This window comes from Gymnodraco acuticeps, unplaced genomic scaffold, assembly GCF_902827175.1.
Source record: "Gymnodraco acuticeps unplaced genomic scaffold, fGymAcu1.1, whole genome shotgun sequence".
Lineage (NCBI taxonomy): Eukaryota > Metazoa > Chordata > Actinopteri > Perciformes > Bathydraconidae > Gymnodraco > Gymnodraco acuticeps.
Window position 1 is genome coordinate 1,563,762 of NW_022990889.1, and position 72,089 is coordinate 1,635,850.

At 41.2% G+C, this 72,089-nt stretch overlaps 2 protein-coding genes and 1 long non-coding RNA gene across 4 annotated transcripts in view; 1 reads left to right on the forward strand and 2 right to left on the reverse strand.

Annotated features, from left to right (window-relative positions):
* LOC117557724 overlaps positions 1-496 on the reverse strand; it is a 1,852-nt gene extending 1,356 nt beyond the window's left edge. Inside the window, exons 1-2 of one of the 2 annotated variants that reach the window (XM_034233690.1) lie at positions 359-496; positions 75-253 (exon numbers count right to left, since the gene is read on the reverse strand). In XM_034233690.1, coding sequence (XP_034089581.1) covers positions 75-228 — 154 coding nt within the window. In that variant the 5' untranslated portion in view covers positions 229-253; positions 359-496. Of the gene's footprint in view, positions 1-74 lie in introns of both variants that reach the window. The other variant, XM_034233691.1, reaches the window with a different exon arrangement.
* A 1,656-nt stretch (positions 497-2,152) lies between these two features.
* Positions 2,153-3,132, reverse strand: LOC117557645. The gene is made up of 3 exons (XR_004570746.1): positions 3,004-3,132; positions 2,577-2,853; positions 2,153-2,226 (listed from the first exon to the last, which is right to left on the reverse strand). It is a non-coding gene; the product is annotated as an uncharacterized LOC117557645 (long non-coding RNA).
* Positions 3,133-14,872: 11,740 nt separating this feature from the next.
* On the forward strand, positions 14,873-49,394 carry gnrhr4 (gonadotropin releasing hormone receptor 4). Its single transcript, XM_034233677.1, has 4 exons — positions 14,873-15,001; positions 15,681-16,298; positions 47,016-47,220; positions 47,316-49,394. The coding sequence occupies exons 2-4, from the start codon at positions 15,783-15,785 to the stop codon at positions 47,759-47,761; spliced, it is 1,167 nt and encodes a 388-aa protein (XP_034089568.1). The 5' UTR covers positions 14,873-15,001; positions 15,681-15,782; the 3' UTR covers positions 47,762-49,394.
* Positions 49,395-72,089: the final 22,695 nt, after the last annotated feature.

A 72,089-nucleotide genomic window follows, 5' to 3' on the forward strand; every position in this document is an offset into this window, starting at 1 on the left:
TTTGTGTCTAAATAAAATAATGATTGTATTTACAATCGATTTATTTACATAGAAATTAATATAAAGAAAAATACCTTTTTCTATGTGCCACACATCAAAGAATTGGGTGATGCTGCTTTCCCTTAGGAATTTCTGAATTTGCAGATGTCTGTCCGTGACAATACAGTCCAGAGTCACACCACGTTCCTTTAACAACTCCAGACTCCTTTTCAGGCCCTCTAACTCCATGTGGTAGCTTCCACCGACCTCATTGCTCCGTTATGACACATACAAATAACCATTGATACACACATTTTAAATATAACGTGCAAACAGTGTTAAAGAAAAAAACATTGATATTTCATTTCACCCCACTTACCTGAACCAACTGGAGGTCAACGACTTTGTTGTTCTTCAGGTCCATCATTCTTTCACACACAGTGACGTCACGAGCTACCCACAATGCAACACGCGCCATATAAATATATATAAATGCGCCATTTTCCTGGAGGTGCTAATATCCTGGAAGTGCAAATATAAACAGCTAGCTAACTAGCCAGGCAGAGCGCAGTAGGTTTTTTTTCTGAATTAACGACCGAAGAAATCGCTACATGTCTTCGGATTACATCTCTGGACTTGAGGGGTGTGCTCTAAGTCGTTACCAGCGTAAACTAGAGCTGTGTGGGTTGTTACAGACTGCCTGCAGATGTATGGAAAAACGACAGTGGCCTTCGTCGATTTTGGCTGCATCTACGTCTAATTTCTGGAAACACCAGGTGAATACCCCACTTGTCACAATAATATTATCATGCCATTGCATATATGTGGTATTTTAGAGTTGACTAGATATTGATTAAGGCAATAGACTATGATATTCAGTACAGGAAGCTTAGCAACACCAAGACGGTGTACGGCTGCTTGCACCTCGCGTAAAACGGCGCATACCGGAAGTACGGTGTCGCGCTCGGCCCAATACCCGTATGTGTGTGTGAAAGAATAGTGTAGCTTCCGAAGTTTGCAGAGTGGCCTGTGAAAATATGTTTTACAGTAATTACTAGGGATGCACGATATTGGTTTTTTGAAACCGATACCGATAACTTCCTGCTTCTCAAGACCGATACCGATAATAATATAATATATATTAAATGTACGTACCTGTAGTTTTTGCACACCTGGTGGTAAAAAAAGACTAGTAGTGAGCAAATGACATGAGCATTACTACTATGAACTAAACAAAGCCAAGAACAGTTTTGACTCTCGTCAAGCGCCATCATTTCTATGATGAAGTTAGAGATCGTTTTAGCCCTGGGGTCGTCTCTGGCAAACTTCTTGCCTTTTTTAAAAGCCTCGTCGATAGGTAAAAGCCCCGGTGCCTTTGCAGCTGGCTTTGGATTCACCGCTAGTTTAGCAGCGCAGGCGTCTTCTTACGCTTTTAACACACCGTCGTAGCGATGGCGATGTTTCAGGTGACAAATCAGGTTGGAAGTATTATAGCTCGTTGCCTTTTTCCCTCCTCGTGGAACTTCTGCATTGCATTTGTTAATGCATTTGTATTTGCAAGCGAACTATCTAACTCTGAAACTTTGAAATAGTCCCATACTACCGACGACATGTTTGTTTACTGTCCTGGCTTCACTGCCGCACACCATTTACGTCACAGCCAGGCATGAGTTAGGGAGCGCTGGATTTGTGAAAAACTCCCCTCTTCCTAAACCACTAATACCACAGTACTGGCAAAACGGGAGGAGCCGAGTGAAAAACAAGCGCCCCTCATCCCAATCAACCCATACCGCAGTATTTTTTTCTTTTTTTTTACCCAAAAAATATATTGTATATTATCGGGGCTATTAATACTGTTATCGGGTTTATCGGGATGACGTCATAATTCCTAATATTGGACCGATAATTATCGTGTACCACTAGTAATTACTTTTCTCTGCGGATGGTGAATTTGTATTTTTGCTTGCAGTGTTTAGCATATGTTTTTCAGGAACCATTAATTGAACAAATCACACATAGTGAAACCCCTTTCTGAAATGTAAAATGTGAATTATATAAAAAATACATACCTGGAGAGTCAGCCCTCATATCACCACCAAATATCCCTTTCTCCTCTGCATGGAGCTTCTGTAGCATGCCTTCCTGTGATTTTTACCAGTAAGAAACAATCATTGGCTCAATGAACATCCTGGCATGCCTTCGGAAGGTGTTGTATTTGCATAGCTGCATATTCATTGCTTTGAAGACCTAATGGTTGAAAGAAAACCGCAAGAATACATTTTCATCTCAAAGATCACCTGTAGATTTGTTGACGAGTCGATGAGGAGAACCTGGAAAGTGCAAATGAGCTGCCCTTTTTTTAAACAAGGAAAGAGCTGAACATGTCATTAGGGGTGCTTACTCTACAGTGCCCCTTTCACATCTCTTCTCTTTCTCCACACCACCCTCCCAAAAGAGCTTTACATATTAGCATGGGTCGTTACCTAACAGTGCCCTATTCCCACATTTTCTCACTCTTGTTACCTTGTCCTATCTTATTCAACAACAACATTTGCATTTTCAAACATTGGCAAAACAATCTTCTGCAGTTAATTTACCTTTGAAAGTTTGTAGAAAGATGCTCCGTTGACATATGTTGCAACTGATAGCTGCAGGTTTCCAACTGGAGTACTCCCAAGAACAGGCTGGCTATTCCAGTTTCTTGTAAACTGACAATGGGGGCACAGCTGCTGCACTGATATGAATGTACCGATCCTTCTGGTTTGTACATCACACACACGCTTGCACACAGGACATGATTCAAAAAGCTCCATGAGGCAGGTCTCATACACGATGTATGTGTTGATCGTCTGGGGGGGGTTTTGTTCTTGACCACTAAAACAAAAAAATAGAAGTTACGATCCATCACACAGATTGTTGCTTTTGAGATCTTTGGTGTTTCCCTATTATCAATGTTTGAATTATATACAGCAAAAAATACAATACATAGACAAACTCACACATAGTGATATTTCAGTAACTTACGACATGGCTGTTGTTTCTGTAGCATTTGTTATGGATTCTGCTGGATCATAAGTTGCATCCTGGCCTTCGGAAATCACCAAAGAAGAGCTTCCCTCAAATGGATCTTCGTATTCCTCTTCAAGATCCACACAGGCCTCTTTGGTGGTCTCTTTAAGGGGGTGGATGTTAAAAAGGGCACTGGCACTTCCAACGGAAGTGTTTCGACACCAACGCTTCTGCAGGGAATTTTAGCCTGGACAGCTGTAACATAATTGTATTTGACATTCAAAACAAAACAAAAGATAAAACAAAAATATTTTTACAACAATTAGAAGCACACAAATTAAAGGCTACAACATCAGAATGTCAAGATGTATCCAAAGAACATTTGAAAAACGTGCTTCTAACCTGTACTTCGATGTGAACCAAGAGTCCTCGAGGATAGCTGTGTACGAACAGTACGGTACTTGGGTGGGTCAGTCTGACATGCAAAATCTATCATCACAGGTAATCTGCTGGTAGCATGTGAGGTGCTGGCCTGTAAAGAAGAAAACATAGTTAGAACAAAATCATCTCAACTTAGTATTCAGGATGAGAAAATACTATTTGGATAAATATAGTCTGAAATCCCAAAAGATGGGGGCTAAAACTCTCTATTTAGCAAAGCTCTTTGCTTAGCCTTTTTCAATCTGAGTTAGTTTTGAACCGTAACGTGCATGCTGTGTTTCTGACTCAATACAGATGATGTGTTGGAGAGGGGCTGAGCTCAGTAGACTGACTGTAATGAGTGCTAGCCACTAATTAGCCTGTTGCTAGAGGTAAGGCCTCGTCAACAACAACAGACCAACGGGGCTTTAGCTCCGTTTTACTCGTGGTGTGTGTCCCCCCTCGCATACATACACAGTGTTGTATCCTAACACACCCCCATTTACATTAATGTGCGCAAACAAGTAAACATACAAAATCTTTTACATATAACGCTGCAAAAAACGGCATGTCTCATTAGCGTAGCTTAGCTTACAGATCGATGAAATCTGATCGTTCTTACAGACTACAATCACAAAAGCTTTTACATATAACGCTGGAAAAAACGGCACTTGCCTACAGAAGATTACGTTTGTTATTATAACTTACTCAATATGATTTTAGAAGATACAAAATACTAATAAATAGGAGAATAAATACTTGTGTTATCGGCTAGGGCGTGGCTTTACAGCCTTCACACAGATCGCCATTACGGCAGTATGTCTGAACATGTTAGCAAATGCCTGATAATTAAAATAAAAGACAAAGCAAAGACTGCGGAGCGTACAAAATAAAATGTTAACAAAACATATAAACACCTAACCGATTACTATTCGGGTTTGAGGCGACATTGATACGGCGAAGCGACATGCTACATGCTACATACTACATGCTACATACTACAAGCTAGAGATCGCTTTATCAGGAAAAACACCGCTAAATAAAAACTTACAGCTTCAAAATTGGATGTGTCCTCACTGGCCTGGTCCCGGATGGTTGGTATTGATCCCGGGTTTAGCATTAGTTTGGAGGCATATCCGTGTTGGACTTGAGAGAAGTTCATAAACATGTCCGTCGTAAAATGTTTGGAACACACCAACAGAAATCTGCCATGGTCTTCTGGCACATGTCCCTTGAAAATGAAGTCTAGCCACAGATTATTTTCTTTTTCCACTGATGGCATTGCATGCTGTCCCCTTTCTCGAGTCTTGCAGCCAACAACAGCACAGCGTTTAACTGGCTTAAACATCCTAGCAAGAGCAGACAAAAACACAGATGTGACTGGGGTTGATTTAGCCTGCCGATAGCCTATATCTCTGGCCTATATGCGAATGAGAGGTTTGGCAATGCACGTAGCCGTGGCTCATTCCCCTGATAGGTGGAGAGTTGACCAATAAGCGGAGCACGTCTTTGTGACGTAGAAAAGTATTGAAATCTGGATCCGTTTTTTTCAGATCCGTTGCAGCCCCTTTTTTAGAGATTTGGCTAAGGAGGAAAATAGAGAGGGTTGTGTTTTCTGACACTTGGTGAGTTCCCTGGAACACCGGGGACACATATTCATGTATAAAAGACGTACAAAGGTGCATTTTGCATGATAGGTCATGCACGTGAGTTGTCTGACTGAAATGTGGTCTACTTCGCTTGGTGCAGAATAATAGCTATAGATGCCCTCAAGCAAATCCCCAACTGTGAGTTTACTTGCAACAGTAGGTGCAATGTTGAAATAGGGCTGCTTACGCCATATGGCCTATATATGAGAATTGGCACATTGAGAGTGAAAAATGTGAAAAGCATGACATTCTGGATAATTTCTCTTGTCCTCTCTCACTGCCCTTCCTCCCTCAGCCATCCCTTTCTGTCACTGGGTGTGAACGCCAGAGGCTACAGTATATAAGATGAATGTATTGCTTTAAGCTGTCAATTCACCAACACGAAAGTAGAAAAATGACAGAATCCAATTGGTTTCTTTAGCTCTCTACTGTGATTACCTGCATCAATGCTGATTTATTTTCTCCAGAAGAAGAATCAATTCATGGAGGACAGCTTGACATTCCTCTGTTATTGAGGCTTCAAGATCAATATAAGACAAACATGTGACATTTGAATAGCTACTCCACCCTGAGACATAAAACATGATACAAGAATTATAATGAAATGTACCAATTATATTTCACATTTGAAAAATATATACTACAATGTACAAACATTGAAACAAATAATAACATAAAATGTATCTATACTTTGATATAATAACGCGAGTCTGTTACCATGTTATCTCACAGTTGGGTTGCTATGGGGGTGTATGCAGTATACACACACACACACACACACACACACACACACACACACACACACACACACACACACACACACACACACACACACACACACACACACACACACACACACAGACACACACACACACACATTGACTCTTGGCTCTGGGTGCTCTGGTTTCATGACCTACTAAAAGGTGGAGCATTATTGAATCTTTATTCTGGAGAGACTGTGCATTTGTAAGATCATTTGATAATTGAATATCAACAACTTTGAACAGAATCAGGTTGAGACAATGAGCTGTCACTGTTATCATTCTACAATTTAGGTATGCTTATTCTAATGAATTCATTTGAGAAATTAAAAAAACTAAATTGAAGTCCTTGTACGCCCATCTACTTCCGGTCCATGGGACCTTATTTCGGAAAAATTATGCATTGAAGTCAATGAGGAGAGAAAACTTATCTTTCGATCCCGTTTGAATTGTGCCATGAATTACACATATGACGTTTGTCAATCTTAAACAATAATTTCCACGTCAAAAAAGTCAGTTTGTCGTAAAACTGTTGAAATATAAGACTATGAAAAATACGTAACTAGAAAGACTACAAATCCCAGAGTGGCGTAAGTGATGTCATAACTGTTTTCCTCCACTAAGAGATAGCTAAGATCAGCGCCATATAGATAGAATCTATCTATATGGCGCTGGCTAAGATAAGATAACTTTAACAAGATGCCTGTGTGCTTAGTACCAGGTTGTTATCATACCAGCAATGGGTAGTGATGGCAGTTTGACACTGAAGCTTCGAACGGAGCTTCAACCCTGGACTTCCTATTCCATAGAAGCAGTGCTTCGAAGCTTGCTTCAAATCACGTGACATATGACGTCCGAAGCAGCAACTGCTTCAAATCACGTGACATGTGACGTCCGAAGCAGCAACTGCTTCATTTCCTGAATGAATCACTTGACTGGTTCGCGGTCCATTCACGCGATTCAATGCACTGCCTCGTCTCGATTCTGACAGGTGACAGGTTGAAAAAGTTTCAAATTTGAGTGCTTCAACACTTTATGACCGCTCTAAACAATGCACAATGTGTGGGTTGTTGTCGTAGTTTGCGTTGTTGCTGTTGAGTTGTTGTTGGTATTGCATTTGATATCATTATAGAGCAAGCCAGGAAGAAAGATAGGTCGTTCTGCACTCTCTAGTCTCTTCTCAATAACCCAATACACACAATTATCAATCTTTAATTGCAAATAGAACATGATATTCAGTCTTAGTGTGTGTGACACTGTGTGTGTGTGTGTGTGCATCGAATATTTTTCAAGGCAAAGATACGTTAAACCCACTGCAGCCTTGCACTTCGCCAGGAGAGGTCGCTGTAACTGAAGCTTCGAGAAATGAACCTATTTCCGACACAATTGTCCAAGTGGTTCGATGCTTCATTCAAAGCTTCATTTTGCCATTGTCACTGTCACTACCCGATCTGCAGCTCTGCCCGATCTGCAGTGCGCATGTGCGAGATGGTCCGCCATATTGGACAACTCCGGACGGCATCCCAAGTAGGACAACATTGACAAAGTGGCTTTTGGCAAAGCTCAAAAGGAAAACTCGAGAGAGATGAGTTATTGTTATTACAACGTGACTTCACTATTATTTAACAACTCTTTTTATTGGGTTCTTTTATTTGGGGTTAAGTACATTGTCAGAATAAGTGAGAAATGAATGTAACTTCTGTTAGACAGCCATATGCCATACATTTTTGCACACATTCACAGTAAATATGTATTCAGTATGATAGCTGTCTAACAGAAGTTAAATCCATTTCTCACTTATTCTGACAATGTACTTAACCCCAAATAAAAGAACCCAATAAAAAGAGTTGTTAAATAATAGTGAAGTCATGTCGTAATAACAATAACTCATCTCTCTCGAGTTTTATTTTTAAGCTTTGCTAAAAGCCACTGTATCAAGTGTCCATCTTGGGTTGCCGTCCGGAGTTGTCCAATATGGCGGACCATCTCGCACATGCGCACTGCAGATCGGGCAGAGCTGCAGATCGGGTAGTGACAGTCACTACCCGATCCGTCTCCCTGCCCGATCGGTACTGCCCGATGGTTTAGCAAAACTTTTGTGAAAACACAAATGTACTCATGTGATCGAATTGTTTTGGTGTTTTAGATTTGGTTACCAAAGTCTTAGGATCACAAAAGCAGTGAAATATTTGAATTACACTGTATATACATTTGTTATTCATGTCTAAAATGAAAAAAATTAAATTCGAATTTTGAGTAGAATAGGTGTTTATCACTCTACTTTCACCACAGCAGGGACTGAGATACATTAGGACTGAATAATGACTTCATATTACATACCAAGGTTCAGCTGACACAGAAAGCGACGCAGGTTCTGGTCCAGGCTCTCGTCATCTCACGCCTAGACTACTGCAACTCCCTCCTGGCTGGTCTACCTGCATGTGCCATCCGACCTCTGCAGCTCATCCAGAATGCAGCGGCTCGTCTGGTCTTCAACCTTCCTAAATTTTCCCACACCACTCCGCTCCTCCGCTCCCTTCACTGGCTTCCGGTAACTGCTAGAATCCACTTCAAGACACTGGTACTTGCTTACCATGCTGCGAATGGATCTGGCCCTTCGTACATCCAGGACATGGTTAAACCGTACACCCCAGCGCGTGCACTACGCTCTGCATCAGCCAAACGACTCGCTGCGCCCTCGCTGCGAGGGGGACCCAAGTTCCCATCGGCAAAAACACGTGGGTTTGCTATCCTGGCTCCAAGATGGTGGAATGAGCTCCCCATTGACATCAGGACAGCAGATAGCTTGCACATCTTCCGGCGCAGACTGAAAACTCATCTCTTTCGACTCCACTTTGAGCGATAGAACTATTAACAAAGCACTTATATACTAATAAAGGACTGGCTTATCTAAAGCCAGTTGAGTAGCACTTGAAATGTTTTGGCTCTATGAAACCTGATGTACTTATATGATTCTGTTTTCTTCAAGGTTGTGTCTTCCTGGTCGAATGTACTTATTGTAAGTCGCTTTGGATAAAAGCGTCAGCTAAATGCAATGTAATGTAATGTGATGTGTACAAATAGAAATTGAGCATTCAACCTTTTTTTTTCAACCAACAATTTATTATAAATGTTTTTTTCAACCAACTATTTATATAAATATAAGAAACTGGAAAATCTAACTATTTACAATATTGAACATCAGAACTTTCAACCAACTATTCATTATAAATGTCAAGACAGTGTCAAGGTCTTTGTCTGTCTTCCAAGACAGTGGGTCTGGCTGCTGTGAAGATGGGGGTGATGGTGCATGGGCTGCTGTGTAGGTGGGGTGTACAAGTGCTATACGAGACCTCCACGAGACCTCCTTGCTGGCTGGGTTGAAGGTGATGGCTGTGGTGGAGCCTTTGTGCTGAGATGTATCTTGACCTGGTGGCAGCCACAGATGGAGGTGGAGGCAGCTGTAGTGATGCTGGTGGTGGTGATGGCTCTGGTAATAATAATAAAATAATAATAGCTTCGATTTCTATAGCGCCTTTCAGGGGACCCAAGGTCGCTTCACAAGTAATAGTGCAAAGACAAACATAACAAAACAAAAGACAGACAAACAGAACAACAGATCGATTTAGGGGCCAAAGGCCCTTGAGCCACGGTAGATCTTGACCTGGGGGCAGGCACAGATGGATGTTCTGGCTGCTGGATAAACGCCGCCTGTGGGCCGCTAGACCCAGGCAGCTGTGAAACATCTCTGTAAAACAAATTAAAACATAGGACAATAATTACAACTAATTTCATTGAAATAAAATTCAAGTAAAATGTTGCTCAAGCACAAATAACAATGCACACATAAAAAGAAAGTTTGGGAGGTTGGAGAAGGAGTGAGACACACACACACACACACACATACACACTCTCTTGTGGCTGGACGCTGGCTAGTGCCGCCCTACACACACATACACGCTATCATGGCTGGACGCTGGATAGTGCCGCCCTACACACACACACACACACATACACGCACACACACACACACTCTCTTGTGGCTGGATGCTGGCTAGTGCCGCCCTAAGCACACACACACACACACACACACACACACACACACACACACACACACACAAACTGTTGTGGCTGGATGCTGGCTAGTGCCGCCCTACACACACACACACACACACACACACACACACACACACACACACACAATATATGTATTGTGCCTTTTTATTTGCTCGTATTATGATGGGATTTGGTGTAATTTAGTAAATGGTTGTGTGTTGTGTGTGAAAAATGTATATCCCTAAAAAGTGTGTTGGTGTATGATCACATTTGTATTTGAAAATGTCTGAAGTTCATAAAAACATTCTCAGTGTTCAAGTCAATCACTGAAAAGGGTGACGATATCATAAGGTTCAAGGTTCTTTATTGTCAAACTAACATAGCAACAGAGTAATTATGTCGTTGAAAATCTTAGGTCCAGCATCCAACAGTGAATATAAATATAAAATCTAAGTGTTAATGATTGTCAGTAGAGATGGGATGGAAGAAGGTGCTATATATATATAATTCCAAAGCTGGTAAAGACCTTGAATCAACTTTTTCATGTAATTTTATTTCATTTTAAATAAAATGAAACATTCACAGTTAATGTAATTAGATTATACATTATTAATGCCATATATTTTTGCATACATTCACAGTAAATATTTATTCAGTATGATAGCTGTCTAACAGAAGTTAAATCCATTTCTCACTTATTCTGACAATCTACTTAACCCAAAATAAAAGAACCCAATAAAAAGAGTTGTTAAATAATAGAGAAGTCACGTTGTAATATGAAGTCACGTTGTAATAACAATAACTAATCTAACTAACTAACTAATCTCTCTCGTTCAGATTAATATTGTCGGGTGTTCTTTTTCTGCTTTGCCAAAGACCACTGTGTCAAGTGTCCCATTTGGGTTGCCGTATGGGTATGGTTCTAGGACGGGTACCAATAAATGGAGCAAGTTTCATGAATGTCACACTTTTATTTTTGTAAGATAGCAAGGGGGGGCATATTGTGATGGCCAGGCCTGTCAAAAAATGCCCCCCCCCCAAAAGAGGTTTCTATGAATCCCACCCTCAAGCATTTTTCAGGGTATGGTTCTAGGACTGGTACCAATAAATGGAGCAAGTTTCATGAATGTCACACTTTTATTTTGTAAGATAGCAAGGGGGGGCATATTGTGATGGCCAGGCCTGTCATAAACCCCCCCCCCCCCCAAAGAGGTTTCTATGAATCCCACCCTCAAGCATTTTTCAGGGTATGGTTCTAGGACTGGTACCAATAAATGGAGCAAGTTTCATGAATGTCACACTTTTATTTTGTAAGATAGCAAGGGGGGGAATATTGTGATGGCCAGGCCTGTCATAAAATGCCCCCCCCCCAAAAGAGGTTTCTATGAATCCCACCCTCAAGCATTTTTCAGGGTATGGTTCTAGGACTGGTACCAATAAATGGAGCAAGTTTCATGAATGTCACACTTTTATTTTGTACGCATAGCGATAGCGTATATAATAATATCCTGACAAAGACTATGTAACATTTGTAAACATATATTTTGATTATTAGATGACAACTATGTAACAATAATGATAAAAAAAAAGATTAAAAAAAAACAAAAACTGAAAAGGAAGTGACGAATGAATTTCGACACTTCAAATACGGAGCGAAAAGTTAAACCAGAAGAATCAAGACTATGAGCTACCACTAAACAACTCACAGTCTGAAAATTACCATTAATAAAAACCCTGAATGTTTACTTTTCGTTTTAAACATCGTTTTAAGGTGTAAACCTATGGTGTAAACGTGTCATTTAGAGGTGTAAACGTGTCATTGAGAAATGCGCGTTCCCGTGACAAGGGGGTCATTTAATGACGGGGAGGCATAATGTGACACAACACCGGAACTGGTGCACCCTCCCTCGCTCACTCGCATTTTGGCTGTGAGTTGCGGGTGCCAGATAAGCCAACATCCCCCATTTTCATCACTTACAGCACCCATCATACAGGGCAAATGAAAAGTGTAACCGGGGTGAAAAGGGTGTTACATTTACTTAATTATGAATATTGTTACATCAAGGCCGAAAATTAGGATGAGCACCAACGGTCAAAAATGTTTTTTTCCCTCCCAGAGCTGCCAGCGCAGCGCCTCCCCAGATCTGGCGCCCTAGGCGAACATCTATAACGCCAGTGCAACGTAGCAAATGCGCCTTTTTTCAAATGACCCGGTGCTCTTTTTTTGGCGGAGGTGCGCATGCGCACCTGCGCACCAGTTATGTGCAGCCCTGCCAATAATCCATTTACACAACAACCTTGAAATAAATGCTTAATATTTCCTCTTATCGTAAGCAATCTGAGCCTCCTGTTTTAAGAAATTAGCTGCTAACTCAATAAATGAAACCCCTATGGAGTGTGTGTGTTCTTACTTATTTTCATCAATATCAACCATAATTCACCTACATTTGATTGATTTTTCTAACTTCTAACCTCCAGTGAGCGGCCCAGCCCTTCCTATATTTTTCTGTATGTGGCCCTCGGTGAAAAAAGTGTTGACACCTCTGCCATAACCCAACCCCTGTTACCTCATTACCTGGGAGTAAGGCAGGCCCTGATGGAGGGAAGTTTTAAAGGTCCCATGTCATGCTTTTCCGGTTATTACCCGTCCTCTTGTGTGTTATGTAGCTTTTTCTGCATGTAAACGGTCTGCAAAGTCACAAACCCTCAAAGTACACCCTGTAGCGAGTAAAACTCTAACACAGAAAATACCTGTCTATGCTGCAGGAGCAGGACAGAGAGTGAATACACTATACAGAGATGCTGTATGAGAAAACCAATGTGATTTTGGAACATTGAACAATGTAAATATATTCTAGTAGACCTCAACAATGGAATTATGATCAGTAGAAATGGCCATGACATGGGACCTTTAAATTATCCACACGTTTCAATGTGAACAGCCTTGCGTAATTGTTGCTCTGTAATTACAACATTAATCCATTTAGTTATTGTAGATGCAACAGACTTTAGGTGGCTGTTAAGGGAGTCACCAGTTCAAAGCAAAGACCGTCTGTGTGGTAAAGGGGTTAAAGTGATTCCAGAAAAGTTGTATTGGTGTTTTTGCCTAATTCAGTAATCTAAACATTGTGGAAATGCACTGAACTGTAGACTGGCTCTGTACAGGTGGGTAGTAGGCTACACCAGACGAGACGCATTTAATCTTGGCATTCAGATGAGTGCACTTCTACATTGACATCGCGACGCAGGGCACGGCGAGTCCCGATACTCAAGCCCGCCTTAACCTGCCATCAGGCCCTGGGGCTGATGGTTTTGTAGGCCCCCTATTTAAACAACAAATCAAAGTCATTTATAGCCTCGGCAGGCTCTGTGATCGCACTTCTCCACTCTGCTCTACGCGCGCCTGATCCTCTCCTCCAGATGACTGACGTATCGGGCCTCCCTCATGTATTTGTCCGGTTGCCGTTGGCTCCCCTCCACGTAGCAAGTCCTCGTCCCCCTTCTCCATCTCCTCCAACAGATAATGTCCCTCCTGTCTGTTTTTCCTCTCCCGCTACTCCATCGCTATCAGAACCAGACGGCCTACTTGGCTCCGAGGCCCCGCGGCCGGCACCGCTGCCACTCGGTACAGAACTAATCTGTTCTTCCTCCTCATCCTGGCCTACAGGTTTAAAATAACCTGTAGGCTTCGGCATTTTTGTAATAGCTGCTTGTCTCGAAACTCCTTTTATCTCAACAATTTCCTTTTCCGAGCGCCACTCTCAAACTTTTTCTTCTCAAACTTTTTCTCCTAAACAACCTTCATCTGTCACTCAATCACTCGCAATTTGAATAAGTCACATGTGAAACATATTCTCATTCTGATTGGCTGTTAAGTGGTGCCCACTGACTGTTTCGGAGTCATCATTTTTGAGAAAAATGGAATCCATCGATCTGATTAATTAGCGGAGCAAATGATCAAAATACTACGGAGGGAAGATATTTTCGTTTGAATTACTGGTCTGGGGGAAGCTCACAAGTGTGTATACGTGTGTGTTTGTGTAATTTTGCGTTTGTGTGTATTGTGTTTGTTTCCCGGGGAAACCACTCACGAGAAACACCGGCTGTTGTTGTGCCTGCTGTGACGTCAAGTTACTCCGTTCTCCGCTTGTAATTATGCCAAAGCTTCAAAGTTGTATTTATCATCTGAATTTGCCGAAACAAGTTTAATATTCTGAAAGCCAAGACTTTGTTTATTTGAAATCAGATGAAAACAAACTGTAAGGGACCCTGCTGTGTTATCTATGATTACTATACGCTTACATTCATAATTTCAGCGGAGGGAGGGGAACAGCAGAGTGGCGAGGGAGAGCTGTCTTCTTCCCTTTACTAGCTTAAAAAATGTATTTATCGTGTGATTTTGGAAATAAAAGTTTCATATTCTGAAAGCCAAGACTTTGTTTATTTAAATTTTTTTTAAAAACATCGGAAATACAATTTTTTTAAAAAAAATGTTAAATATTTTTTTTATTTTGTATTGGCTCATGATAGGCCCCCGATCTCCGTAGGCCCCTGGGCTTCAGCCCAGGTCAGCCCGTGCATTAAGGCGGCCCTGCCGATACTGGCGAGGAAATAACCTCAGTGAGCCCCGAAAGACCACTGGACAAACACGATAAGATCCTCTAGGCAGCGTAAAAGCAGTGTAAATTCTGCCTAAATGCGCCTGGAGGTGTATAACACTGATACCACGGACAATGTGTGCCGTTTTTATGATATTTTCTGCAGTATTATTTTGCTTTGGCCAGTAATTTTGTTGGACACTTTTAGCTGATGGGAGAAACAGTCAAAATGGAGATGTTTATCCATTAATTGACAATACTTTTCAAACTTAAACCACAACAAAATAATACACCGACATAATCTTGATATTCTTTTTTTAAATGGAGATTTGGAGGGTGGGGGGGGGGGGCAGCGCTGTCCTCGCTAAGAGAAAGAAGAGCAGCTCTAGTGGTGCGTATACGGATCATACCTGGAATACTGCCGCATGTCATTTTGAAAGGAAGAGGACTAAAGCAACAGCTGCTGTGACTGCAGTAGAAATACACTCAGTTAAATCACTGTCAGCTCCACTTCCACTTCTAATTGCAGGTAAGCTATATTTTTTATCTGCCTCTAATACTGGTTAGCCTACATTTAGATGTGTTCCTTTTTTTCCTTCTCTTTATTGGAAATAATTAGGCGAGGCAAGGGGGCTTAAAGGAACCGTGAGAAAATGAAAGAGAAGGTTAGAAGTTCAGCAAATATGTGCACTTCAGCCTAAAAAGCGTATTTTTTCCTCACCTGTGCTGCATGTATTTCCTGAAACCTACGTTTATTATCCTTTAGAAGATACTTTGTTTTTCTACTTTTATGCATGAAAACAACAGGCATTTGTGTTGGGTTGGAAAAATCTGTTATCTCAAATATTAACAGATGGAAATTAAAACATAATAAAAGCTATAAAAGGGGGACAAGGTACTCGATGGTGAGGACTGAATCAAGGTTAAATGCTGATTCAAGGTTATGTATTTAGAGGAAGTGCCATTATTCTCATGTTTTTGTGATCACTTTTCATGCTTATAAATATAATGGAAGCTAAAAAAAGAAAATAATGTTTGGTCATTTTATCCCCGTTAAAGTGGCATGTGACAGAACTGTTTTAATAATGCATAACCATGGTAGCTTACATGTGCCATTAGGCTGCCAGCACCTACACCTTTATAGCGTGTTTGAAATACCAGCATAGAAAATGTGGACAAATAATTCCTTCTTCTTTTTTATTTTTAAGTTCCAGTTGGAGATGCAGATGGAGAAGAAAGACACCGTGTTGGAGTAGCTGGTTTATTGCCTTTAGTTTGTGCTTCGCGTCAGTCCGACTCCGGTGGTAATTATGTTCCACCAGCTGAAGGATCCAGCTGTGAATGGCAGCTGCCTCGAACCCTCGTCAGCCTGCAATACGAGCGCTGATGGTTACGCACTCCAGCTGCCCACTTTCACCACCGCGGCCAAAGTCAGAGTAATCATCACTTTCACTTTGTGCGCAGTGTCAGCTGTGTGCAACTTGGTCGTGCTGTGGGCTTCCTTTAACGGAGGCAAGCGCAAGTCGCACGTCAGGATCCTGATAATGCACCTGACGGTGGCGGACCTGCTGGTGACTTTCATCGTGATGCCTGTGGACGCGGTGTGGAACATCACTGTGCAGTGGCAGGCGGGAGATTTCCTCTGCAGGCTGCTGATGTTCATGAAACTGGTGGCGATGTACTCCTGCGCCTTTGTAACTGTTGTCATTAGCTTGGATAGACAGTCTGCCATTCTCAATCCTTTGGGCATCAGTGAGGCGAAAAGGAAAAGCAAAATCATGTTGACTGTGGCCTGGACGATGAGTGTAATCCTCTCACTCCCTCAGGTAAGAATAACACATAAAGCACACAGGAAACATGGAAAACACACACCCACAAAAAACCCTCGCAGACTGCACTCATATGAAGCTTCTAGTTGTGTAGGCCTATAAAAGCTTATATAAACACTGCCAATTGTATATCCTGCAGTGAATCCATCTTGTTAGTTTGCTGAAAATCAAGGTGAAGGTTAATTAAATAATTGGTTATGTCTACAGGAAACATGATGAAAGGAGGGGTTACGTATGGTAACCCTTTTTATATAGAGGTGGAGCCCTCTCCTGGACTCTATGGGTACTACCCAGTGGCGTCGCCTGGCCTGGGCCACTGTAGCGCCGCCACTGTGGGCTAAGCCCCGAATGTACAATTTCAGGTCCAGGCGACGCCCCTGGTACTACCCCTTGATCATATCATGCAAGCATTCATCCACTGAGACTTCCATAAACGTAGCTGGCCCCGGGGCGGGCCTACCTGAATACGCGCGCATTTCACCGTATAAAAGGAGGCCTCGCCTCCTGACTGTCATCCTACACCTCTCTTCAGCGAGTGGCATAGGCAGTGGCGTTTCTAGGTGTACAAAACTGGGGGGGCAGAAAGAGGTCGGGGGAGAGAGAGAGAGAGAGAGGGGGGACAGAGAGAGGGAGGAGAGAGAGAGGGGGGACAGAGAGAGGGGGGGGAGGAGAGAGAGAGGGGGAGTGTCAAATTACATACTGAAGACCACAGGAGCAACACTGTGAGCGCATACATTTACGTACACAGCGTGGGGATGTCATAGTAATGCACCTTCATACATGGAGTAAAGGTCACCATCACAAAGTAATTTTTAACAATAACAACAACCGTAATGCTTTAGCATTAAAACACCATAGACTGTAAATATAAGGAAAACACAGACACTTATCATCGAGGTCACAATATCAATCGATCCAGCAGAGGCAAAACACAGAAGATCAACAAAATATATGACATAAATGAACTTACCAAAGCTGAAGGCTCACTTGAAAAGAAAAGCGGCATGGCGGTCCTTCCTCTGACAGAATGTGTCTATCACTTTGGGGATGAAGTCCTGTAGTTGCTGGATCAACTGGCTTTCAATTGAAAGCATGGCCAATGCGTTAAGTCGCGGCTGTCCCATGGTGTTGCGAGTGAAAGTCTTTATCCTTTTGAGGGTGGAAAAGTTCCTCTCTGACTCGGATGTCGTCATCGGAGTTGTCACTATTATTTTGACCAAAATAACAGTCTCAGCAAACGTTTCCTCCAAGTTGTTCTCGTGAATGGATTTCAACAGAGACAGGGCAGTGTTTCCAGTGTGAAGCTCACTGTGGCGGTAGAGCGTGGTTAGCTCAGACTTCAACTTCTCCTTGTTTCCCAACGCAGGCCACAGTTTCACGGCGCAGTCAAGCTCAGGTGTAGGAAATGACAGGACATGCTGTGGGAAGAATGAGCTGTCAACAAGCTTTGCAGCGATCAAATGGTCACTCTGTGAGAACCTCTGTTCCACCTGTGAGATGACTGTGTCACAAGCCTCCTTCATCACCGGCGCTGTGCTGCTGACTCGTCGGCCTGGCTCGTCTGTTCCATCATGAGCAGTGGCGGCCAATGCATCAGTTTTCTGCCTCATTTTCTGAACATTTTCCTTGAAACGGCAGAGCGCGCTGTTGATCCCAGGTGCATCGATGCTTCGTTTTTGCAGAGTGTTGTATAGAACATCCACTTCTGGCATAAGCAACGAAAAAAACTCCAGGAGCTGCATAAATGCTCGGTCCCGCAGTTTCTTTGACAGGCCGTATGCCTCACTTATGGTGACCGCATCCCATCCTGGTTGTGCGCCTATATGCTTCATACACTGAAGTAGTGCATCTCGGGTCTCCCAAACCGCGTTCACAGTTCTGCTTTTAAAGTTCCATCTCACAGCCGGTGGCCGTGGGATGCGTCTCTGTGTTGCCTCTGCAAGAGTTGCAACACGTTTTGGAGCACCGGAGAAAAAAGTGGAAAAAGCAGTTATATCTGCAAAAAACACCTTCAGGATGCTCATCCTTGCTGAACACAGTTGCTGCAGGGTCAGGTTCAGTTGGTGGGCGTAGCAGTGAACAAACTGAGCGTTTGGGTACGTCTCCTTCATCACCGTCTGTACCCCGCGCACGTTACCGCTCATGACGGCCGCCCCGTCATAGGTCTGAGCGATTAGCTTTTCTTTCAGCTTCAGGGGTTCCAGAACAGCCTTGATGCTGTTAGAGAGACCTACACCAGTTTTGTCCTTTACTTCCACAAACTCCAAAAAACGCTCTGTAACTGTGAGGTCAGGCATAATGTATCGCAGCACAATCACCATTTGCGATTTACAGGAGACATCGGTTGTCTCGTCGGCCTGAACGGCAACAAATGATGTGTTGTCCACTTGCTTGGCTATTTCCTCCCTGTACACATCATACATGCAGTCCAAGAGTTCATTCTGTATGGTGCTTGATGTCCCTTTGAAAACAAGCTGAGCTTCGTAGTGCCGTTGAAGCCTGGAATCGCCCTCACACATTGTCTCGAAAATTGACCTGAATATCCCTGGATTCAGAGAGTCCGCCGACTCAACCCTGTCTCCTAAAAATTACGTTCCCACATAACTAAACTGCATTCTCAATTACGTTTAGCTAGAAACGTATTTTCTCCCACGTTACGTTCGTTATGAACGTATCTTAAATACGTTTATTTTCTACATATCTTCTAGAAACGTATTTTCTCCCACGTTACGTTCGTTATGAACGTATCTTAAATACGTTTATTTTCTACATATCTTCTAGAAACGTATTTTCTCCCACGTTACGTTCCTTATGAACGTATCTAAAATACGTTTATTTTCTACATATCTTTGCCATTTATTGTCTTGCTTATAATAATGATAATAGTCATTTATAAATATCATTTTAGAGCACACCTTTGAAATCGAGAATCGGGCTCGATATATGTTTACATTAAAATCAGTAGGCGAGGCTGTAATTTCGCCAGCTGTTACTCTCATGAGCGAGGCAGAAAATAATAGTTTTAACATGACAAAAAGCTGCTGTGTCGTGTACCTCAAACATTAAAACAAATCCAGAGTTACGTGTTTCTGTACTTCCTCTAAGAAGAAAATACAGTAAAAGAAGAGCTCTGTGGCTTCAGGCTTGATCGCCGTTCAAATGACAGCGTTGGTTTCCCCAAAAGTGGGCGGGGCTGTAAAGTGACGTAGATTTTACTATCATCTATTATTCAAAACCATTCTATTTATTCTAACGTAAATTACATGCCAGTGTTTTATCTTTTTATTTATTTGTTTTTATTTTAAATCGTATAATGTCGGACTTTTTTCCCGTCTGTGAGGAAAATAAATGGGGTTTAGAGCCTCAAAATACTGAAATCTGTATTTTTTCAAATCTTTTCCTTCTAATTTGTTATTCTTTTCTAAATAACACACTGTTATTTACTCAACCATAACACACAATTATCCTTGTTTTTATTTATTCGTTTAATTCTATAATCTTGGGCTTTTTAGCCGTAAATAAAGTCACCGGAAACAGACGGGACATTTCGAGCGATACACACCACAAACCCACCGAACTGATTACCCAAGATCCTCAGCTTGAAGCTCGTTGATTGGATGCTTTAGCCGCAATAAACGCTGGGATATGGTGTTAATAAGTTGTGATATCCGAAAACGAAAAATAAAATAATACCTAATTCAGAGTGTTCTTGCTTGTCTCTTTGGAAGTCATCACATAACGGCATTGTAATACACGGTTCGGCTGCATTAAATATTATACATCTGCCGTAGTTCTTTATTTATAGAGCCCTGATGAGAAGACTTCTAGACAAACATGAGGAACTGCCGCCAAAACTGAATACTTGATGTGGATCATAAATATATCAACAATTAAACAACATCTTCAATTTATTTTCACAAAATACGTCTCCTTGCAGTATCAATAGTAATTCGGCTGACTTTTATATTTGATCCAATTGGTAGATAATAGGTTATATTTGCACCATAACGGTGCACAGCTGATAGAAAAGGACTTGTAGTTTTTAAAGATATTACTGATTTTCTTTGAATATAAGAATGTAAATACTGAGTTGAGAGAATAGTCAGGGGATTTGGGTGATGGGAGACACATCTATGGATTCAGAATTTCAATAGCGTACCATTAAATGACGGATATACCTTTCTGTCTGTGATGTTTTACAAATCAGATATTAATGTGTAGAAGTAAAACATGTGAAATAATATAGCAATATCCTGTAAAATTATGTAAAAACATGAATAAAACTACACATCTTCAGATGTTATACATACATAAGTGTTCTACACTAATAATACAAAGTTATTATTAGTATGCTGTGTGTACCTTGTGTGCACTGCCTAGTGGTTAAAGCACGTTATTGAATTATTTTTGTTGAATAATGTTATTTGATGAAAACAATATTAAGAGTACATACTTTCATAGGGGGAAAGTAGAAGGTCAATGATAGAAATATAGAATATAAAAAGTCAAGAAGATACTATAAGTGATCTCTACAATAAAACAGTTTAGTGCCGGATGTACAAAGATATTAATAGGAGGATGTGCAAAACAGAAAAACGAATTAACCTTTATTAACACATTAAAGAATACTTTAGGTTAAGGTCTTATTTTAAACAAGAAAAAAGCTTTGGAGGTATCTATCTACCGATGAATATTAAGCCTGACAAAGTACTTAACGTCTAATATATTGCTTTCCTGCAATGTTAACTATGTTGAAGCACTTCTTTTAACTGATATTATACACATTAATTATACTCTTATGTATGTAGATAGTATAAGAAATGTGCAGAATATGACAGTTTAATGGTGGAGGTACACACATATTGATAGATGTCTTGTAATGCGCTGTTGAGGAACCTGCGACCCAAGTTGTGTATATGATCAATAAACCTTAGAAAATCTTGAAATCTTGAAAGGGATGTGCAAAATAGCCATTATACAGTTTTTAATTAACTATTAGTAGAGAATAACGTGTAATGAATATACTTTATCTGCAGATAAATGTTTCGTCTTCTCAAGCACCACCTATCAAATATCTCTCCTGATTGTTGGCACTTGACAATCACCTTCCCTGAATTTTACTCAGGTGTAACTAAAGTCTGCTTTAAGGGTTGTTTATATTTCACATCATTAATCAGAATCTGCAAAGTAACTAAACTAAATGTAGTGGAGTAAAAATACCAGGTTAACCTCTGAATTGTAGTGGAGTAGAATTACAAAGTAACAATGAGCTGTCGTGTGGGTATATATTAATGCTGCCCATTATGGATATAAGCGATTTTTACCCATTTAGTAATTACATGTTTTAAATGTGTACACACCAATGTGTTTCCTATCGCCTAAACCTCCAGGGCTGTACACAGTTTAATACTGGCAACTTCTAATTATGGGAAAAACGTCTTTTAAAACTACAATTCCCAGTAGATACGTGCCATAGAGAACATGTTGCGAAACACAATAGCCAGCATGTGTATTTCTCGGGGGGCGTTCGAGTCCAGTTTTGAATAGTCTGCCGTGGTTTCGTTCCATTTCAAACAGCTTGACGCTCGGCGTAACCTTGGCGCACTGCCACTCCAACATCACGGGGTTTGTCAACGGGACTGTAGTCCCAAACGATAGCTGGGGATTATGGGTAGTGTAGTGTATTTGGCCATCCTAAATCTCGAAATGTCCCGTCTGTTTCTGGTGACTTTATTTACGGCTAAAAAGCCCAAGATTATAGAATTAAACGAATAAATAAAAACAAGGATAATTGTGTGTTATTGTTGAGTAAATAACAGTGTGTTATTTAGAAAAGAATAACAAATTAGAAGGAAAAGATTTGAAAAAATACAGATTTCAGTATTTTGAGGCTCTAAACCCCATTTATTTTCCTCACAGACATTTATACGATTTAAAATAAAAACAAATAAATAAAAAGATAAAACACTGGCATGTAATTTACGTTAGAATAAATAGAATGGTTTTGAATAATAGATGATAGTAAAATCTACGTCACTTTACAGCCCCGCCCACTTTTGGGGAAACCAACGCTGTCATTTGAACGGCGATCAAGCCTGAAGCCACAGAGCTCTTCTTTTACTGTATTTTCTTCTTAGAGGAAGTACAGAAACACGTAACTCTGGATTTGTTTTAATGTTTGAGGTACACGACACAGCAGCTTTTTGTCATGTTAAAACTATTATTTTCTGCCTCGCTCATGAGAGTAACAGCTGGCGAAATTACAGCCTCGCCTACTGATTTTAATGTAACCATATATCGAGCCCGATTCTCGATTTCAAAGGTGTGCTCTAAAATGATATTTATAAATGACTATTATCATTATTATAAGCAAGACAATAAATGGCAAAGATATGTAGAAAATAAACGTATTTTAGATACGTTCATAAGGAACGTAACGTGGGAGTAAATACGTTTCAAGCTAAACGTAATTCAGAATGCAGTTTAGTTCTGTGGGAACGTAATTTTTAGGAGACAGGGTTGGCCGACTCGTTGTGGCCCCGCAGTGCTGTCTCACATTTCCCACACAGTTTAATACAGGTGATGATCCGACCAAGCACGTACCTGTTTTCTTCCACCTTCCTATTATGAGAATCAATGCCGCGTCTGTAGGCGCTGTCAATCTGAGCTGCAACATTCACCCTTCCAAGTAATCCCAATTTTACGGCATTTTCCAAATGACTGTTGCTGCTCTCATGCTTCATTGTCCTCTCCGAAAGATGCTTTAAGTCCTTGTAACCTGTCCTCGACCAAGTACCTTGATCTTCACCAAAAAGCAGGCAAGGAAAGCAAAAGAGGGAATTCTTCTGGATGCTCGCCGTTAGCCATTTATTTTTAGCAAACCACTCAGCGTTAAACCCACGTTTAACTTTGCCCGCAGTCTGGACCATTTGGAAATCCGGTGGATGGTGGGCACCGAGGCGCTTTACCTCCAGTTTCTCTCCGAGACTAAGTGTCTCAAATGTGTGCTCCAGTAAATGGTCAACTTCATTCATTTTCTTTCAGTTTTTTACTTCTTTTAATCGCTGGTGATGTTAGCTATATGCTGCTCTCTCGTCTCCTCTTCAAACTACACGTGACGTTTTGCAGCACTGCACACGTGAGTACTTACAGCCAATCAATTCTGAATTATGTGAGATGACGTATGGTGGGGATGGGAGCACTATGCCCCTACGGTCATTATTTTTTTGCCACACACATTAAATAGAAAAATACTCTGAGCATGCGCAGTGTAGTTTTTACAATCACCGTTCACTTAGACTGTGAGAGGGAGGGGCAGGATCGGGTTTTGTCCCACATGGCTCTAAACAGCTCAAAACGGCATTCTAGACACTAATTAGAAGAACACAGACTAAAACAGAAATGTACAGACGAATCAGATTATTAAACATGACCTTAAAATATATTTTATATGTTTTTTTATTTATTTTTTTGTATTTTTTTGTAATCATTATTTGTAATACTTTCTTCTGACACTAGGTGGGGCTGTGCCCCACCTGCCCCTAATGACCCGCCGCCACTGGGCATAGGACAGACAGTGCCCCGAGTAGAGGGCTCCGCCTGTGCTTATACAAGAAGGGTTACCATACGTAAACCCCTCGTTATATCTCTCACAGGCACTGTCGTCCAACAACACCGTTCCATCCCACTGCCCCTGACCGGCTTTCTGGTTAGCACCTTCCTTTATCTCGGTTGTGACCGTGGAGAAGTCTGGGCCGCGGCTGACAGAGCACACTACGACGCGCTTACCTCGCGAAAAGTGTGCTCGGAAAACAGTGCTGAGGACTCCCCCCCTCCGCCCATAGGCAGACGGAGAGAGTCCCACCCCAGCCCTGGATGGGCTCACTGTGCACCACCTTTCCCGAGTCCCTAAGGAGCACGGGGAGAGCGCCCCATGTCCCCCACACTCAGATACTGACCCCGTGCAGAGTGTGTGTGGACTATAGTGTGGAGGGCTCTCCCTTCCTGCCCTTAGGCAGGCGAGGAGAGCCCTCCAGCCCCGTATGGGCCCAGCGCACACTACGTCCCCCGGGACCCTCCAGGGGGCCCGGAAAAAACGTAAGCACATTACGCCCGTCCTCACCAGTCCTGCATTGCCCCAGCAAGCACAGACGATGAGAAAGAGCCAGACATGTCCAAGAGATAAAACTTGATGAAGTGGTCTGGCGTTTGACCAAGATGCCACCGTGCATATGTCCTCTCTACACTCACGCCGTTGAATAAGGCTGTTGACACAGCCACAGCCCGTGTAGAGTGTGCACGGACCCCCGCGGGGCAGGCTCTCCTCGCCTGTCCGTAGTCATGTGCAATTTAGCTTCCCTGGCCCCACTATGGGGTGGAAGACTCAAGCCACCTAGCTGAATAGCCCTCGACCTGAACGCACTCCTTAGGCTCTTGGGCACAAAGGAGGGGTTCGGCCTGAGTGTTGCCCCGCTCCGGTCACCCCGGATCACAAGCAACTCGGGTGCACCGACAGAGCGGTTAATTCGGACACTCTCTTGGCTGACGTTAAGGCAAGTAGCAATGCTGTCTTCCACGACGATGCTTTCAGGGAGGAGAGCTCCAGAGGCAGTGGCCCCTCCAGAAATCTTTCATAGGGGTGGCCAAATGGGGCCACTGAAAATCTTGGGGTGGCCCACCAAAACCAAGAATGTAATTGTTGTAAAGGTATAGACTAGATTAAAACAATGGCAAAGAGAATCACCTACTGATTAGGGGTGTAACGGTACACGTACCCGTACCGAAATTATTCGGTACGGGCCCTTCGGTTCGGTACAGGTGTGTACCGAAGTGTACCGAACGAATATAACGTTAAACGTAAAAAATTGAGAACGTGAACAACTTTTTGGAAGTAATCTCAGGTGCTGCGTCGCAGCATTCAGAGTAATTTGCTCACATTGGGTTCAACGCGTCATAGAGCGAGCAAGTCATTTCATTGGATGAGAGGCATACTATGAGAGCTGGTCAGAGGGATGCGTTCAAATGTAGTCAGTAATTTGAGGAACTGTCGAAAATTAATGGCGAACGCAGATAAAGTTGAGCTCGAAAATCCTCCAGCATCATTGAAGTCTCCGGTTTGGGAACATTTTGGTTTCGCAGTTACGTACAAGGATGACGGACAAAGACAGGTGGACCGAACCAAAGCTGTTTGTTGGCATTGTTCAACTAACATTGGTTACGCGGCTGGCAATACATCAAACTTGCACACTCTTGAAAAGGCATCACCCGAACGTGAATATTACCGGTACCAAAAGAAAAAAGACTGAAGTGCAAACCCAACTCCCACTAGCATGTAAGCCTCCACCACTCGCAGAGAGTTCAGACCGAGCCAAAGCTATTACAAACGCCAAATATCCTTATGTTGCCATGTTAGCAAAGCGCTACCTGGCTGTACCTGCTACCTCTGTCCCTAGAGCAGTGGTTCTCAAACTTTTTCTGTCAGGCCCCCCCTTTGGAGAAAAAAAAAAGTCGGGCCCCCCCAACACACATAGCCAGGCTCAGTGGCGGAGCCAGAGACTTTTTTTGGGGGTGCTGTGGGGTAGCTTGACGTTTCATAGAGGGTGCTCAAACATTTAGGGTTTCCCATTAATGTACCGGTCGCTACAGTGGAATTTTCTACTGCAACACTCTCCACACGCACATACACAGTGTTCCCGAAACTGTTACAACGAAGGCTCGATAATCAGCTCACGGCATATAGGTGTAAGCAGGGGTAACGTGCTATTTTTATAGGTGGTGTGTGGACACATTGAGAGCAAAATGAAGAGATCTATGGATACCTCTCTCAACACCCAGATGAAACGGAACTGTAAACAGATTTACTTTTTCTTTATGGATATTTTACAAATCACCCTTTTAAACTTTATTCTTTTTTTAATGTCATATAGTATTTCATACCTGTTTTTCATTTATTCTCTTATTTTTTTATAACTATAATGATCATATAAATGTGTGCCTCGGAAATAATTGTTTACATTAATGGTGACCAAAACGTTTGAGACCCACTGAGATAACAATGAGAGAGTCCTTTAGCTCACTGAGTCTCTCAGTCTGACAGGAGAGGACTCTCCTCCACGTTGTTGTTGAAAAAACTCCTTATATCCGTTAGCGTAGCTCGTTAGCTCCAGAAGCTAAGAACAACGATCTCCGGTACCGGTGCGCTCTCTCTCTCTCTCTCGCGCACACAAAATGGCTCGTTCCACACACACAGAGACCCAGACGTAATAGTACTGTACTGTATCATATTATCAGTGGCGAGCTGTGACTTTTATACCTAGGCCCTCTGACCCCCCCTTCCCTCGAAAAAAAAGAAGAGATATTACGTCTCAACGTACTTCAGCGGAATATCAAAACAGTGGTCCGGGGTGCAAAACGCATCAATGACAGCGACCCTCTACCACACAAAACAACATCATTTATATAAACACCTATCATGACAGGGCACCCACAGCCAAGTAACAATTACAATTGAATTAATTCGGCACGGCGGCCCGCATTGAAAATGACTTAGGCCTACCTTTGATGATCAAATCACTTAAACACAAAGTCCATCCTCCTGTCCTTTTGGATGAAGCACTTGCGGGTCATTCAGCTGATCCTTTGCCACTCCAGTTTATCATTGTAACTACTCGGTTAATAATTTCGCAACGATGTCATCACTATCACTGAAGTGAGCCATCATGAACGAACTTATGCTAATCATAAATCTATCGATCATAAATCTATCGTTTAGATTTATGATTCAAAAATAATAAAAGTAGGATAGACATGTGGATATTATCCGGCTGAACACAACGTGCATTTATCTAACAGGTTCGTTTTCCACAGACCTTATTTCGAGCTATTTTCCAAAATCCTATGGAGAAATCCCGTTGCTTTCTGTCGAGGGAATCCGAACGAAGCTTACTTCCGGGTTTTAGGACGCGTCACTGCACCACTTGCATAGACCATTATACATCCTACATATTTATTATACATCAATGCATAGACCTCACAGCGGGCGGATCCTGTCATAAAGTCCGCGAAAATGAAGCCCGCCCATTTAGAGGGAAGATATGATTGGTCAATTGTACTGTCATTTGACATTACTCTCTCGTTGAGTTACTATAGCTGGCCCTCTGTGAATGTAGAGAGGGACCAACCGGGACCAACAAGCTCTCCCGTCTTCACAGTAACTCGCAGAGACGGCATTTAACCCTTCACATTCCAACAGAAACTGAACAGGCAGATTCGAAGGATTTATTTCTTTGGAAATATTATTTTAAATACAATTAAATCAAGTTATTTTGGTAAAATTAATGAAAAATGTAACAACAAAAAAATATAAAAAATAATATTTTTTTAAAAATGTTGTTTTTTTTAATGTTTTCAAATATTATTTTTTAGAATATCTTAGGCCCTCACAGAGGGCCTAGAGGGCCCTGACGGCTCGCCACTGCATATTATTTTCGAATCAATAATTTTTCAAATTATGATTTTTTAATTTTTTTTTTATATAACCATTTTTCCTCCTGGTCTCTCGCGCCCCCCCTGGCATGCCTCTGCGCCCCCCAGGGGGGGCGCGCCCCACACTTTGAGAACCACTGCCCTAGAGAGAGGGTGTTCTCCACAGCAGGAGACATTGTTAGTGCCAGCAGATCTGCCCTTTCGGCAAGCAATGTGGACAAGTTCATTTTTCTTTAAAAAAACATGAAAATACAATGACAAGCAAGTCCTAATGTCAAACTGGCTGCTTAGGAACTAGTACAGTTCAGTTCAAATACAGATTATTTCAGTTCATCGAAAAGCTGCACCTTAATGTTTATTTTATTATATTTTGTATTTATTTGAGTGAATATTCACAGTTTAATAATAATTAAAAACCCAAAACTAATAGTTTATGTTTTGTGAGTACTAGTAGCCTACAGTAAAGTTCAAATACAGATTATTTCAGTTCATCGAAATGCTGCACCTTAATGTTTATTTTATTATATTTTGTATTTATTTGAGTGAATACATTATTCACAGTTTAATAATAATAAAAAATATATATATATGTTTTGTTTTGTGAAAAAAAATTCTGCTGTACCGAAAACGTACCGAACCGAACCGTGACCAAAAAACCGAGGTACGTACCGAACCGAAATGTTTGTGAACCGTTACACCCCTACTACTGATATACTTTGGTTTCTTATACTATTCATCTGAAGTGAATATAATACGGATAGTTAACATTTTACTTCAAACAACATTTAAAAGAACCTTGTTTTGTGTTATGTATAATATATATATATATGTGTTGCTGATTTATTGTTTTGTTTTTTATATATGCTAGTTGTTCTTCAATCAATCAATCAATGTTTATTTATATAGCCCAATATCACAAATGTTACATTTGTCTCAGTGGACTTTACAGTTTGTACAAAATATCAGTATGACAATACGACACCCTCTGTCCTTAGACCCTCACATCGTACAAGGAAAAACTTCCGAAGAAAACCCACAGTTTAAAGGGAAAAATGGGAGAAACCTCAGGGAGAGCAACAGAGGAGGGATCCCTCTCCCAGGACGGACAGACGTGCAATAGATGCCGTGTGTAAATTGAAAAGATAATACATTTGCAACATAGGTAGTCCAAATGTTCTTTCCTTTTAAAAAGACAAATACAGCTTAATTTAAATAAGTTCCTTTATTGTAAGGCACAAAATGTTCAGCATTCTCAACACATACAATACACAACAGCAACACAACATGTTCTTCAGTTATATTATGTCTCTAGGTTATAAATTGTTTTAGACTGAACAAAGCTGTTTGTGTCACACTGGGATCAAAGATGATTGACATGACTTTATTAAATCAAGTTTTAAAACATGACTATTTTATTTCAACAGGACCCAAAAACACAAGGGGGATACAATGGTAAATACATACTGAGATTGAACACAAAAACACCATCTATTATTGACCTTTATAGCAAATTCAAAACATTATAAATGATTCAAAACACCACCTTTAGTATTAGACAGAAAATAGGTGACGAGACATATTTCAATTTTTTTTAGATTAGGCCACTGTGGTGAGAGTAATACATATAGCTTGTATTCCATTTGTTTTGAAAATGTATATTTATACTTTATAAACAAACTGGTTACCCTTTTTTTAAATTAGCATACAGAACATTATGAAAACAAACTTGACTAATGGTCGGCTCATAACCTCAGAACACAGAAGAGGAAACACTGCATAGATTCTCGTTTCATTTTGAAGGAGCTGCAGACCTAAAGTGTGTCGAAGACTTAAATGATTACAAAGGTCACAATCACAATAATAAAACTGTATTTAGGTTTTAGTTTAACTTTTACAAAACAGAGTTCCACATGTACTTTCTAGCATGTATGGCCATCTCCTCACTAGCCCTATATGCTGCTCCCCTGCCAGCTCTGTCTCTCCTTTACTCATCTTCTTCTTAAAATAAGAAGATATGTCTGTTGACTTTCTCTTCATTTTCTGCAAATTGACATTACACACAGCAGTGATTAATAGTAGCCTACGCATTACACCAGCCCAGCATACCGACATCAGCTAACGTTAGCTTATCAAGCTAAACTAACGCTAACTAGGATAGCTGCCAAAGTGTGTTTACAGACGAATTATACCTGAAGTCAATCCAGCCTTTACTGAGCCCCGAGCCTGTTTTCCAGGTCTTCCAGCGTTTTTCTCGTTTTAATGCCATTGAACACACATTTTGATCAGAATAACAGCTAAAGGTAAGCATATCTCCGTTTTTTGCTACCTAAAGCTAACACACTAAAGCCTAAGTGTTGTGGGGCTTAACAGGCAACGGACGTATACGACTTACCTTCTAGAAGTCTGGTGGATTTTTGTCAAGTCAGTAGAAAAGTCAGTAGAAAGAAACGTTTTGCTGCAACCTGCTGCTGTCTGTGCGAATCTCAGAGTGGTGCGCGCGAGTATCAGAGTGGTGCGCCGAGTATCAGAGTGGTGCGCCGAGTATCAGAGTGGTGCGTCGAGTATCAGAGTGGTGCGCCGAGTATCAGAGTGGTGCGCGCGAGTATCAGAGTGGTGCGCCGAGTATCAGAGTGTTACCATGGTAGCAGAGGGAGAGGGAGGGGCTGCAGTATGAGTGTTGGAAGCTCAAGTCAAGCGACTCGCTGGCTGTGTATTTGTTGTTAAATATCAGATAAACTACTACGCATACGTGACTGGCGAGGCGGTGTGTGTGGTGGGGGGGCCAGTGGGGGGGCCAACAAATATATCAGGGTGGCCATGGCCCCCCCTGGCGGCGCCACTGTCCAGAGGCTCAAATGGTTCGGTGACCAAAGCCTCGAGCACCAACGGCAGGTCCCACTGCGGGCGGGGGCGTGCACTACTGGGCGCAGCCTCCTGACCCTCTGTAAAAACCGCAACATCAGTGGCTGTCTAAAGGCTGACCTGCCGTTAAATCCCTCATGGCAGGACGAGATGGCTGCTGCATACACTTTCACTGTGGACTGAGCAAGCCCTCTGTCCACCATTAACTGTAAGTAGGACAAAATAGAGCCCAACTCACAAGATAGGGGCTCTATTCTCCGCTCCTCACACCATCGCTGGAATCCCAGCCACTTCGGCCTGTAACAGGCTGTGGTGGATCCCGCTCTAGCTGCCCTGTATCAGCCTGTCCCTCTCAGGAGCCGAGCCTGGAGAGGTTGCACCTGCCTCTTGAGACATCGCCCCCCAGAACTGGGGAACCGCCCTTCATCTGTGTCATCTCTATAAGTAGGCCTACCACGGCGCCCCGACGCGATCCGGAGCTACTATAGGAAGACTGACAGACGTTCTCGCCTCACTCTCCCCAGGATAGGGAGAATGAGATGCTGCGGTGGAAAGGCGTAGAGCAGCTTTCTTGGCCAAGGCTCGTGTGCGAACGCGTCCACCCCCGAGGGCGGAACGTCGCTCAGAGCCATGGAGAACCACAGGGCACAGTGGCTGTTGCGCCGGCTGGCGAACAGGTCCACCTCTGCTCTCCAGAACTGGGCCCAGACCTGCTTCACCACCTCCGGGTGAAGCGCCCACTCGCCTGGCAGGGCAAACATTGCCCGTTCCCTGGACCTGGCCATGACTATGAGGTCGTCCAGATAAAAGAAAACTCTCATGCCATGGGAGCACAGCGGCTGGAGCGCTCTGGCCACACATTTGCTGAACGTGCATGGGGATAGGGAGTAGCCGACCGGTAATCTGTTGTACTCGTAGGCTATCTCCTGGAAGGCAAAAACGCATATACTTTCTGTGCTCTGGAGCAATTTCTACATGAAAGTACGCATCTTTCAGGTCGATGGTGGTGAACCAATCGCCCGGCTGCACTAGCCCCAGTAATTGTTTTATAGTTAACATGCGGAATTTTCTGCAGGCAGTAGAATTGTTTGAGACGCATTGCGGCTCGCCTCGAAAGTAGGCGAGAATAGCCGATCGCAGCCGGGGGAGGTCTCAAAAAGCTCGCCTGAAGTCGGACAGCTCGGAGTCGGCTTCGTCTTCTTTTTCTTCTTCTCTCGGTTTTTTGGTGGATTGCAAACAACTTTAAGGTGCATACCGCCACCTCCGGAGTCGGCTTGACTCGGTTTGCATAAAGAATGCACACATGTGTTTAATCGTTAATGTCAGATATGTACTAAGTAAATACATTTGTTCCTGCTCAAGATTAGATTCAACTTTATTGTTATTGCACATATTACAGGAGACAACGAAATGCAGTTTAGCTTCTAACCAGGAGTGCAACAAGCAGTAAAGTGAAAAGTAATGTACACAATAGACAGAATAAAATATAGAATGAATTGAATGATGAATAAACAGTGGGGTATGAATACATTATATACACAGCAGCCTGTGAGCAGTATGAACAGTGTGTATGAATATGCTAAGATATATAAAGTATGAAAACGCTAAGCAGTGCAAGTATAGTATAAAAATATATAGATATTAATTTCATGATGATAAACATTGTGGAACAATGATGAAAAATGTGAATGGAAGTGGCGACGTAAAACTGACACAAAACAACAACAAACTTTTGCCGAGCCAATTGGAGAGTTTCTATAGCAGCACGAGGTAAAAACCACCAATGAGCGCTCAGCTAGAGATACCAGCGAGTCGTTTCTCATTATACATCCATGGTCGTTTTCCATCAAGCATTTCGCTTCCGCAGCCCGTGGAGAGGAACTGCGCCACCTCGCCGCGCCTCGCTCTCAAGGCTGCGGGCGTCTTTGTCCCGCGAGATTTCAGCGTCTCATGTAGGCGAGCCTCCAGAGCAAGTCGGACAAAATGACTAACCATCATGCAACGCACTAGCAAGACGTTGATCGAAATTGCGCAGGTCTCGCTTGTCTCAAACAAGCCTAATGTGTTGATTCAGGCTGCGGAGATCTAGAATAGGTCTGAATTCCCCTGTCTTCTTGAGAACCAGGAAGTACATGGAATAAAGGCCCCTTTCTCTGTGCTAAGGGTGCATGACAGACACTGCCTGTTGCTGGGATGCTAGATTGACCTCTCGTATGCTGAAAAACTGGAGTGAATAACCCTGTTTCAGCGTCCTGTCCATCCACCTTGTTAACACACAACTGAGTTCCATTCCCCATAACACTGTGTTAGGGGACAAGCACTCAACTGCGGGGCGGAGTGGTACTCCCTGGGGACCCGTTCCGCCGCAAAACTCAATATGGTCTAGCTGCGGCCGCGGACAGTACACGACACGCCCACCTGACAGACGGTGGCTGAGAGGCATGAAAAGCGAATTACACGACACGCCCACCTGACACGACGGTGGCTGAGAGGCATGAAAAGCGAATTGACGACACGCCCCCTACTACGCCGCCTACGGTGGCTGATAGATCGTACATGGCATGTTATTGTAGCATTTTAAGCAACTATTAGGCAAATACATTAATAACCTATCCGTTTGAGAACCCCTTGGAACCCCTTATACCATTTTGATGGTTGACATCTCATTTGAACAGTGAAAGCCAGAATGACATTTTATAATTTTTTAAAAAATTTATAATAATATGTTTACTGTATATTATAACAATGCTTGTCATGTAGGAATACTGGAGGTACCGTTCCAATGATGTATTAATAATAAGATATATATAGCGCCTTTCATGAGACTCAAGGTCGCTTTAAAAAGGAGAACAAAACAACAAATAGATTTGGGGCAAAGGCCTTGGCAGACAGATGGGACTTGAGGGCCCTTTTGAAGGCGTCAAGCGTGGGGATGTTGCAGATCTCCGCAGGGAGAGCGTTCCAGAGAGTGGGGGCTGCCATACTGAAGGTTCTGTCCCCGAAGGATCGCAGGTTGGTGCGGGGGGCCAGAGTCTGAAGACCGCAGGTTCCGGGGTAGGGCATGTGGGAATTGTATTGATTTGATACAAGCAAGCCAGTGTTTCATTGTGTACTACAGTATATGGTCCGGCAAGTTCAGCATTCACTGTGATGTATATAAAATAAGACACTGATACCGTTTTCCTCAATGAACATTTATTGAACAGAACATCATAAACATCAAAAAAATATTGAAAAAAAACTCCTCGGAATCTTTCACAAGTCCTTCAGCCTTTGGTGCGCTTCCTCACTCATGTTCTTGGTGAGGTCATGAGAACAAAGTTCCATCTCACTGATAAGACAAGATGGTATAAAGAAGTCATATGTAATATTATAAAATCACATGCATCAGGGGTTGTACACTTTAATGTGTCCATTCACTAACCGACTCTTTAGGAAGGAAGCTGTAAGGCCTCTTGTTATAGGAGTGGTCCTCATCAGTGTCCAGGGGCATCAGACAGTCAACCATTATTTTGACAGTGCTTTACATGCACGGTTTAACTCCTCCAAAAATGATCCAGGCTCGATTCAGAATGACACAATACCACACAAAACAAATGTTGCATGTACCATAAGTTCTATGTAGTATGTGTTTTAGGAGTAGTAACCCATTCTGAAACAGGCACACAGGGTCATAGATACGTTGAGCGATACACTGACCATGGTGCTGCTTGCATGCGTCCTTTTACGACTGATCCTGAATGTAGGTGGGACATTGTCGCTAAGGGTCGCCCTGCCTTCCTCACTATAGTGAGCAAACTTCTTTCCATACCTGCAATTAAGACACATTTTCTTCACCAGAAGGTTGAATTTTAGAGCCAGGTGTTCCCCCCAAATCTTCTTGATAATACAATTACAAATTCAAATGTTTTTGTAGCACTGCAGCATACCCTTCCAGTCCAAAGTGTTCCACCAGGATAACACACCACCACCTTCTCAGGAGAGACATGTAATGCTAAAGAAAGAGCATCAATTTTCATTAAGTTTGTTATAGCATTTTAATGTGACTTATTTCCTTAATACTTACAATGCTGAAGTCAAAGCTGGCCTCCATGGCAAAATACCAGGCATACTGTAATGAGAATTTTATTAGCACATGCAAGACATAATGTACACGTGACGGCTTATAACTTAGTGAGAAAGTAGTCACACACCTCCAATAAAATGTGGAGGTGATAACGCCACAAGAAAGATGCACGAGAGGCCTACCTATACTTGAACATTCCTTAAATCCTTTTATTATTGCACACCTGTTTATTTATTTGCAAGTGCATAATGTGAGAGAACATTGGGATTCAAACAGAACGTTTGTCAGGTCTAAGTGGTGGTGAATCACTATTGCATGTATTTACAAATGAAAGGTGTTAAGGAGCAATCAATTGTGCCATATCACGGCCTTATCCTTACTCACTATTATCATGAAGACACAGTCATTCCCATTCATATATATATATATATATATATATATAGCAAAATAAACACAATTACACTGCGCTAAACAGCCACATCGACAAACAAACGAGAACCTAAATAGTATGTAATTATATCTAAAACCACAATACGTTAATTACCTGTACTCGGTGCGCCATATTGTTTGTTGTCTGTTGTCTGTAAACCTCCATGTATCCTTAAATATCCTTGCGTCAGCGTCTCACGTGTTGGACGTGCTCTCTTCTGACCATATTTGGAAGTAGAACTTTCGCGGCCGCAGCTAGACCCTTCTCAGCCACCGTAGTGTCGTGTCAGTCGGGCGTGTCGTGTACCATCGTGTACCGTCGTGTACTGTCCGCGGCCGCAGCTAGACCCTTCTCGCAAAACTCCCCGTGAAGTGAAGTTCTGCCCATGGAGGGTCGACACAGAAAGGGAAACATTTACTGAGGTCCCTGAACGCCCCGCCGCGCGCTCCGCCATAATGTCCCGGTTCCACGGGGTGGGCCGAAGAGGTGGAGGGCGCCGCGGGCACGGGAACTCCGCGCCGGCGCCTCTCCCTTCTATGGAACGCCATTTGCGCCATAATTTGCACGTTTATTCGCGCGAATAAACGGACCCCCCCCGTTCCATACCCTTCGTCTCACCGTCGCGCTGCGCTCCCTCGGCTGCAGGGAAGCCCGTGGAGGAGCGCACTGCGGCGCCTGAGGAAGAGCCAGCGGTAGCATGCGGCTAAGCGGCACCCTCTCCTCCTCCAGGCGGCTGAAGCGCTGGGTAACCGAGGATATTGACCCGAAGAGCCCCTCCGTGGACACGGGGGCTACAAGGAGATCCTCTCGGTCCTTCTTGGATAGGGCGGAGAGTCATAGCCACACGTGACGCGACGCCACTATGGCCAAGGACCTCACCCGCCCTTCTGCGGCGGCTACTCCATGGATCAGATTATTCATCTGACCGGTCCGGATAATCTCTCCTGTCCTGAAGCGGGAGGGCAGGGGCGTCCGTCTGAGGGCCCGAAAGTACCAGATAACGAGGCGTCCTCGTCGTCTTCCTCCTCCGTGACCGTGGCCACCCGGCCCCTCGGGATGGCGAATACGAATGGCACCTCGTCATCCTGTTCACCCATCTCCACCACCTTGAGGTCCTGATCCTCCGGCGGGCGAACTTCACCCAGAAATGATCCCCACGATGTCGGTAAGGTGGTCCCTCGGTTTAGCGTTGCAGGCCGGCGACTGGTTTAGGCCGTCCTCGGTGTGGTCCGGCCCCAGGCCAGTGCGAATCAGCTCACGCGATCAGGCCAGGGCATGTCGGACAGGCCGGGTGTTCGAGGAGTGGTGAGTCCATGCTTTTCTTCTTTTCCTTTCTCGTTTACTGCTCAGGTTGTTTAATCCTGCTCGCTGAAGAGAAAAGGATGACAGTCAGGAGGCGAGGCCTCGTTTTATACGGTGAGATGCACGCGCATTCAGGTAGGCCCGCCCCGGGGCCGGCTACGTTTATGGAAGTCTCAGTGGATGAATGCTTGCATGATATGATCAAGGGGTAGTACCCATAGAGTCCAGTAGAGGGCGGAGCCTGTGAGAGATATAACAATATTCAGGCAATCAAGGTAATTAAAAAACATATACATCTGGAGGTCAATCTGCACTGTAGCTTGTAATGCATTTTGCAGAAAACAAAATTAACACACATCTAAACATTTGCTACCTGAAAACACCTCTGCACATTTCACACCTGTTGTACTCATTACATTAAGTGTTGTAAAAGTTGTGCAATGTTTCGCAATACTTAAAGGTATAATATGCAACATTTTCTTCAGAAAAACAATGAACTTCATTACTAATGACCCAATAGAAGTGTGTGGTGGTGTCTGCAGAGAACCCGCACTTTTGTATTTTTCCTTTTACTTTGAATGTCACAGCCATGATCAGAAATAAATGTTTTATTCCCAGTGGAATAAAACATGCATTTTTTCATTGCTTTTTTCTTAATGTTATCCCCCTCTTCAACAACTCTTTAACCTACTCAACCACTGCTGCTTTATTTTTCTCTCTCACCATTGAGCCGAGGACAACTCTGTATGCTACATGATACCTTTAACATTAATATTGATATGATTTGCTCCAGCACATACAAGCACAAGGTCCTGGTCACTGGTTGTTTGAATAGTATGAGAAATTCATAAAAGTCCTTGAATTAGTTTTAACTACTGAAAATCAATGAGGTTGGGGCTTGCTTCTATCAAATTGGATTTCTATTCAAGTAGCATGATGTCAAGGATCGCTGACCCGAGAGGCTGCAGGAGATTTGCTAATAGGAATGCTTATCAAGTACCTTATCAGGAGTAAAATCACTTTCATATTTCATAACACCAGCGATGTGAGCACACTGGGATGAAAGAAGTCAAGATCTTTCTACTAAACGTATAGACTCTGTTATTAAAATGTGCATTTAATTAGGGACAGGCCAAAGCTTCACTGAGGACACATAGGTAAAATCCTCTGGTGAATTGGGTATTCAAGGATTTTTACCACTTAAAGATGACTATAGACTACTCTAGTACTACAGTCACTTTACACAGAGATTTATCCCAAGAAAAATGGCAGTGCATTTGTTAATGATGAAGTGACAAAGACCTCTGATACAGTTTAAGGTTCAAGGTTCAAGGTTAGTTTATTTGTATAGCACATTTTCAGACACAGAGGCAATTCAAAGTGCTTCACATTCAACACATAATAGTTAAAAACAATACAAACACACAATCAAAAACAAACCCAAAAAAAAGACAATTCATAAAAGCGATAAAATACTGGCTGCAACTAAAAGTGCAACGATAAGGCACGGTTTAAAGGATCTCAGGATAGGATGCATGAAAAAGAAAGGTTTTCAACCTTGATTTAAAAGAACCCAGTGTTGGGGCAGACCTCAGAATTTCAGGCAGTTTATTCCATGCTTGTGGTGCATGAAAACTAAAAGCTGCCTCGGTAAATTTAGTTCTGAAATGGGGACGACGAGTAAACCCGCTCCTGTTGATCTCAGAGCTCTGGCTGGCTTGTAACAGTGAAGCATCTCTGACATGTATTTTGGTCCCAGTCCATTAAGTGCAGCAGAGATGGTGGCTGCAAATAATAATGGGGTAAACAAACAAAGTGTCCTCTTTATCCACGTTTTACCTGTAGCCTATTTTTTCCAATTAGTGGCCAGTAATATTCACAAACTCTGCCTGAAAGATGCAGTTACACCACATGCTGATGAGGGTAGTTATAAGTGCCAATATTTAATGAAATAACACTCTTCTTGCATATGCACTGACCTTTTGGAAAACAATCTTTGCTGAGAAGCTTCTGCTTAAAAGGCAAGGAGTTATCTCAGAGACCTTTTTGCTGTTTATTTTTGAACCTTTGAAAATCAAAAGGGAACTAAGCCCTGCACAACCCCTTGCATACACAAGCATTGCTTCACTATTTGTATCCCAAGACTCTCGAACAACAATCACAATAAAATAAAACTCAGACCTTTTCATGGATGAATTAATACAATCTATTCACATACCATTAGTGTTAAATAATAATACAGTTTAATAACAGTTTATTGTTATATATTCATTGTCCTATTTGTTTGAGCTTTTTTAAGTTCTTTGTTTATATTCATTTACATTTGGTGTAATATTATTATTTTGTAATGCTAAATAGTTTCTTTAAAAATAAATATTTGTTTTATCTTCATATTTTTGACCTACTATTGCAACTTATCTTCTTATATTATTTTCGTTTGCACAACCATACCTGGCAATAAACTTGATTCTGATATAATTTCTGCATTTGCATGATGATTTAATTTAATCAAAAGTGTTGCACGATAAGAATGCTGGCTTCTGCACTGCTTATTCTTTGCTTTAAATGTGTTCAGGACATTTACAGAACTGCTTAATAAAACAACAACCCTATCGCCAAAAGGATCAAATCTGGACAACTCTGCAAAAACCCATTTTATGTTTAATGACAAAAACTGTTGTTTCTCACAGCGTCTGCAAACATCAGCTTTTTAATGTTTTTCTCACAGCATATTTCATTTTGTTTTAGGGCTCACAAATTTACTGATCTCTCTTTCTTTTAAGCGAAACACTTTGAAACTCTGTACCCTGCACACTATACCTCTCCAATACAAATGGCAGAAAGAGACAGCTTGCAAATAGCTGGTGAACAGTTAGAGCGTTTAGCAGCTGGAGAACAATATGTTTCCCTCAGTTGGTTGTTACCACAGCAATTGCATTCCTCAGGTGGACAACAGCACGACTCTTAACCAGTGCTCATGTTTCTCCGTTTTGCTGGATTTGTAAATTAAACCGTTTATTAAGTTCACCAGATCAACTTCACAAGGTAGAGCAACCTTAACATTTTTGATGGGTTAGGTAAGGGTTACTTTTCACAAAAGCAAATATTACTCTGAGGTTTGTGAAACGACATCTGACTTAAAAAAATGTAGAACCAGAAAAAACAAGCAAAAATATTTTTGGATCCAGACTCAGTTCAATCAGGAAAGACTTTGTTCGTCTTTTTTGTTTAAATAACATTTATTGACACATGCGCCATATGATAAATGTTAAAAGTCTTTGGCAATCAGAACCCGATCCTGACATGGTATATTGAAGATCTGGATTTGATGAGGAGATGGGATGATGAGGATGTTGAAGATCTGGATTTGATGAGGTGATGGGATGAAGAGGAGGTGTGATGAGGTCTTTGGATTAGCTCTCCTGGGCACTGGATGTGATGAAAGGAGGTGGATGTTGAAACAACAGCTGACTGAAGGAGAGAGGAGAACCATTTTAAAGTTTGACTGCAGCCCGATGATTGGTTGCTGGAGATTGAGGTGAAATGTAATTGGTTAAAGAGAACGCCCATGATGAGCTGATTATATGCAGCTGCGGAGTGAATGAATATAATAATAATAATAATGGATTACATTTATTTATTTATTTTTATTTAGAGCGCTTTACAATTACATATTACACATATTTGACATGCAAATGTCATTACTGTGGACATTACCTACAGGAGCAAATGCGGGTAGAGTGTCTTGCCCAAGGACACAACGGCGGCCGAGGCAGGCTTCGAACTGGAGTTCACCAACGCCCCTTGATCTGATGATCAACGCTCTAACCACTGCGCCAAAACTAAACATATATGCCCCAATATATGAGATTCCCTCTATTGAAATCAGTCGGAAGTCGCAACGGCTCATTTCAAAATAAACGTGGATTTGCGTAAACATTTTATTTTTCGGGGTTCGGGTGTTTTGTTTTTAAACAAAGTCTTGGCTTTCAGAATATGAAACTTTTATTTCCAAAATCATACGATAAATACATTTTTGAAGCTTGTAAAGGGAAGATGACAGGCACCTCTCACTCGCCACTCTGCTGTTCCGCAGCGCCGCCCCCCCTCCCTCCGGCTGAAATTATTAATGTAAGCGTATAGTAATCATAGATAACACGGCAGGGTCCGTTACAGTTTGTTTTCATCTGATTTCAAATAAACAAAGTCTTGGCTTTCAGAATATTAAACTTGTTTCGGCAAATTCAGATGATAAATACAACTTTGAAGCTTGTAACGGCATAATTACAAGCGGAGAACGGAGTAACTTAACGTCACAGCAGGCTTAACAACAGCCGGTGATTCTCGTGAGGGTTTTCCCCGGGAAACAAACACAATAGGCCTACACACAAACGCAAAATTACACACACACACACACACACACACACACACACACACACACACACACACACACACACACACACACACACACACACACACACACACACTCGCGTGCTTCCCCCAGACCAGTAATCCAAACGAAAATATCTTCCCTCCGTAGTATTTTGATCATTTGCTCCGCTAATAATCAATCAGATCAATGGATTCCAGAGAAGAGAAAACTTTGAAGGCCTTTTTCTCAAAATGATGACTCGGTGACAGTCATTATATGGGTCATTCTACAGAAAAGGTGGAATCTGGGTGATACAAATCTGCTGAAATATATTCCTTCTAAAAACATCTAAAACCTGTTAAATAGCAATAACCAGCGCCATATAGATAGAAGAGTTACGACATCTCTCCAATGGACCAGTTTTTTTACAGCAATGGCGGATCGTGGAGCTCTCAATAGTTCCCCGGAAGTTAGCTTGCCGCTGATTTGCGGGGCTATCTGCGGCTAGCAGCGCAGTAGAGTTGCCGCATATAATAGACCGTTCGTGTTGGACTTTTAAAAGGTAAGAAGACGTTTAAAGATTTATATTGCGGATATTATCAGCACATCTGAGTCAAATTAACATGTGTATTAAAGGATGTTAGTGGATTCCGTGAAGATTATCCCTAAATCTACTGATTTAGGGAACGTTTACAGATTAGGCTAGGATTCCGGACAAAGTTAGCAACACACGTTAACCACGAACAGCCTATTAATCCGTTCTCCTAATGTTATTTCAACCCAACGTTGTGGAATTAGAGAAAAGGGGCTTCTTAACGTGCTTTTATCCGGGGTGGAGGGAGTTCAATATTAGTTAAATATAACATTGGGGCGTGTGATTGTAGTGGGTGGAGGTGGTAAAATGAGGATATCCATTTTAGAGTTCAAGCTAGTATAATATAGTTCACGTTACACAATAATAAGGAAGAGAGCTATTTGTGTGATACATGAATCGCTATTGATATGGATTTAGAGTGCATATTTGAGACTTCCAAACAGTAAACAAAAACGTAATTTATTGGTGAGTGTTTTTAGCAGAGCCATATTGTCCTTGTGATTCTGTTGATTATTACCTGTCTGTATTATGTTGCAGCTCAGCTGATGTTGGATTGATGGCAAAGGGAGAGGGACTTAAGTGAGAGTGAAAACACAAGGTAAGTTTCAAATAGGTCAGCAATTTCCCATCCTATAGGTTGCTAGATGTATTTAACCCTTTCTCCTGTCTCCCTCTCTCAGCACAAGAACCCCAGGGGGATTCAACGGAGCCTGAAAACCTGCAATGAGACCCTCACCCTGAGCCTGAGTCTCAACTCCCAGAGCTTTGCAAGCCTCTCCCTGTTCCTTATTTTGATTAAACAGACGTTAAGCTTCCCAATGGTGTGTTCTTCGTTTTGTGAAAAATATGATTACCTCACATATGTTGTTGCTGTTGTTGTCTTTTGTGATGGTTAAATTGCTCCTGCTGACTTGAGCCAGCCATTCTTTCCTCCTCTCTGTGTCAGTGGGGAAACCTTACATTTGTACTTCTTTCTCTGAGCGATTGGAGCATCCCCAGGCAGCACAGCAAACCATGGGGGAGACGATATGCCAGGACAACACGGAGGAAAAGGCACAGACAAACTGCATGATATGCTATTCAATGTTTATTGAATTCCATTTATTTACAATGGATGTTCCAAAAACAACACATTTAACATCAACATCATGCTGCTGCTAGTGCTTTGACTCAGTTGACAATCATTGATAGGCACCTGTGGGTCTCCTGTCCTTTCTGAAAGTCATAAAGATTACATTAGTCATTTAGATTACTTATGTCCTCAATTACCAGGGGATTACTGAAACCACCATGAATTAAAGAAATGGTAGAAATGTATCTAATCAGAATTTTGAAACCTTCCTTCCCTCCCTCTAAATATATCAATAAACATTAGGATGTGATGCTCCTGACTACCATACAGGTTTAAGAAGATAATATTTGTTTTAAAGAATTCAAAGCAATAAACAACAGGCTCTTTAACCAAGGCAACGTTAGCCTAACATGTATATGTTAACAGGTAAGATAGCTGTTCACACTATGTATATTTTTCTACTTTTTGTAATGCTATTTTATTTTTATTTTATTTATTATAAGATGTTTACATTTTCGATTGTTTAATTATAGTCTTTTAACTGTCTAATGTACAATGCCTTGTCTTTTGCTGCTGCATCGTAAACATTTCCCCAATTGGTATCAATAAAGTACTTCTTATTTTATCTTAATCCTCAAATATTAGCAAATGTTACTTTAAAAAAAATAAAAACATTGATGTAACTACATACACATATCGATATGTTGTATAAATATTGCAAATCAAAACCTTTATTCACCACTAATTGCCAACAATTGCATTTCTATCCTGGTATTAATGCATTCAAATTGTGATTCAAATGGCCCGCCACGAACTTCCGGGGAACTATTGAGTCTCCCTGAACATCCATGCCTGAACCACGTGATGATCAAGCATTTTGGACCTCCGTTGTCGCAACTCTTCTCTATATGGCGCTGGCAATAACTAACTCTTAACTTGATGAATCCAGAACAAGTAGAGCTTAAAATATTTGTATTATTTTTATACTTTATACAAAGCTTATTTGTATAGGAATGTCACTGGTGTTACGTGTTACCAGGAAGAAGAGTAACACCAGTGACGGTAACACCAGTGACAATTTGGAGAAAACACTACCATTTTAACAAAATGGCTGCAATGTGTCAGACCAAATATGGCTTCAGTCAATATCAAAATCGTTTACAGTAACTCTTCAATACAATACATGTTCCCATTCAAATGTTCACCCCTAGGGCTATGCAATGAGTAACACTAATTACAGACTTGAAAGACGCATGTAAAATTTGAAGATAAAATGACACATTTAACAAACAAAGTAAGAAGTATCTGACTTTCCTTATGTCTTTGTGTCCACTGCACTGCCTCAAATGATCTCTTGTTACAGGAGGCACTTCAGAGACAGTACATTATTTCAAAAATAAAAGCGTTTTGTGTAGCAGTAACACCAATGACGTAATTTTGGGTGACTGACATTTATTTGATATTATTAATAATAATTTGCGTTTTTTTTATAACATTTCAGTGTTATATTTAATGCTTGTAATGTTATGTAAATATAAATTAGATTTATTGAAAAGAAAATCTTTTAAATTAAAACTATAGGCTCCACTTCCATGTATGATCAAAGTGACAAGGCAGTTCCTTGAACTTGACATTTTAAATACATTTACGTATAAAACCATTTTTTATTTATTTAGTACCATTGCAAAGACAATCTCTATTTATTCAACATATATAATGAATGTGAGTATTAGGTCAACGTCATGTATTTTGGTGTCTGCAAAAGTAAGTGACAGCACTTCCACCTTTTCTGTAGAATGACCCATATAATGTGACATATTTTGCTTAATATTTGGAGTACAAAAACAATCCGGATATCATTAGAAAGCTATGAATCTCCTCTTTCCAACAGTGTATACAACTCAAAATGTGTCTTCGGGTTAATGCGACTGATTTCGATGGAGCAGGTCACATATATACCGCCCCAATATGTGCCCAGTCTTCCTGAAAGAACTTAATAATAATAATAATAATAGCTTCGATTTCTATAGCGCCTTTCAGGGGACCCAAGGTCGCTTCACAAGTAATAGTGCAAAGACAAACATAACAAAACAAAAGACAGACAAACAGAACAACAGATCGATTTAGGGGCCGAAAGCCTTGGCAAACAGATGGGACTTGAGGGCCCTTTTGAAGGCTTCAAGTGTGGGGAACTTGCGCTAAGCTTCATTTTTGCAGCAGAGTGCAACACAAGCTAAACAATGTGTAACTATATAATCCTTTGAGACTGAGTAGAACATTGTTGCTGACACAAGTGTTATAACATCTAGCCAGATACTATATAGGTATAAGCCATGTGCAGTGTCTTCAAAACTACACCTTATTGGTCCATATCTCATCTTCTCACTGGTAACCACTAGCAACAGCCCTCAGCAACACCACCCCTTACAATTATCAATTATTTCAGGGCTTTGATGATGAACAAGGAGGGAGGAGAAGAGATGTAAAATAGCTGACATTTAATCATCTGTATTATCATCAGGTGTAACAGATAGGTTGCTGGAGCACTGGACTGATTATTGGATTACTGGATTTCTCAAAACGTGGAAGCACTTCGGATCGAATCACCATTTACCATTTTGACAATGATTAAATCCTAAAACTAGTGAAAAACATACACATTATGTTTTGTGTTAGATTCAAAAGCAGGGTTTGTTATCCAGGTATCCAAGTAATATAATTAACAGTAGGTTTCTAAGCCTAGTCCACTCCAAGCTTTGCACCTGTATCACATGCGTTACGAGGGATGATGATTCAGTGTTGCATTAGTAAACCCCACTGTGACAGGTCTGTGGTGCAGACACATGGAGGCTCTCAAGCATTGAACATTAGGTCATGTTGACCTAATGGTTGTGTCATGCAGAGGTAGCGTCAACTAAGTGAGCTGAACATCCTCCAGCTGTGTATTAGTTGCACAACCATGTTGAGCCAGCTGGTTTCTACCCATGCATTATCTTAGTATTCACACATGTGTATATGCCTATCATTTATGACTGTCTAATGTCTATGGATAAATTAATGTGCACTAAAGCTCTCCTATAATATATCTAGGCTGTAAGCAGAGGTATAATTAGAATGTTATTCACTCACAGCATCCAACCCTGCTGTAGCTTAGGAGATCTACTTTAGCTCTCAAGCACTGGAACTGCATAGACACAAATTAACATTATTTATGATAGTGCTCAACCCTAGCTCTTAAATGCGTCACACATGCATGACACAAAGCACAACAAGGTATTTAAAGTGAACATACTAAGAAGAAACAACAACACAAATAAATAAATGATTTGACCTCTTAAAATAACATCCATCCTTATTTTAAGGTTATCATCTTATTTCACAGTCCTGCCTGCCTGTATGATATAATATAATGTTCTGTATCAGTTTCTTCCAACATTACGAAGATACAGTCCATGATAATTGCCAGTGTATTGCAAGCCCAGAGCTAAATGTACTTCCTGTCAGCATACAAGATTGAAAAAAAAAAAATGCACATTTATGATGTCTTTTAAAATAAAGAGTGTTACTCAAGATTCTCACTTTTTAAAGGGATTTGTGTAGGTTTTGATTTGTGTGTGTGTGTGTGTGTGTGTGTGTGTGTGTGTGTGTGTGTGTGTGTGTGTGTGTGTGTGTGTGTGTGTGTGTGTGTGTGTGTGTGTGTGTGTGTGTGTGTGTGTGTGTGTGTGTGTGTGTGTGTGTGTGTGTGTGTGTGAGTATGATTGCAAGTATGCATTTAACAGTAACATTACAGCTGTGTACAGTTTATTGGTCGGTTAACAAATGCTACCATTCGGTTTTGATTCCCACCTGCAGATTTTAGTAAAAGGGGTAGTCCTGAAATGTCTCACTTTAGGTTACCTTTAATGTGGACCGGCTAGTACCATAGTAACAAGACACTTTTGAACTCACCACTCTGCAGTTAGCTTTAGCGCACTGTCTGAGTCCGTAACGTGCTAAAATCTGGCAAGAATATTAAGTAACACCCGTAATTGTACTGATTACAGATCTATTGTTGAATGTGACAAAGAAACAACTCTGCGTTCGTCCCAGACAGGACTGGAGTGAGGCAGCAATCACAATTAGCTATACATTATTTAAAAATAATTGCTAAATTATCGGCAAAAGTAAGTAACTGTTGTTATGGGCCAAATTACGATGATTGTGCAGCTCTTTTTTAAACATATTAGGTCACTTCACATTTACTGAATGTACTTTCCAAAGAAAAAATTACGAGAAGAAAAAAAAAAGTTTTGTGGTTGGTGATTTATTAGGACTCAGAAGCAGTTGATATGTATTTTATGAATTGATTGATTCATTTATTGATTGCGCTATATATACTTTTTTCAAGGGTAGTTTGCCAACCTTACAATTATGACATTTTATTAATTTTGGTCATTGCCGTAGCCTTCTCTCTCCTCATATCAATAATTCTGTCTTGTCTATCTGATTAAGATGTATCACTAAATAAAACTCTTTTTGTGATTTCACGCAGATGTTTATTTTTCACCAAGTGACCATCACAGTCCCGGAGAATTTCACCCAGTGCACCACCCACGGCAGCTTTGTCCAGCACTGGCAGGAGACCCTCTACAACATTTTCAACTTTGTGTGCCTCTTCCTCCTGCCTCTGGTCATCATGATCTTCTGTTACACACGAATCCTCATCGAGATATCCAGCCGCATGGCCCAAAATAACTGTAAGTGACTCGTTTCCTTCAAAATCTTTAAAAAGATAAAATATGTTTTCTGATACCCAAGGAGCCGACAAATATGGTGTTTTCTCTTCTTCCAGTGCTGTCTAGAGATATTCATCTCCGCCGCTCCCACAACAACATCCCCAAGGCTCGGATGAGGACTCTTAAGATGAGCATCGTCATCGTGACTTCATTCATCGTCTGCTGGACCCCGTATTACATGTTAGGCCTGTGGTATTGGTTATTTCCTGATAAAATGGAGGAAATGGTTTCTCATTCAATGACGCATATGCTGTTTATCTTTGGTCTCTTCAACGCCTGTCTGGACCCAATCACGTATGGTCTCTTCACCATTCATCTTCACAAGGGTCTTAAAAGATGTTGTCCAACTTTCATCAAACGGACTGAATTGGAAAACAACACTTGCCTTGTACAAATGAATCGCCTGTCGTCTCACAGGCAGATGGTCTCTAGTAGTCACAATACAGACACTGAAGGAAACCACAGCATGAAAAGGCCAATCATCCCAGTAAGCAAGATCTAATGGCTTGACGAATTGCAATGAAAGGAATGAAAGGAATGAAAGGAATATTCCAGCACTGAGTTTAGTCTTTCTCCAGATACAGCCAGTTTTATGATGTTGCTTAGAAAATATGAAGCTCCTTTCGCAGACAAATCTGTTTGTTTCCGTTGCAATGATGTAATCGATTGAGTATTATTGCTTTGCCTTGGTTTTCTCCTGCATCACTGATCAGATTTGACAAAAAGCTGCAGAGTGGTGCATGAAGTCTTTTCCCCCTGTAATTGGCTGAGGGTCACCCTGTACATCACACAGAATATCTCACACACTGCTGATCCAATATTCCTATGAAGCTTAAGGGCTTGTGGGAAAATAATCAGGCCCAAATGATGACAAATCTGCTTGAAGTTCCTATAAATGGATTTAAAATGTCTTTCACAGATATTTTCTAGCATCTTTCGGATAAAAGTCCGTAAAAGGACTTTGATACACAGTTTGAAAGGCAGTCACACTCGTGGACACACACACATTTGGGCTTTACTAAGTGGATCTCAAAATATCCTGTAAGAAACAGCAGAAACAAATATGTGTGCATTTGATTTAAGATGATCAAAAATATAATATGCTGTCTGTTGTGTGGCTTCTCTTTTATGTTTACATGTTATGTGTCAAAATGTGTACATTGTTGTTTTATTGGGAGTGTTTGCCCTACAGTAAACTGCTGCTGTTCATTGCTTATTGGAAACTGCTCTAATGTAATTTGTAATGTTGTGTTTGCGATATAAAAGACTGTGATTTTCTTTCATTACAAACCTTATGACATGAACATTATCGACCACAAAGGCCTTTTAAATAAATGTTTAGGCATACAATTCCATGTATTGAATGCACCTGAGCTGCATGTTGTTGATTGACTGTGTAAATTGTCTAAGATCATTTGCTGTGTTGCACAAATCACACTGGAGTCAAAACGTTATGAAATACTCGGAAATGACCCATAATGCCATTTGTTATACTTTATATTTCTATTTGTGTTGGTAGTGTATTATGTTGTGGATTGTATTGCTTTGTGAGACCAAAAAAACTGCTTAATTGAAAACATTGGTATTGTAAGGTTAGCAGTAAACAATAGTTTTTCTAATATGTAGGTGCAAAAAAGAGAGATCAATAGGCTAGCATTTGTTTGTTTGCATGATATCGTTTATTTCTTGCAATGTATGGAAGATGTTGTGATGTATACTTGCAATTTGTGGAATACAAAAAAACTGCCTCTATTCCATGCATTGGGTGAAGCACAAACAATGAGCTGCCTTTTACTGAGAACGGCTGCATTTATAATTACCTGGAATATCTATATCAGAGGAGACTATTTGCAATGGCTAGAAGCAATTGGCATTTCTTGGTATCTCAATACACAAACCTAAAGTCAAGACCACAGACATTACTGATATAGATCCACTGAATAACTTTCTTTTTCCTATACAATTATATTATGTTACTTACCCTTTGCCATTTAGGCATTATGGCCACATACCAACACGATTGTTGAGTGGCTCTAGTAGACAAATGGACATGATCTGTAACATTTGTTTTTCTTTATTTTTTGAATATTGTTGTGCGTAGACGGCTCTGCTAAGATTGTTCCCTAGTTTAGGTTTCATGTTATGTGTTCCTGTTTTATTTTGATAGTCTTGTCTACCCTCATGTGTCTAAAGTACGTTTCCTGCCTTGTCTGTTTTCCCGCTGTTGTGATTGTCTAATTGTCTTCACCTGGTGTTGTTTGTCTAGTATATATAGTTCTCGTCTTCCCCTGTCTCGTTGCCAGATTGTCTTGTGAGTTCCAAGCCTTCCAGCGTAAGATCATTTTGTCATTGTCCGTAGAGTTATTATCGTCCATAGAGTTAGATTAAGTAAGTAGTTTTTGTAGTTTTTTGATAGTATAGGTTAGACAGTTTATTGAGTGTTTGTTTTGTTGCTTTATGTATTCAGTGTTCTGACCTGTCTACATTAAAACACTTTATTTTGATACTTTGTTTGTCTCTGCATCGTGCATTTGATTCCACGCCCTTGTACAGCCTTAACAAATATTCAAACAGATACCGTCCCCCAAAACAAAAAAGGTAGTTCAGTAATTATTATTTTCTGAAGTGTGGTCCATTAAGTTGCCATTGTGGAGCCTTCAATCATATCGCTGATGGAGATCGCCACGTCATTGTCATGGAATAGTAGATGTTCAAATGTCCAGGACTTCTCCTCGATGTGAGCAATTCTGGCAGCTGCTGATAGAGATCATGCAATATGATGGAAAACACCAGAGCAGCTTTTATAAATGAACCTGCCGGTGACTTTTCAAATGCTATTTCCAAGGTTATGAATGAACACAGTTATCTTGTCTCTAACACTGCTAACATTTATTTTTGATTCAGCATTCAACATTGAGATCAGGCCACCCTCTGCAAGCCTAGAGAGGAATAACACTCATTGATAATAAGACAATTTTGTTCTCTGACTATCTAAGAATTTTTGAAAAGCTATTAAATTGAAATGAAATGTCCTACAGTGACAGGATACCATATCAAACCACTCTTTCACTTTGTTTAATTGGGGATTTAGTTGGATTCAGAATTCCTTTGTAACCATTAGGATTATCTCTTCTTCTGTGTTCACTGCCAAAAAAGTGATTCTTCCAAAAGTAATTATTAGGAATGTGTAAAATGAAAGTGCTACCGAGGATTATATCGAGATATTAAATATTGTTATCTTTCATCAGTTAATCTCAAGTGTAATTTCATTGTGAGAGATATTCATGCAAAGCTGCTTAAACTACAAATGTTGTCATTTTCTACAGATATACACCAGAGCTGCTATCTGGATAATGAAGTGTTATTTGGTGTTATAATGAGCATTTCCATTCACCAGATGTGAACCACTTGTGTTTTAGCATGATCTACATTTTACACTACCCACACTTGTTGAACACTCTTTGCTTGTAATCACTACAAAGCTAAGAGGATGATGACTCATGTGACTTGCTGAAATGTATGAAATATAATCAATCAATCAATCAATGTTTATTTATATAGCCCAATATCACAAATGTTACATTTGTCTCAGTGGACTTCACAGTTTGTACAGAATATCAGTATGATAATACGACACCCTCTGTCCTTAGACCCTCACATCGTACAAGGAAAAACTTCCGGAGAAAACCCACAGTTTAAAGGGAAAAATGGGAGAAACCTCAGGGAGAGCAACAGAGGAGGGATCCCTCTCCCAGGACGGACAGACGTGCAATATAATTGAAAAGTGTGTAAATTGAAAAGATAATACATTTGCCACATAGGTACTCCAAATGTTTGGAAATGCATGTGTGTATAATAGGAAGATGAATCCACGAGGATATCCATCCAGGAATTATGATCCAGGACCACAGCAATAGGCACAGCCACGACTCAAGATCCAGGGCTCGCGATCCAGGACACAGGACCGCAGCAACAGGATCATCCATGACTCCGGATCCCGGCGTATATATAGACACCAAAAAGAAAGACATTTGGGGAAGCTGGATTAATCGGAACATGAGAGTACACAGGTATAGACAGAGAGAAGGAAGAAGTAAGATGTCCCCCGACAAACTAAGCCTATATCAGCAAAACTAGGGGCTGAATCTAATCAGCCCTAACTATAAGCTTTATCAAAAAGGAAGGTCTTAAGCGCACTCTTAAAAACGGATAGGGTGTCTGCCGCCCGAACACAAACTGGAAGCTGATTCCACAAATGTGGAGCTTGATAAGAAAAGGCTCTGGCTCCCATTGTACTTTTAGAGACTCTAGGAACAACCAACAACCCTGCATTCTTGGAACGCAATGCCCTAGTAGGACAGTAGGGTATAATGAGTTCTTTAATGTAAGATGGCGCCTGCCCATTAAGGGCTTTGTAGGCGAGAAGAAGAATTTTAAATTCTATCCTGTGTTTTATAGGGAGCCAGTGTAAGGCAGCCAGAACAGGAGTAATGTGGTCCCTTTTCCTAACTCTGGTTAGTACACGAGCTGCAGCATTTTGAATCAGCTGAAGCAATTTACAGTAACTGACTTCTTGGTACACCCTGATAATAAAGAGTTACAATAATCCAGCCTAGAAGTAACAAATGCATGGGCTAGTTTCTCTGCATCGTTTTGAGGTAAGATATGCCTGATTTTTGCAATGTTACATAGATGAAAGTAGGCGGTCCTTGAAATTGATTTTATGTGGGTGTTAAAGGATCAATCCTGATCAAATATAACACCAAGATTCCTTACAGTCTCACTGGATGCCAAATTAATGCCATCCATAGTTAGTATATCTTTAGATAATTTGTTTCGTAGATTCTTCGGACCAAGTACAATAACTTCAGTTTTGGTCGTGTTTAACATCAAAAAGTTTAAGCTCATCCACGTTTTTAAGTCCTTGAGGCAGTCTTGAATTTTATTTAGATGATTAATTTCATCAGGCTTGATTGATAAATATAGTTGAGTATCATCCGCATAACAATGAACATTTACAGAATAATTCCTTATAATATTGCCTCACGGAAGCATATATAATGTGAACAAAATAGGTCCGAGCACTGAGCCCTGTGGCACTCCATGGCTAACTTTGGTTTGCGTGGAAGATTCATCGTTTACACGTACAAACTGAGAGCGTTCAGATAGATAGGACTTAAACCAGCCTAAAGCAGTTCCCTGTATGCCAACTAAGTGCTCTAGTCTTTGCAATAAGATATCATGGTCGATAGTATCAAATGCAGCACTGAGATCGAGCAAGACAAGAATAGAGACAAGTCCTTTGTCTGAGGCTATTAGAATGTCATTTGTGACTTTAACCAGAGCTGTCTCTGTGCTATGATGTGTTCTAAAGCCAGACTGAAAATCTTCAAATAAATCATTGTTTTTTAAGTAATCAAACAACTGTTTTGCGACCGCTTTCTCAAGAATTTTTGAGAGGAACGGAAGATTAGAAATAGGTCTATAGTTGGCTAAAACCTCTGGATCGAGGTTGTGCTTTTTAAGAAGCGGTTTTATCACTGCTACTTTGAATGATTGTGGAACATAGCCTGATAATAAAGACATATTCATAATATTTAATAAAGAAGTGCTAATTAATGGAAAAACTTACACGTTGATGGTTTAGAAGAGAGAATCATTGAATTTAATTGTTCAAGGTTTATGGCTGAAAAGCATTCTAGTTTACTATCTAGTGTAATATTAGAACTTACGTTTCCCGGGAGCTGTTGATAACACTATACTGGTCAAAGGCAAGAGGTCATTAATTTTGTTTCTAAGAGTAACAATTTTATCGTTAAAAAAGCACATAAAATCATTACTACTGAGTGCTATGGGAATAGAAGGCTCAATCGAGCTGTGGCTCTCTGTCAGCTTGGCTACAGTGCTGAAAATAAATCTTGCATTATTCTTATTCTCATCTATTAATGAAGAGTAGTAGGCTGCTCTCGCTTTACGCAGTGCTTTCTTATATTCATTGAGAGTAATATGCCACATTAAACGAGATTCTTCAAGTTTAGTGGAACGCCATATCCTTTCAAGTCGTCTCGACTTTTGCTTTATATTGCGAGTTTCGGCATTATGCCATGGAGCTAATCTATGTTGTTTTATTTTCTTCTTTTTCAAAGGAGCAACAGAGTCTAATTTTATTCGCAGCGCATCTGTAGCACTATCAACAACATGATCAATTTGGGGTGGTGTACATTTTGTATACGTTTCCTCCCTTACATGCAGACATGCTATCGAGTTAAGTATTGGTGGAATCTCTTCCTTAAATTTGGCTATAGCACTAACAGATAGGTTTCTGCTGCAGGAGCTTTTGACTAATGCTTTGTAGTCTAGTAACAGTACTTCAAAAGTTACTAAGAAATGGTCGGATAAAGCAGGATTATGCGGTTCGACTAATAGTTGCTCAATTTCAAAACCACAAGTCAGAACAAGGTCGAGAGTGTGATTATAGCAGTTGGTTTATTTACACTCTGACGAAAACCAACAGAATCTAATATAGAGTTAAATGCAACAGTAAGGCTATTTTTATCATCGTCAACATGAATATTAAAGTCATCTACGATAATTACTTTATCTGTTTTAAGTACCAAAGTTGATAAAAACTCAGAGAATTCTGATAAGAATTCTGAATAAGGACCTGGTGCACAGTACACTGTAACAAATAAGATTGGCTGCAAAGTTTTCCAGGTCGGATGCGTAAGACTAAAAACGAGGCTTTCAAAGGAGGTATAATTTAATTTTGGTTTAGTATTGATAAGTAAACTTGAGTCAAAGATTGCTGCAACTCCAACTCCTTGGCCTGTGTCTCGAGCAATATGAGTATTGATATGGCTGGGTGGAGTGGCCTCATTTATGCTGACATATTCTTCATGTCTCAACCAAGTTTCAGTGAGACAGCATATATAAATATTATAATCTGATATTAAATCATTTACCAATATTGCTTTAGATGCTAGATATCTCATGTTTAAGAGACCACATTTAATCTTCCTATTTTGTTGCACTGTAGTAGTTGTTACATTTACTTTTATTAGGTTATTATGTATGACACCTCTATTAGGTTTTACCTTAAATTGTCCTTGGGCAGACACACACACCGTTAATATTGGGTATTTTATTGGGTTCGGGATTCCTATGGATGACTGAGAGAGCGCAGAGAAGCGTGTAAGACTGCGACTCCGTCTTAAATAAAACTTAAACTTGTCTTGGATCCATATCATATACAATGAGTGCCAGTTATGTGAGCTATAAATACATAAAAGTATAATTAATCTCCTCCAGTGTTGTTGAGAAGAATTGAAAGTATCTGTCTAGTACAGCTTCTGTTCTCCGCAGAGAGCAGCGCACTGTGGCTGAACCTGTTAAAACTGACAGGATGTCGCTGACAGGTACATGCTCAGGTATGCACAGAGAAATACTCATTAGTGACCTTGAGCACATAGCCCATGCTACATCATGTAGCGATGACATTCATCTCAGCAGATCCAGCTCAAGGAAGTCGTATTGCTGCAGTGACACTATTAAACCGAACCTAGCAGGAGATCTTGCACCTGTCATGGAGATACTGCTTGAGACATTGACTAGAGCTAGTCTGGTCTTGCTATAAAAAAACATTTACCGATCAAATCAAAGGATGCATGTCTGGCAATGGGTGCACTACGTACAACGCAAAATGTTCCAGTTTATTGTTTGTGGCAGAAGCAGGAGCATTAGCAGTCAAAGTGAGATTGATTATACACACATTATTTATTTTTAAATAAATTGTTATCCATGTGGAGAAAAAAACAGGCCAGAACAAAAAATGATAAAGAAAATAACAAAATGGCACTGCACAGTATGGATAAGAAGCACCGTTAGGGAGCATGCAGCATTCAAACATGCAATTAGCCTTTAGAAATCACAGAGCTCATTCAAAAGGCAAAAAAGACCGGTGTTGAACGAAGGCTCCTGTGTGACAGAGGTAATTCATACCGTGAATTTATGTCAACAGCAGAATTTCTTTATGAGCCCCCGCACATCGAGTCAGCCAAATGAAAATCATGAGACATTTATTCAGTCCTTTGTTTATCAAATGGATATTCAAACAATGATAATAATAATAATAATAATAATAATGGGTTTCATTTATAACGCACTTCTCATCTGCCAAGACAAATCTCGAAGCGCTTCACAACAAAGGACACTGATACAATTTGAGGGATTAAAAAAATAAATAAAAAAATAAAAGTCGGAGATAGCGATACAAATGGCAGTACTCCAGGTGTACCATGTTCAAAGTTTATTGGAAGACCTGCTGAAAGAAAAGGGTCTTAAGGCCGGTTTTGAAGACCTCGGTGGAAGGGGCAGATCTCAGCTGATCTGGGAGGGAGTTCCAGAGGCGCGGGGCGAATGAGCAGAAGGCTCGGTGTCCCATTGTTCGGAGACTTGCGGGGGATGTGAAGAAGAGGAGCGTGGCTGGAGCGGAGAGAGCGGGAAGATGCCTGGGTACGGATGAGGTCACTGAGGAATTTTGGGCTTTGTCCATTCAGGGCTTTGTAAGTGAGGAGCAGAACCTTAAACTGGACCCTGTAGTGGACTGGGAGCCAGTGTAGTTGTGCAAGTATGGGGGTTATGTGTACGGACCTTTTTGCACCGGTGAGAACTCTGGCTGTACTGTTCTGGACAAGTTGCAGGCAGTTGATGGATTTGGCTGGGAGACCGGAGAGGAGTGCATTGCAATAATCTAGTCTTGAGAAGACGAGTGCATGAACCAGTTTTTTGGTGTCATCAGTTGAGAGTGAGGGCTTCAGTCGGGAAATGTTTTTCAGGTGAAAGAAGGAGGTCTTGGCGATATGTTTGATGTGGGCTTGGAAAGACAGAGTGGGGTCAAACCTTACACCGAGGTTAGTGACAACAGAGGAGAGAGAAATTAGCTGACCATCAAGGGAGGGGCTGATGTTGGCAGCCTTGGCAAGCTGGTCGGTGGTGCCTATCAGGATTGCCTCCGTCTTGCTGCTGTTGAGCTGGAGGTAGTTGGTGGTCATCCAGGAGCGGATGTCTTCCAGGCATCCAGGTTTAGTGTTTGGATAGTATTGGTATTGGGTTGTGTTTTGATATAGACCTGGGTGTCGTCAGCGTAGCAGTGGAAGTTGATGTTATGTTGTCTGAAGATATGACCTAGAGGTAATAGATAGATTAAAAACAGGATCGGCCCCAGCACTGAGCCCTGTGGGACCCCGCATGTCACTGCGGTATCGTCAGACCTGGAACTCCCCCAGAGACACGTGGTACTTCCGATTGGTGAGGTAGGAGGAGAACCACTTCAGAGCCGTGTCCGTCACCCTGGTGTAGGTCTCGAGGCGGTCTAATACACTTTTGATTTCCTTTGACTCCAGAGATTCAGTCAGTGTTACGCTGACAAATCATTTTTTTATCTGCTGCACAATTGATTGAACCCAAGATTCTTTACTTTTTGGCCCAAGTTAGCAGAATGAGTCAGTTTGCTCAACAGCTGTTTTCCACACAGTCAAGCTGTGCTAACTGCATAGCAACGTGTCAGGCAGTATGTATACTGCAAAGAAAACATCTATTTTGGAACATAAGCTATATTTAAGGGCACAAACAGCAAAACACCTGTGCATATTAAACATGATCAAAATAACTCAACCACTGTTAGAACAAGGATTCATTCAATATATAATTAATTATATAGGATATTTGTACTATTTGTGGCCGTACACCAATATTTCAGTCAGCACCAAGTCTTCTTTGGCATCACACTTTGTTAAAAATGAAAATAACTTTAAAAAAACAACTTCATTTGTAAATCACAAGTATAAGAACATGTTTGTATGAATAAAAGGAAAAACAAGCCGGAACAGGACATTCTGGAGTCAGTGGTGTCCTCTTTGACAGCCGCCTCTCCCAACATCGAGCTGAGGAAGATGTGCAGCTTATTAAGCCTCTGGATCATCACACCGAGGTCCAATACTGAGAGCCTCAGGTACTTTGTGCCCACCGCTGTCAGACTACCAGCAGAGACCACAGACTGTCAGCACTGAACAACAAGGGGAGATGATGTGTTCAGTAGTTTTGTGTGTGTGTTGTGTGTGTGTGTGTGTGTGTGTGTGTGTGTGTGTGTGTGTGTGTGTGTGTGTGTGTGTGTGTGTGTGTGTGTGTGTGTGTGTGTGTGTGTGTGTGTGTGTGTGTGTGTGTGTGTGTCTATATCTGTGTCCATGCCTAATCTTGGCCTCGACTTGAACCATCAGTCTTGTTTTTTCAGGGCTCATTTATGCCTAAGGACATTGGTGGTAATTAATAATTTATTGAAACAGTAATTGGCTGGTTTATACTGTCATTGACTCATCAACAGTTGCTTCAGTTTGGACTCTTGTTTACCTTAAGGACTAGGAATTAGTATTCATTCAATGAAACATGACAGCTGTGGTCGCTGCAGACACACCTGGCAGAGATCTGCACTTTTTTGTTTTGTTACTATTATTACTGTTATTATAACATTTGACCTGCTATCTTATACGTCATACTTACATACTAAACTGTACAATACCTACATGTATTACTATACTATGTTACAACATCATCTTCTATTTTAATACGTTTGCACTTTTCATCATTACTTAATTTAAAACGTATATTATACTGGTGTTCACTGTCACCATATGCATAAACTCTACTGATACTCTCACTTTAACTTCTTACTTTAACTTGTCAAACTATAAATGTGTCTTTATTTGCTCTTGTATATTTGTTGTATGGATTCAACTCTTAGTTATTTGTATTTGTACTTCTCTGCTGATATTATCTGTACTTATTTCTGTTTGCTGCTGCAACACCTACATTTCCTCTCTGTGGATCAATAAAGACTTATTTGATCTTATCCTGAAAACCCAGCTGGAGTTGCCAGAATTGGAGGCTATTTTATAGCCTGCCCTACAATATATCAAAGCAGGTGGAAGTAATTTGACTTTCACTTTTACTGTATACTGATGCTGTTTTTGATACAATTTCTTGTGTGAGTAAGTCACTCAAAATGTGGAATACTGATGTCATATCACAAACATACAAAAAGACAAATGTTTTACACATCTTAGCTAGCTTACTAAAAGGATTTACAACATATTTAAAAACTCTGGATACGCCACTGGCCCTGTTTGTGATGAAGAAGTGTTCCTCAGTGTTTGATGAACTCATTTTAATTTGGAAACTCTAAGGCAAGATAAGGACTGAAGATTGTAACTGAAGCTGTTTTACCAAGCTTCACATAGTTCAAGATGTCAGCGGCTGGGTTTTAGCTTTAATTCCCACCCCTCCAACCTGAAATTCTCCTATTAAGTGTCTCTGAGGGTAAAGTTGCAGAGAAGAGCCACTGTCTAACTTCCTGTTGATCAGGGGTGGGGAACCTTTTTCCTCTCAAGGGCCATTTAAATTTTTTCAACATCCTCCGAGGGCCGTACAAATGATTGACCTCTGCTTAAAAATACTAAAATCACAGCCCATTCATTTCGCCTTTCTTGCTGTGCAAAGAAAAATCAACCTCTTAATCCAGATATCTTACCATGACTCGCGTATGCATGCACGTGCACAGTTGTGGCATGACCACCAAAACAGAAAGATATGGACTCAAGATGTGTGCAAATGTATTTAGTTTCCTATCCATGTGAACATGATTGAAAGAAAACTTGAAGTTCTGTTATAAGTCCTGGATAATCACTTGTATCCACTATGAAGGATACAACAGGGATGATTTGAGTTACTATTTAAATTACACGTCAGTACGTTTCAACATCAGCAGAATATTCTTTGTATACATTTAGTGTAATTTCAAAGGAGATAAAGCTCTCTCACTGTACATTCCACATCTTATCCAATCAATACACAAATAAGCATTGTGTACCAATCATCAGTATGTAAATTCATCAGGATGGCTGTCAATCAGCCTACTGATCCCTCTTTAAAGTGTATACATTTTGTATTCAGGTGTTAAACCACACTAAACATGAAGCTGAAACTAGATTAGGTGAATCAGAAAAATCGAATCACTTAATAGCAATGAAACGGAAAACAAGAAGTTCAACTAGATGCTTAATCAACAATAAAGTCAAATGTTATAAAAGATCCTGAGTAGCATAATACATTTACCCACACAACTATTTAAAATTCAGGCTGACATCATCTGCCTCACTCGCATTATCGAGCTATTCGTTCTCCTCGATCTGTTTGTTAACGCTGTTGACTTAGATCACTTGTTGTGGGCACAACAAGGTGACAGGACCCTGAGAAAGAAAAGCATGAGTCACTCTGAGTTCAACGTCGCACAAACTCATTAACCCTTCTGATCTCAAATCCCACGGAGTGATGAGCTTTGAAGGTTTTTGATTACATGAGGATGAAGAGGCTTGCGTTGATGAAGAGTGTCACGAATGCTGCTGTGTTACTGTTTTTATTTTAAATGTATTACTGTGTTATCATTTTCCAACCCAGTCTCACGGCATTTCGTGTTCACCAACATGATTTTTAATCTATTGATTCGTGTTCACCAACACGATTTGCCCCTTTTTTTCGTGTTGCACAGCACGATTTTAAAAGCAATGTATTTCTACTGCCTGTAGCACGTCTTTTTCTCCGGTCGGGTCGAGGAAGACCGGAAGCTGTGGAGTTCATAAAAACCCTTTCTTACTCAATATCAAGCCACGATTATTGTTTTTATTTTAAATCGTATAATGTCGGACTTTTTTTGCCGTCCGTGAGGAAAATAAATGGGGCTCAGAATACTGAAATATGTATTTTTAAAATATTTGTTTCCTTCTAATTTGTTATTCTTTTCTAAATAACACACTGTTATTTATAATATCGGGCTTTTTTGCCGTCCGTCAGGAACTGAATTTCAAAATAAAGTCACCGGAAACAGACGTAGGCGATACACACCCACTGAACTGATTACCCAAGAAAATCGTGTTGGTGAACACGAATCAATAGATTAAATGTCTTGACTATAACACGAAATGCCGAGACTGGGTTGGATCACTGTTATTTGAGGATTCAAATAATTGTGTGATAAAGTATTCAAAAAACATACAAATTAGAAAAAAAGCAACAAACAACCCAAGAGATGGCTGAGACAACAAATGATACCTGAAACCCAATGAGACTCACATGATAAGGCATACAATTTGTAATTATACTGTCTTTACTTCTGTGTTAAAGCAAGGAAATGAGTACTTGGAGCAATTAAACCTTCTATTCTGTTCTTCACTTATCTTTGCTTGCCCAATTTATAAAAAAAGATTGACCACAGACGGTTGGGAATGAATGGAGATTTAAGGAACTCTGATTACGCTGTTGCTGTCAATGTATACAAATAAAGAAGGGCATTACAAGACAGCAATCAGGCTGCAATCAGAAATAGTTTCTCCTCTAATTTACTCTTTAACCATACACAAACCACGTTAGTTTTCCATTTGGAAAAAAAGGCAATAAAAAAAAAGGGTAAATCAAAAAATCCTGAGGCTCAAATGAACAATGTGTGTGAAATTAGACCTAGCGCCCACAGGGAAGGCAACGTCATGACACATCGTGGTCTACAGCTCCACCATATGCTGCATGAAAAAAAAACAGACAGGAAAGAAGACAGCGAGAGACACCAGTATCAACAACTTATTACTTTCTCTATAATATCCAATTTGTGGTGTCTGAAATATTTGCTACCTCAGACAGACAAATTAATTAATAAGGAAGACTGATCCAGTGGGAAAGTTATTATTAGGCACAAGTTATAATAATTAGAAGGATAACTGATCATCATCAAGCACCGATGACAACTCATATTATTTTGCATGACATTGTGAGGTGGCTGATTTGAATACCTTAGGTTTGTTGTAATTGCTCGTGGTTAAACTACGTAATGTGGTGTCACTCACATTACCCATATATACATGTACGACTACGTATATCTTCACAATGCACAAACTGTTCCTTGCATTAACTTCGCAAGATTGTGTCTGTATGTACCCACATATATTGTAATTCATCGTGACTTGGTTCACTGCTCCTAATTACTTACCTACAGTTCTTCTCTCTGTATGAATCCCTTTTCTCTCCTCGTTTTGTCTCTATCTGTTTGCATTAAAGGCGCACATAGATTCTGCACAATAGAAGTTTTAGTCTTCAGTGTTGAAGCCAAGATGTGAAGAAAGCATCCATTTACTCAAATCACTCTAAAAATGTATGCACATTGAATTTGTTACAGAAGTTGTAGACTTATTTTAGTGGGTATACTCAATATTTACTGCAGTGACTGTATGTCTTTCCATGACTGATTTACCTTGGCATTTACAGTGAACTTTGGATGCTATTAATATATCCACACTCAGTTAACTAATGAAAGCTTTAGCGCAAGTTCAATAAGGAAGACCTAACTCGAGTCACTCACACGTCACTCTATGGCTCCCTTCCCCCCTCATTAAATATGAGGGCGTCACGCCTCAGCAGCCAATTGCTGCACATGCTAAATGCCTTAAATACCTGCTCTTCCTCCCTGTCAGTTGTCATTGCAGATGATCACACGCAATGGTAGTTGCAATACAATACTGCTTCTCGTGAGAAAAACCGTAAGAAACAACTAGCTCAAGATGTCCAACTCGGACAATTCGGAACACGAACCTTCTCTGGAAGTCTCCGATCCCGGTTCGGCTCCCCACAGCGGCTTATCAACAGAGGAAGACTTCCTCATCGCCCGGCTCCTGCAGCAGGGCTTTCCCACAGCCCCAGGCCTCACTCTCTCTCAGCGGCGATAGCTCTCGGACCAGGTCTCCAGCGTAGCTCCCCAGTCCGGGGCAGCAGCTCCAGCCAGCTTCCCAGAGAGCAGGACGAGGCCGCAGCCGCGGAGGTAAAAAAGGGCAGGAAGTCGAGCCCTCCAGGATCCCGTCCCCCTCCAAAAAAATCCACCCCTCCTCAGGCTCGCCAGTCCGGGAGCGTCACACACCCCTATGGAGAGTAGCGCGGCCGGCTCCCTGCAATCCCTGGCTAGCTCCATGATAGCTATCGATGCTCGCCTCCAGGCTCTGGAAGACTCCGCCACAGGAGCTTCAACTTCCGTTGCACTCAGGTACTAGTTTTAACGAAAACGTTTGCACTCGACCCTTACACAGGGTTGGGTCGTAACGGAATACATGTAACGGTGTTACGTAATCGGAAGAAAAAGAAAGAAAAAAAAAAAAAATCAGTACATTCAGCTGGCGTTACATTTGAAAAAAACGAGTAAACTGAGTGCAGTTACTTTCGTAAACCTGAAGTGAATACTTATTGGAATTATTGGTGGAAAGTTTCCTCACAATGTAATATTCATTACCGGCAGAACCGTGTGCACAGCGCTGCAGCGTATCTGCGAGCGAGAGATGCAGCGTGTCCGTGAGGCCCCGCCCCGCACGCAGATGAGAGAGAGAGAGAGTTCTCTTTCAAAACATATTGGAAGGTAGAAACGGAGATGTTTAGATAAAACGTGGAAGATAACGTTTATGTAGCATTTATTTATTGTCGAAATGATGACATTCATAACGGGATCAAATCTAACTGAATGGCCTGCTGCTGCCGAATGCATGGGGCAAGTAACTGGGAAAAGTTTTAAAAGTGATTACATCGTTTCAGATAATAAATAATAACGATAATGTATTCTATTTAGGGGCGCCTTTCAAAGCACCCAAGGACACCTTACAATGCATACACTTTTCCAAGGAAAGGTTTTAAGACAGTACAAAGAATGCAGTCTGGGTGAGTTTTTTCTTTTTATGTACGGTGCAGATGAGAGAGCTGTCAAGAATGACACTAAAATGTTGTGTTCGTGCTCTTCATAAGCCATTAAAACAGTAAAATACGTGTCTCCCGTTCACCAAAACATACCCATCTGTTATGGAAAAGAAAGTACTCTAAAGAGAAAGAAGAGGAAAAGATAAAAAGAAGACGAAAAGGAGAAAAGAAAAGATTAAAAGAAGAGGAGGGAGGAAGAAAAAGAAGAGGAAAGGAAGTATTCTAAAAGTAATCTGCCACCAGTACCGGCGGGATCGTGGTTAGTTTCTGATGCGCAGAAGAAAAATCTGGCCCACCCTATATTTTTACAGGCCCACCCTAAAGTCAATTTCTGCCTACGCTACTGGTCCGCACAGCAGCAACAACCAATCACATGAATTTCTTGCCCCCGACACACAAAGCAATAGCAATGTTAAAACTAAGTAAACTGGAAAAAAATAAAAAATAAATCCCCAACAGGCGAAAACCTACCAGTTTCACCCACCGTCTCTGCCTCCTCCCTCCATGCCTCGCTCCTCTGGTTTGTATCCCGGTAGACGAACAGAGACTGATCATACAGCACCGGGTGATTCACTACCGCCATAATGAATTTTCCCTCACATTTTTGGAATATGAGGAATTACCTGCGTAGTCTCTCCCAACATACACGCGGTCTGATTGGCTAGCGCTGTACCGGCAGATTTGCATAAACGGGATTTCATTGGCTGACGCTTCTGCCGAGGCGCCAAAAGTTGAACATTGCGCAACTTTTTGAAGCGAGCAACGCCAGCAAACGCTTCTGAATGGGCAGAAGCATTTGGAAGCTGTAACGCACGCCACCGTGTGGACGGGCCGTCACAGTGGCTCTGCGCCAGAAACATCAACACATTAAAAAAAAAAAAACATTCTGGAATATCACCCCTCCACTCCCATTAACATCCCTCAGCCAGCAGCTGCGCTATCTACAGATTCCGTGTTTGTTGACTATCTCCCGTCAGGGCTCTCCCAAGGCTTCAGGGTAGGGGTCCTCCCATCTCCCACAGTGACTTTCGTAGCAAGAAACTTACAGTCAGCCGCTAAAGAACCCAACATAGTTTCCCAGCTCATCGACAAAGAACTTCTCAAAGGATATATAATCGGTCCTTTTAGCTCCTCCCCCTTCTCAGTGTTCCGTTCAAATCCCATCGGAATAGCCACACGTAAATAAAAGGCTGATTTTCGATCTGTCCGCTCCCTGCTCCGGCCCATTCTGCAGCGCCAATAGCATCATCCCTCCAGATCAGTTCTCCCTTCACCATGCCTCAGTGGATAATGCAATAAAGATGATCAAGTTCACAGGGCACGGAGCTCGGCTCTCCAAAGCGGACATTACCGATGCCTTCAAATCATCCCCATTCATCCGTCTCAGTGGAACTTGTTCGGTATTAAGTGGGAGTCCAAACTCTATCTTCGCGTTCGCACGACCTTCGGGTGCAGAAGCAGCCCCTGCATCTTCAATTCCTTCTCGGAAGCGCTCTATTGGATCCTGCTGAACATCGTCAGAATCCCCTCCGTCCTTCACCTACCGGACGACTTCCTCCCCATAAACCCGCCACAGGACAGCTCAGGGATCTCACTGGCCAAGCTTAAACACTGCTTCAGGAGTGAGGTGTCCCTCTCTCCAAAGAGAAAACGTTAGGTCCCGTCACACGCTTAGAGTTCTTAGGCATCATCCTCGACTCCATAGACATGAAGGCGTCTCTCCCCTCCGACAAATCGCAGCGCATCCAGGACATCACCAAGTCATACTGCGAGCAACAAGTTATCACAAAACAACAGTTGCTCTCCCTTCTCGGACACCTCAACTTCGCCATGCACGTCATCCCCCAGGGGCGCTCGTTCATCTCCCGCCTCCTGGACGCAGCATCAGCGGTCGACAACCTCCATGACTGCGTTTTCTTAGACGAAGGCTGCCGTTCAGACCTTCGGTTCTGGTCCCTCCTGCTCGCCCACTGGAACGGAATTACTTTATTTTACGATGGCCTCGTGCGTTCCTCTGACTCAATGAGGTCTTCACGGATGCCGCCCATCCATGGGTTTGGGGGGTTTCTTCCAGGGAGAGTGGTTCGCAGGGTCATGGCCCCGTCAATTTCTACCCAAGCAAGTTCTCACTAAATCCAGCCTATCACCCATATCATACCCGGGCATTCCTTCAGGATAGGTGCAGCCACCTCTGCTGCTAATCAAGGTCTCTCTACCTCATCCCTACAACAACTAGGACGGTGGTCCTCCTCCGCCTTCACAACCTTCATTCGTCCGGACATCAGCGCCGTACGGGCTTCCCAAAGATCTCTCAGACCCTAACTATGGTAGTTATACATATAACTGGTGGTGGCTCAAACACATTCACAAGTATACATGTCTCACTAAGGTTCCCGATATTCAAAACTGCATTCCTGTCCTAATTCCGCGGGCCCCGCCCACAGGGAATAATGTCTCGTCTCACGCCGCAACTACAGGTAACGGGCTTCATCTCCGGCACACAGGTATTTCATTCCCAGGCCTTGCTCAAACGCATCAGTGTAAAATGTATTTCCTGCAGTCCGCGTGGACTCGGTTACAAAACAAAGGAAATAAAGAAAGAGTAAAGATATATATATATATAGCCTGCGAAGTCAGGCGTGGCGGAAGGCCACCGTACACTTCGGTGTCGTAGCGGAAGGCTACCGTACACTTCGGTGTCAGTTTCAAAACAAAGGAAAGAGTAAAGAAAAGATATATATATATATATATAACCTGCGAAGTCAGGCGTGGCGGAAGGCCACCGTACACTTCGGTGTCGTAGCGGAAGGCTACCGTACACTTCGGTGTCAGTTACAAAACAAAGGAAAGAGTAAAGAAAAGATATATATATATATAACCTGCGAAGTCAGGCGTGGCGGAAGGCCACCGTACACTTCGGTGTCAGTTACAAAACAAAGGAAAAAGAATAAAGAGAAATATATATATATAGCCTGCGAAGTCAGGCGTGGCGGAAGGCCACCGTACACTTCGGTGTCGTAGCGGAAGGCTACCGTACACTTCGGTGTCAGTTACAAAACAAAGGAAAGAGTAAAGAAAAGATATATATATATATATATATAACCTGCGAAGTCAGGCGTGGCGGAAGGCCACCGTACACTTCGGTGTCGTAGCGGAAGGCTACCGTACACTTCGGTGTCGTGGACGTTGGGCCACCGTTACAAAACGAAACCGCTCGCTCCTCGGCGTAGTCAAGCCCTGCTGGCCAGGCATGCGACCCGCAGGTCGTTTTCAGATAAGACCGGCACTGATTTCGGCAGTCAGAGTCTCAGCATGACCAGTAAGCTCCGGCAGTGATTCCGGCACAGTGTCGCTCATATACGTGTTAATCTATTATCTCTCCTCCCCAGATCACCAGTCACCCCACAAGGTAAGCAACTCGGTTCATCTCAGTATTCATACTTCACTGGTTTTGGGGATTTCATCGGAGCGGTGCTTTCCCTCCTGAATGATTATCCTGCAAACCGGAGGCCTAATCGCCAAACACCATTACATTCTCCTGTTGTACTATCATGGCAATCATTTCATTCATATGACGTGTAAACAATAAATATGTAATTCTTACATCACGTCTCTCCGGTTTGAACTATACATGTCAAAGAGTTTTATACCACCCTATGAAGAGTTTGTATGAACCATATCATAATATGAGGTTGTAGATCAATATGTGTTGATTTTTAAATAACAACTGATCTTACTTAAATTCACATCAGCCAGTAGAGGAACGTAATTAAGTACATTTACTCAAGTAATGTACTTTAGTACCATTTAGAGTTAATTGTATTTAATCCAACTATTTGAATGAACATAATATTTTTGTAAGCTTATATACTGTACTTTTTAGCTTATAAACAATATAAATCAACTAATAAATCATTAATGCATCAATAATCATAATTCAGTAAATGTATATATCATTCTGAAACACAAAATAAGTAACCCTTTTATATATTTTATTTTTGATTGCAGTTGCAATCTTTTACTAAAGTAATACTTCTTCCACCTCCGACAGCAGCCTCAGGAATGTAGTGAGGGAACATTTGGCTGAAATATGTGTCAAAATACTGTTGTTATTACAAGCCACCATGCAATAACAGCAGTATTTTGGGTTTTCAGCATGTCACCCGAGTCAGCTGGGTCGAGTGAAAGCTTGGTGTCAGACTGTACGATATCAGCGCTGATGCTTGTCAGACTGTGGGATGAATGTTTTAAATCCTGGAGCAACAATGTAAGTAAAAATAAAGAGACCCAAGCAGAGACATGTCATAAACCTTTTTCGTCAATCTGCATCCTGAGCCACGCCATGCTATATTCAGATGGGTTGGTGTGTAGGAAAAAGTTTTAACAGCAGTCACATTGCACAGAGAGAATTGTGTGCAACATTTCTGACACTGTCAGAATGACGATGCAGGCTGTCCTTAGAATTGGTGGATGTGTCCCTTAGTGTGTTTTGGGATCACCATGTTGGATTAAAAACCAGAAGTGTGTTTTTCCCCACTATTGTGAATTTTTGGTTGTTATAGCCCAAAAAGAGACCATGTATATCTGCTCTCAAATTGTCAGCTGTAGGAGAGATGAGCCCATACTGATGACTTAAGACATGTTTTAGGTCTGAATAGTAGTTCACAGTTTTAGTGTCAATGCAAAAGCGTCACAGACTAAATTAAAGGTCAGAAAGACTAAAAGCTGTGTGTGTGTAATTTGCAGTCACTGGTTTGACAAAGACAAGCCTCAAACTTGCTCACAGGTCTCATTGAGAATGTAAGCTAAAGCAATAATACACTTATTTATAGATATTCCACTAACCTGAAGAGAGCTGTATGAAGACATATAAATAATAACTGACAGAGGAGCGGGTGGTGAACAAGAGAAAATGATTTAAAGCACTTGCATTCCAAATAATTAATCAAGAGGAAATTATGAAATGTGCAGCCATAAAACCATGAAACACTCAGCTGATTGTCGCTATTTAAGAGAAGGACACTGACGTTTCAGCCTCTCTTTCCAGTTTTGCATATCTGTTTTGCAAAAGTCATTCACATCGCAGTCACACAACAGATCAGCATTTGTCTGTTTTTTTATTAGGTTTGCAAATCACCTCTGTGACACTCACTGTCTGGCTGAGCTCAATTTTGTATTTACATTTATTTGCTAATGTACTAATTTGTTGAGATGGTTTTCAATCTTAGATTTTCATTTGTTAATTTGGGAGAAGACACATTTTCCCTATAGATACATTCAAATGTAAGACTCGGTGGTGAATGCCAGAGTGCAGTCGGTCTCTGCGAGACCTAAACACACACACGATCTGGATGTATCCGGGGAGATTGTTTGATGCATCGAAGAGCACATCTTGTGCCCTGTCTGCAAATAACCCTTCAAACTGTTCAAAGAGTTAATTCCAAACAAAGAGGTGGAAGGCTAAGGATTTTCAATGAGGCACAGGAAGCAGCAGTTACAAACTTGGTTTTGGCAAACAATGCATCACACTTAGAGAGATCCGAAGCATAGTAACTATGTGCTGAGATGCATGTTGCACAATGTTATTTTTGAATAAAATGTGATTTTTTTTTTCAACAACTCATTTGTATTTCTTCCTTTACTGTATTTCTGTAAACTCAAGCAATCTTTCTCTGCAGAAACCTCTATGTACAGAGCATAGCTCATAACAGATGAAAGTGCTTTAGAGTATGCTCAGCAGTGTGTAGTCAAATAAATCTAGTATTATGAATGAAGTGTGTTATATTTGGTGCAAACGTTTGCATTTGGAAAGTGTTTATGTAGTTTTGAGTGCAGTTCTTAATTTAGCAGGAACAATTAGGTGTTTTGCACTTTGGGTGTGGGGTTTTGTGAATTGTGTTTAGTGTTCTGAGAAACTGCAATCGAGAAACTGTAAAATGCGTGTTTTCTGAATGGAGATCGGATCGATCTCCATTCAGCCTAAACTTACCTGTAGCTGCTCCGTCCACACTCACAACAACGGCCTATACAGACATAAATAAAGCAGCGACTGTATTCCCCATGACATAGACAGTCTGTGGTTTGTACATGTTTAACTTTTGTCCAGTTTCTGAACAGATATGAGGAGCTGTGAGCTCTGAGTGTGTGCTAACGGCTGATGTGTTGGGTCATGTTGCGCCGTCGGTTGCTGACCAATCACGAAGCGTCATTTCTTGACTGGCAGTAAAAACAACAGCAGTGCTTCTCTGGCTGGCTCTGTCCAATCACAAACAAGAAGTGTTCTCCCTAAAGAAATACCCTTTCCGTATAAGTTTCAATGCTGTTGTGTTTTGTGAAATGCTGTGGTGTTTTGTGAAATGCTGTGTTGTTTTGTGAAATGCTGTGGTGTTTTGTGAAATGCTGTGGTGTTTTGTGAAATGCTGTGGTGTTTTGTGAAATGCTGTGGTGTTTTGTGAAATGCTGTGTTGTTTTGTGAAATGTTGTGTTGTTTTGTGAAATGCTGTGGTGTTTCCTGAAATGCTGTTTTGACTTGCACTTCAGGGCCACCGTAACCTTGGGGTATCTTGAATACATTTGACTTCCACATTAACATATCTCATTAGGGCCATTTCTGAATGAAGATTTTGGTCCCTGTAATAATTAAGCTACACATTAGATTAAATGGTTTGTCATTAAACATAGTCTTCTTTTACTGTAATTCAAATGCTCTTGATTGTTGAATAGGTGCTTTACAGTACATGTTTCTTAATGCTGCGTATATGAAGCTGTCAAACTATGTAGTTGAGCAGCTCTATTTCACCTACCTTAGAAATAAAACAATTATTTAAACCTGTTTTTGTAGTAAGAATTGAAACCTCAGTAAAGTAAGTACAATACCAATATCACTCACAACATTGCACGCACCACATTGTTCTTCATTGAAGTGTTTATCTGGAAACACTACATTCAAGCTTTTGTCCCAGAGTTATCAGTTGAGGTTACTTATAAAGCAATTGCAAAATCCAACTATTGATTTGAAACTGTCAAGAAATAATCATTGTCTTTGTTTTGATGGCCTCTCTGCCTTTAAGCCAGATGTTCTTATTCTGGGCACGTTTCTCCCACCAGTTGATTAATGTCATGGCATAAAGATTGACAGCTCACATAATGGAGGCTCTTCTTGTGTTGCCATATATATGATAACGACAGACGGACATGTTGTCTAGGAGATGTTTAGGAAAACATAGAAGAGTGAAGATTAATGGAAGAGCTAAAAGCCACTTGTTTTAGTCAATAAACTCCTGCAGCAGCTCCTAGTTGTTTTCCCCTGCGACTCAATAAAGAAATATCCACTGTGGTCTGGAGGCTTACATGTCAGATATTTGAAACAACATGCTGTATTGCAAAGAGTCATTGCCCGCTGAAATATATTGAAAACCAAAATGTGTTATCCTTCCTTAAAAAACACAACTTACAAGTCTTACATCTTTATTGAATATAGTGTAGTTGTAGCAATTTAAATTCTTTAACCCAACACATATGAATGATTGGGATTGGGGTTTGAAGGACATGGTTATTCACTCAAATGTGTAGCTAATCCTCAGGTGTTGCTTCATGGCCCTGAGCAATTTTAAAGCTTCATTGTCTATGAATGTGTCTTATTCTCAGGTTTCTCTTGAAAAGTAAATCTTATCTCAATAATAAAAAATGGAACTGTCAAAGACGCTTTTGTAAATTGGTGAACGATTTTAAATGGAATTTATACAGAGCATCAATGCACTTTACAACATACACATTCCTACACTAATGGCAGGGGCTGCCAGGCTGCACATCAGGAGTGGTTTGGGGTTCAATGTCATGCTCCTGAGCCTCCCTTGATAAAAGCTTTTTTAATTTGCTCCATTTGTAATCCATAAATAAAGATGAGATAAGACAAGACAAGCCTTTCCTGATCCCGGGAAATTCAGCTGCAGCAGAAGCACAAAGAAGCATGGAAGAATGTAAAAGTCAATAGATAAAGTTCATGATCTTAATATAATGCATAATAAGCAGTACGAGTACATACAATAAGTGTGTAGGAGTAACTGTAGCAATATTATATAGTATTTTACAAAATAAAGCAGCAATTATTGTTAATATTAGTTTAGTATGATATCAACTGTATACGTTTAAGTAATTGAGTGTAACATGAAATATACGTGTAGATAATAGTCTAATATATAACACATTCTAAATATAGCAGTCTGGTGTCATTGCTCTTGGATCAGTTCTTGTACAGTACGTCAGCACTCCAGGTGTGGTGGAAGACATCATTAACCCCACACAAAGCCTCACAGAGCTTTCTTTATGGGGGTGCGAATGGCTTCTTAAGAGTGCCATCGATGTCCGTTTTTATGTACCTGTAGCCTCTTCCTGTGGCACTTTGTCACAATTATGTTTTTGTCTTAATTTGGCGAACAAAGCATGTATATAGAGAAAGTGCATGACAACACTAAGGCAGTGGTTTTAGTGATATTAAAGTTGTTTCCATAAGAACCACTCCAAAGTAGTACTTAGAGCCATTGACAAATCTCTCTCTCCCTTTCTCTGTCTCAAGAATTACAAGACTAAAACGTTGCTCAATTTGGCCAAAAACATACAGAAAGCTGCGGATGGATATTTTCTGATAACAGAGCGAATCAGCCCAGTACGCCCTCACATTCACTAAACTCTTTGCTTAGTATCTACTTTATTTTCTGTTGCTTGTTTAGGAGGCTTTAAATGGGCTGTCTCCTTCTTACATTGCTGAACTCCTACACTCAACCCTTCTGGTCCTTGAAAGAGAACTCTTAGCTGTGCATTGCAGCTGTTGAGGCAGACGCTTGAGTGACATTGGGTGTTTGACGTTGTAGACCTGTAATGTAATTGCCTCCCACACTTTATCAGATCTGCTCCCATCTCCGACACTTTTAAAAATGTTCTCCAACTATTTTGTTCCTATTTGGCCAAATAATGTAGCTGACATGCCTGTAAAGACTTGCCTG

Bases quoted from the DNA above. Each gene is read 5' to 3' on its own strand.
- gnrhr4 (XM_034233677.1), top strand. From the start codon at position 15,783: ATGTTCCACCAGCTGAAGGATCCAGCTGTGAATGGCAGCTGCCTCGAA. The intron at 16,299-47,015 runs GTAAGAATAACA...GATTTCACGCAG, and splicing joins TAATCCTCTCACTCCCTCAG to ATGTTTATTTTTCACCAAGT. The intron at 47,221-47,315 runs GTAAGTGACTCG...CTCTTCTTCCAG, and splicing joins CCGCATGGCCCAAAATAACT to TGCTGTCTAGAGATATTCAT.